Source organism: Erpetoichthys calabaricus, chromosome 1 (assembly GCF_900747795.2).
Source record: "Erpetoichthys calabaricus chromosome 1, fErpCal1.3, whole genome shotgun sequence".
Classification (NCBI taxonomy): Eukaryota; Metazoa; Chordata; class Cladistia; order Polypteriformes; family Polypteridae; genus Erpetoichthys; species Erpetoichthys calabaricus.
In genome coordinates this window covers 184,807,984-184,880,072 of record NC_041394.2, presented here as the reverse complement: position 1 = coordinate 184,880,072, position 72,089 = coordinate 184,807,984, and the positions used below count along the sequence as shown (strand labels likewise).

The 72,089-nt window shown below is 38.1% G+C and overlaps 2 protein-coding genes across 3 annotated transcripts in view; one reads left to right on the top strand and one right to left on the bottom strand.

Moving 5' to 3' along the window:
- Window positions 1-18,915: 18,915 nt before the first annotated feature.
- si:ch211-168f7.5 (uncharacterized) lies at window positions 18,916-43,291 on the top strand. Its single transcript, XM_028809972.2, has 4 exons — window positions 18,916-19,310; window positions 38,687-38,924; window positions 40,194-40,391; window positions 40,782-43,291. The coding sequence occupies exons 1-4, from the start codon at window positions 19,098-19,100 to the stop codon at window positions 42,656-42,658; spliced, it is 2,526 nt and encodes an 841-aa protein (XP_028665805.1). The 5' UTR covers window positions 18,916-19,097; the 3' UTR covers window positions 42,659-43,291.
- Window positions 43,292-58,159: 14,868 nt separating this feature from the next.
- The window catches only part of ttc9c (tetratricopeptide repeat domain 9C), a 23,097-nt gene continuing 9,167 nt past the window's right edge, over window positions 58,160-72,089 (bottom strand). For both annotated transcript variants that reach the window (XM_028809959.2, XM_028809951.2), the window contains exon 4: window positions 58,160-58,788. In XM_028809959.2, coding sequence (XP_028665792.1) covers window positions 58,694-58,788 — 95 coding nt within the window. In that variant the 3' untranslated portion in view covers window positions 58,160-58,693. The remainder of the gene's footprint in view (window positions 58,789-72,089) is intronic.

The following is a 72,089-nucleotide window of genomic DNA, read 5'->3' as shown; positions in this document are numbered from 1 at the left end:
TAGTCTTTTGATACACATTTAACCAATCTGCTATGTAACTGATCGACATTTTTGGCACTAATTCGTTGACTTCATCGTTTGTTGTGCTAGGATTTCCCATGTACTCATTTTTTCTGTTTATAACCCTTCGAGATGAAATTCTTCAGTAAGATTTGGACATAATATGTCTTCATTAATTGGGATTTAAAGTGAGGAAAACATTCAAATTTATAAGAGCTGAGAGAGCATGAACTGCGTCTATCAAAAGCATTCACACGAATGAGAGGTGAGAGGACCAAGAACCGTGGGCGTGTTTGAATATGGGTGAGAGGAGGGCATGACTTGAAACAATCTCATGGCCAAAGTCTCGACTTGAAAAAAATCTCTTGAAAAAAGTCTTGTCTCATCCCAGGTTTCTCTCTATTATAAAAAAAAATCCTGGAGAGAAACAGTAGGGCATCGAGACATGATCTTCACGTTAAGATCACGGAAGACAGTTAAAAGACCTGCAAGGACCTTAAACATGAGACATTGTGCCAAGAGATTGACCCAGGACTGTCTTGCGATGACGTACATGAGATTCTTGCAAGATACGCCCTACTTTCAATCAATATCAGATAAGACAATGGGGCAGCAAAACATTCAGTCTTGTGAAGGATTTGAGCACACACAGATCCAGGGTCTCAGCGCATATAAAGTGTATAAGGACAATACGTTATAAATGAAACATCGATGAATAAGCGAAGAAGAAAGCAGCGTGGAGAAAAGAGACTCGAAAACGTTGGAGAGAAAAATGAGCAAAAAAGAAAAAATAATCCAGGTGCAAATTCAGAAAATAAAGCAAGTAATTATCAGCCCGTAACAAGTGGAATTGAAACAAAGCATGTCCAATCGGGCTCAGAATTAAAAGACAAAGTTGAGGCTGTAATTTCTGCCAAAGGTGCATCGACAAAGTATTGAGCAAAGGCTGTGAATACTTATGTACATGTGATTTCCCAGTTTTTTTATTTTTAATAAATTTGCTAAAACCTCAAGTAAACTTTTTTCACGTTGTCATTATGGGGTGTTATGTGTAGAATTCTGAGGAAAAAAATGAATTTAATCCATTTTGGAATAAGGCTGTAACATAACAAAATGTGGAAAAAGTGATGCGCTGTGAATACTTTCCGGATGCACGGTATATAAATATTGTAAGGCTTTGAAGTTTAAGTCAGAGAATTTCAAAAACGTGTTTTACCTCACATGCATTTATTGGTTACTTTGCAAAAAAAATTAACTGCTGATGATGTAGATCGCTTTGTCTGTGCAGATATTCCAAACAGAGAAACCTATTATGAATTATGGTACAAAGTCATTAAACACATGTCTCACTGACCTCATTTAAAAGATTCAGCATGTTGGGACTCGAAAGATTCCAAATATTGTTTTTAAAGAAGTTCTGAAATAAGAGTGAAACTAATGAAATACCAAAAATTCAAAGAAAAAAAAATCTTAAAAGTGTGTATCTGGAAAACCAAACACGGGGGTTGGTGAGCGAAGCGAGCAGGGGGCAAAGCCCCCTAGTTTTTTATATAATAGAGAGACTAATGATGTACTTATGAGCTACAGTGATAATTTTAAACTCCCAACTACATGTGCAGGAGCAAGTCAGGCATGTGAACTAATAAAGAACAATGAAGAATAGATGGATATGGAGACAGTTCTGTTTTCTTAATGATCATTAAACATGTAATCAGTTTAAATTAAAGAAAACAGAACAGGGGAATGAAAAATCAAACGCTATTATTATGCTTCAAGAAAATATGACATCAAATAAATGCCCATCCTACTACATTAGAAACAGAAGTAAAGACTAAAGATTTAAGATAATGTGAAAAATGTTTTTTTACCATGATAGATAATTGTATTGTAATAAACACTTCATTTTATGTTTTTGATGTTACCTACACAGTGTTGCTAATTATTCTTTTACATACATTATTATATTCAACATGTAAATAAGTTCAAGATAAAATAAAGGATGATGGCAGGATCTGAACCACAATGCAGCTGACTTGCAGTCAGACATGCTGCAATAGCCATATACTAGCAATAAGATTGCCTTTACAAACTGTTAAATTCAAAGCATCATTTCCTCTGATTTTTTTTTTCCACAATTAAATTAACTTTTTGGTGAAGCTGGAATTTTCTGGCCCTAAATGCCAAGAGGCTCATCCATTAGTGAAAACCATTTTTTCCTTAAGTTTTTTATAAATAGTCAGGAATGTCTTGTCAGTCAGTCAGTGAATCAATCGGGGACTTGCAGCATTATATATAGTAATACTGATGATCAACGCAATATATTCTAAAGAGAGTTAATGTTATGTTTACTCCATGATGCATGAATTAACTGATTTTTGTAAGCAAAGAAAAGTTTAAGATTGGACTGTTTCCAAATACTGTCTTATTAACTGTTCCAATCCTTTTACACATGCAATGCTTTTAAAAGAATGTAACCAATGCAGTTTGTACAAACTAACTGTTTAGAAAACTAATTCAGGTTTTAGTTATATCAGTGTTACAATTAGAACATTTTAAGTTATAAAAACTGCCGCGATTAATTTTTTTTTTAAATAGTGACGTTATCTGTCTCAGTTACCTTTTAAACAATAAACCTTCAGGTGACATCTCCTTATTCTACCTGTGTCTGCCTTGGTGTTACTCCAGGTGGTCCGGTTTTCCCCGCAGATGTGCAGGTAACACTGACTGGCCACTCTGCATTGGCCCTAACGTGAGTGAGAGTGGATTCTGTGATGGACTGGCGCTCCTGTCCTGGGTTGTTTTCTGCCTTGCATCCAGTACTGTGGGACCAGGCAATGTCATACATGTATGCAATGGAGACACTTAAAAATAACTGCTTTAAAGTCATATTACATAGGCTGTATTGTTCCTCATAGAACCATTGCTTGACAAAAAAACATTTAATTCTAGAACAGTTCTTTGCATATGAAATTGGTGTTTCAAAAATCTGTTATCATCTGTTCATCACCATTTATGGGGTCTGTTACAAATCTAAATAAAAGGTTCTTTCTGAAACCTTCATGTGTATGGTTCTTTAGAATCTTAACTTGGAAACGAAAATCCGAGCACATCACCCCAGTTTTGATGTCACTACACTGGTTACCTGTGTCATTTAGAATTGACTTTAAAATACTGCTTATGGTTTATAAAGCCTTAAATAATCTCGCTCCATCCTATATTTCAGAATGCCTTTCACCTTACACTCCAAATCATACCCTTAGATCTTCAAATGAGTGTCTGCTTAGAATTACAAGAGCTAAACTTAAAAGAAGTGGTGAGGCGGCCTTCTGCTGTTATGCACCTAAAATCTGGAATAGCTTGCCAGTAGGAATTCACCAGGCTAATACAGTGGAGCACTTTAAAACACTGCTGAAAACACATTACTTTAACATGGCTTTCTCATAGCTTCATATTAGTTTAATCCTGATGCTCTGTATATTCAATTAATTATTATTCATGGTGGTTCCAAAATTCGTACTAACCCCTACTTTCTCTTATGTTCTTTTCCGGTTCTCTGTGGTGGCGACCTGTGCCACCACCACCTGATCAAAGCACTGTGATGTCCCTACATTGATGGATTAAAGGCCAGAAGTCCACATGACCGTCATCATCAAGTTCTTCCATGAGAACCCTGAATACCATGAGGACTGATTGAGGTCATTTATGTTGGATAGAATGCCTAGAGGGGGCTGGAACCCCTGCAGATTTTACTTTTTTCTCCAGCTGTCTGGAGTTTTTTTTGTTTTTTCTGTCCTCCCTGGCCATTGGACCTTACTTTTATTCTATGTTAATTAGTGTTCCCTAATTTTAATTATTTATTTTGTCTTTTTTCTCTTTCTTCATCATGTAAAGTACTTTGAGCTACATTGTTTGTATGAAAATGTGCTATATAAATAAATGTTGTTCTTTATGGGACCAAAATGGTTACCCTATAGCACTGCTCTGAAGAACCACTTTTGCACCTCTATTTTTAAGAGCGAGTGTATGAGCTAAACTAAACAGACTCCTAACAAACGTGCCATATGCCACTCATTTCTACAGACAGAGTTGAAACTCTATTACACATTAAAGGTGTTAATATCCTTAAGTATAAATGTACTAAAAATTATTAGGGCTTTTATATAGTCAAATGAAAGTAGTTCCAGATGGTAAAATATCAGCTATTCTTTGGCATAAGGCTTGGATATTACCCTTTCAACTTTATATTTCAAATTAAAGTCTGAAAAGTGTATCTGAGAATTTTGAACTTTATTTTTTGAAATAATAATTTAGCTGAACTTCTAAATATTTAAGACAAGGAGTTATTTTTTATACGATCAACAAAATGTAATGCATTTATTGTATACTTGTACCTACTCTATTCAATCTTGGAATGATTTATCTGATTATTTTTATAATAAAACATCCTACCATGTTTTTATACAATGTAAAGATAGTTTACTTACTTTAATTTCAATTTGAAATTGACCATTTATTTAATAAATGTAATGACTCTTACTGGTAAATTAAACATTCACAAATGCAAATGTACTCACTCGTATCTGTAACATTCCATCTTTCAATTCCTTTTACCTAAGTTTCATTGCATCTTATAAACAAGACAAGCTTTTATACTGTTAATGTTTATAATAACCTATCGAACCTCTTTTATTTGTTACTTATTTATATACTTTAAGTATTGTAATCTTACTGTTATTACTAAATTATTGTCTCTTACCATTTTTTTAATACTGAATGTTTATAACCTGTTTTATTATAAATAAAAAATGTTAAAAAAAAAAGTCTTGTAACGATGATGCATCATGGGAAGGGCGGCTTAAAGAAACAAATCTATGAAACCAGCAGATGGCGCATTTGCTTTGATATTGGATGCAATCTAGATAGATAGATAGATAGATAGATAGATAGATAGATAGATAGATAGATAGATAGATAGATAGATAGATAGATAGATAGATAGATAGATAGATAATTTATTAATCCCAAGGGGAAATTCACAAATCAGAAGTTATATACAATTGATTTTTCAAAATTCGCTATTTTAAGACTTTGTAAATGGATACATTATGTTATGTGCTTAGCAGTACTAGGTATTAGTGGCATGCCCATAAAAATGCTCGGTTACCGTGCTGTGATTCGACATGTTACCATACCGCTCTGTGAAACAGGAATCGAATCGCAGCCTGGTTTTCGTCTATGTTCAATTGTCACGTTCTCCGCTTGGATTTGCTCACACATGCTGAAGACAAACAGGTCAATTGACGGCCTCAGAATTCTCCCCGTGTGAATGGATGTGCTTTACGGTAAAACTGACGTCCTGTCTAAGGCTAATTGCTATATTGCGACCGGTTCTGAACTTGGATTTCTTATTTTCAGAAAGTGGTATATACATTCAAGAAAGCTGCGTTTGTTCGGTGGGTGGTGAAAGGGGTAATTGCTGTGTTGGGCTTTCGGCGCGATCGCTGTCAATGTGCACCCTTCAAAACCCCCTTATACTCTTCCATCGGCTGGCATACTCTCTGGGAATGGTTTCTGCTATGCGTCTGAAGTTGCCAGGGTTATGCTCGGTTCCACATGACACTGTAACAGAATAAACGACTTCAATATAAATCCATTTTCACATTCGAGCCTGACGTGTATTCGGATGTTAAGATCAAATAAAACGATTTGTTACAAATTAGCGGTCCATTTTACATCCTGAAGGAGGATGGGATGACACTTCATTTGCGGGCAGTTTGCTGAGCTGTATGTAGGAGGTGAGATCGTTGTCAGCTCGCTGCGTAGGCTGCGAATATCACAAACAGGCTCTGTAATTACTGTTAATACCACGGTACTGCACATCTAAGGGGCAGCTTCGCTTGAGCTCCTTGATGTCTGCACTGCAAAAAGGAATGCAGAACATCTAATTAAATCGGATCAACATCACAACAACCATTATAAAAAAATTATGCTCCAAAACAAAACGTCTTTTTGGACTTTTAGTCGTGTTATTCCTTATAACATATCATGTACAATGCTACCAGCCGTCATTTTTACTCATGCATGTTCAGTGTATTTTTCCTGTCTTGTGCTTCATCTTATTATTATTATGTCCACAGATTAATTTCATCAGTTAGTGCTGCTACCTCACAGCTCCATAACCCTGCATTCCACCCGGGGCATTGCCTGTGGGGTGCTTGCACGTTCTCCCTGTGTTCATGTGGCCTTTTCTCACACGTAGAAATGACAACATGTACAGGTTAACTATTGATTTTAAATTGGTCACAATTTTAGTGTGAGCATGAGCATGTGTTTGAATCTCTCTTGCCAAGGTCTGGTTTTTCGCATTGGGTTGGCTCCACCTTGCGCTCGGTGCTACCTGGATAGGATCCAGCTGTCAGTAACTTTGAGCTGGCTAAGTGGGCTTGAAAAAGATGGATGGATGATTACCTGTTAAAAACTGATTTAACAAACTAGTCCAAGTAATTTTTTAGTATTTTCCAAGCCTTTTATGAAGAAGCATTAATGTGTTTTAGAGACATATATATATATATATATATACTAAGGAAAAACAATCTGTTTGTGATCACATTCTAATGCATCATAGTTTCCTGTCTGAATGTACAAAGCCTTGACTCATACGTAAAGGACATTTGCATCATATGCTCGTGAGCCAATGGTACAATTTGAAAAAAAATTGCCTTGCACCCTGTACTGGCTGAGATTGGCTCCAGCAGACCCCCGTGACCCTGTGTTAGGATATAGCGTGTTGGACGATGACTGACTGATTAAAGAAAGAGGTCCAAGGCATCATGCGCGTTCTGTTTCTAAAACAACTTTTAACGATGTGTATGTTGGCCAGACATGCAAGTAAGAATTTCACAGCATTCTGTACATGTGACAATAGTATGGCTACTGCTTCCATAAACACACTTCCGCAAAATGAAATTCTGATTAAAAGTCCTCTAGGATTTAAAATGCTCAGATTGATACATACAAAGATAGAAAGGGATGATTTACTAAAAATAAAGGTTAGTTATATAGTACATTTTATATATGAAATGCAAATCATATTGATTTACTATAATTACAATATTTTTATATATACAGTACATGCACATACATACATACATACATATATACTGTATATACAAACATTTATATTCTATATCAAATATAATACAAGTGATAAAAACAGACAATAGTAAAAAATCGCTTTTGAAATTATATATATTAATAACAATATACATTACAGAAAGCAAATATTTAAAATGATATTAAAGATAGATAGAGAATCAATATAAGATAAAATAAAAATTAAAAACACTCTTTAATAAACTGATTGAAAAAAACGAAAGGTGCTATATAATAGCTTGTTTTAAAATCCTGTGCCTGGTCATTGTCAGCGTGAAGTCTGCACTTTCTCTCCGTCTGCCTGAGATTTCCTCTCCCGTCCCCAAAGACAAGTAGGTTGATTCACTGAAAATTCCAAATTGACCCTTGGGTTAGCATACTGTACGAGTGAGCCCTTTAATGAAAGTGGCCTGTGCAGGGTTTTTCCTGTCTTAAACCCAGTGCTGTCAGGTTACGCTCTGCCCAAAATGACCTTGAATTGGATTAAACTGGTTTGAAAATGTGATTTAATGAGTGTCCAGTACAGGTATGTACTGTACCAGTATTAGGAATTCAGCAGCAGCATTTACTGGAAATCAATACAAATTATAAGTATTTTATAGTGTAGTGGCCATGTTCAGTTTCATAAAACGAAAAAGGAAGACTCCATTAGGTACTGGTAGGGAACACATAAACTAATGAGATTATTTTAGTATTTACATAACCACTAGCTTAAACTAGCTGTTGTTTTATTTAACAAAATAAGTGATGGAAGTAAAAAAAAAAAAAAGTTGTGGACTTTGTGCAGGACATTCTGAAATTTGTATTTTATTATCAGAATTATCATTATCAGAAACAACCTAATGTTTTGTTTGCTATTTTAATTTATAGTAAGTTGTTTTAGTATAATTGATAAAAAAAATAGATTTTGTAAAGATTATAAAGATGTTGTCTTTCAGACTGTCCATAAAATGTTTTTCTCACTTCGGACATAACTTTGCTATATGGTACACTACCAAATCCCTGAAGGTTATCTTAAAATGTCCCTTCAGACTTTCAGTCCTTTTCTTTTAACATATTTCTTGGTCAGGCCAGGGAGAATTCACTTGTAGCTACTTTTACAATGAACCAAGAATTTGTGCACATCAGTTTATGGTTAATCCTGAATTTAAGCAAATGTCTATTGATATGTTTCCACAGAGTCGTGAAGTTCTTCTAACGCTTTGTTACCCATGGCTTTTACTTCTTCTATGAATTTGACATGGCACTGCAAAGTGTTATTCCTATGCACAGCACAATGTCCTATTATAAAGCTACTGAACAGAATGAAGACATCGGGAACAATAAGGAATCAGTTATATCCTAGTTTAAGTTGATTGTTTACTTTTAACTGTCCCCAAAGGAGTGTGGGTGTGTGACTGAGTGGACCATGTGATGAACTGGCACTCATCCAAAAGGCCTTGTACCCAGAGATTCAAGGATAAAGCTTGCAGTTGATTATGGACTTCAGAGAGAAAACAGCTGAGGCACTATTACCTCCCCCCCCCCCCCCCCCCCCTTAGAATTAACAGCTCATAGGTGGAGAGAGGGTGGTCAGTTTTGATACCTCGATATCCACATTACAGAGGACCTGACCTGGTCCAAGCACATCAACACCTTGGTAAAGGCGGAACAACAACATCTTTACCACCTCAGATGCCTCGGGGATATGAGGCTGCCTCTCAGTTGTTAAAGAATTTCTGCACATTCACCATCATAAGTATCCTGACAGCAACCCTGGTTTAAAAACAGCATGCAACAGGACCACAAGACTCTGGAGAAAGTTGCACAGCCAGCCTGAATGCATGACTTGGTGAGCACACTCTAATTTCCAGGACATCTATACCAAGCAATGTCAGACTGGGACAAATTAAATTTTCTGAGATACTAGCTGTCCCAACAATGGCCTCTTCTCTGTGCCGCAATCAGGGAACCACTACCACTGCCTGAACACCCATTCAGAGAGACTAAAGAGGAGTTTCTTTTCACAGTCCATACTCATTGTAAATGAGAAAAGTGCCTAGGGCTACATGATGATCTATTGTTAATTCTCTTGTATTGTTATTTATTGATTATTTACTTCTTACATTATTTTATAATTTTAACATAATGCATATTATTGATGTCATTTAACATATTCTTTATTGATATTCATGTAGTCATGTACTATTATTTATTATTTACTGTCCTTTTATATTCTATTTAATGCACAGATTTGGAGTTTAGCAACTAAGCACTTCAATACATATTGTACTGTGTGTATAACTGCATGTAACGAAAAAAATGATCTGATTTGGTACACTGTGAGTCTAAATTGGATTAGAAAATATTTTGTGTTGTGTTGTTGGTTACCAGTATTCAGCCAATCTGTTCATCAGTATTCTGAGCCAACTAAATCAGACTTTATCCCAATAATCCCTGGTGGAAGGCAGACCCAACCCATGTGAGAATGCTATGGTTGTATCAGATTTAAGATTAAATGTATTTATTTTATATTCTAGGAACATATTGAATGCAAATCAGAATAAATATTTGCTATAGTTCTACTGTATTTGCAATATAGATAATAAAGAATAGGCCTGCTAAATATTACTAAAATATGTGGCTTATTTTACTGTAATGATGAAGTTATATAGTACAAGTGTTGCTTCATTTATATCTTGATAAATTGAATAACCTGATACACTCATAAAATATAAGTGGGTGACAGAAAATGTGACACCTACTTAAGGCATAACCAGTGTTTTCACCATTGCTTTTCACTTTTGCAATTTATGAACATTCTAAGCTAGGTCAGGGACTAAAAATCATTTTGTCTTTAGTGACACAAGTTTAGCATTTTTTGAAATGCTATTTCTCTGCTTTTTTTCTAATTATCAGTTCTTTTTCATGTGTATTCCAAAATCCGCCGCCTGAAATCAGCATGCACCATGCGTTAGGCTTCATCTGTCATCTTAGAATAGGCACTGGAAAAGAATCCAGTAGGAAGGTCAGGTGCATGGCTATGTGTGGGCAGGTGGTGGTTAGTACTCATCCAAAATGATCATCTACCTACAAGGTTTATTTTCCAGTCATTTCTACAACATTTGAGAATATTGGTATAAGGTCCTCCTTCATTTATGATATTAGCTTACAATCAAGACATTATTACAACTTTGATAAACATATGTATTTGGTCCTTTTTGGTTATATCAAAATGTTGTGCTGTGAACATTTTAGAAAAGTATTTAGAAAAGTTCTTGTTTAAGTCTCTTTCTGTTATGACAAAAATTTATATTCAAAGCATCAAGAAAACATTTAAAAATGCTTGTTAGTCCTTCAGTTTTGATGGGGGTTATGTTCAAAACATTCAGAGGACTTTTAAGAACATCCGAGTCTGGGCCTTCTTTCCCTAAACCTTAAATTTAAGTATATCTTGTTTAAAAGGAATTAAGTGAAGTGTTTTAATGCTGGAATTAAAGAGCAAGAAGGAGCCCACCCACTTTAATTCCAATTCATTCAATCACTGCATTCAATGACACGCAGCAGAAACTGAAGCCATTAAACAGGAACAGATGCACCTCTTTTGTTTTTATGACATCAGATCTTGAAAAAGAGTTGCATGCATTTTCTTCCTTCAGCTGAAAAATTGGCAGCCAAATAGAGAGGCCTAACACTGAGTTAACTAATACTTACCTCATGAGATAATGATAATGTAGGTTTGAAAACTTCTCCAAATAAACCAGTCTACGTTTCTCAAAACATAAATTACAAAGCCACATTTTAGTAACCAAATCCCCACTAGAAGAATGATGCCATCAGAATATCCCCAGATGTTCCCAAATTGTCCTGGGATTATGGCAGGCTCAAGGTGTTCAGGCACCCAAGTAAGACATTTATTTAAAAATCATACTGCATGTCATTCATTTTAATAAAAATAGTACTACTGCAGAGCTCATGTGGAACAAGCTTGAAGTAAAAATACCCCTACTATCAGCGCACACTCCCAACCCTACCAACAGTTAGATGCCTCATTCATTTTTAAACTGGCTGAGTTCATTTTGGCCTAACTCATAATTTTCTACTACCAGTGCAGAGTGATAATCTGAATTTGCACCTATGTTAAGATATTGTGTGAAGTACTGAAACAGTGACTGCATTGTTTACTGACAGCATTTATCAAACATCCTATAAACATTACAAGCAGACCTGTAAAGGACCTTCACTTAAATATCTGCAGGATGTTTTTGAAAATGTTGCACAAAAACATCCTAAATTACATTAAGGGAAACTTAAATGTCTTGTATTTTTTCCTGGGTACAAAAGGGGTTTGAGTTATATCCTAAGGACCGGCTTAACTAGGTTAGGCGGCAACCATAACTTGGCCAAGTGAGAATGGTATACTTGTGTCAGTGTGTACATTCTGTAGTGGACTAACAACTTTTACAGAGCTGGCTCCTACCTTACATTCGATGCTACCAAGATAGGCCATCACCAATACCTCTATGAGTTATGATTTGGTGGGTTCACAAAATGAGTCACTAAAGAATATAGTCCTAAATAAAGGGGGAAAAAACACGACATAATCCCAGACTGCTGTCAGGTACATTACACAAATGACTGTAAAAGCTGACAGGCAACAGCAGCCACTCCAAATTTTGAGAAAAATGAAAATGAATCACTAGTACTAATAAATACTTAACTTTCTGTCAATTATCTTACGTGAACAGAGACTTTCAATTAGCCAAAGTTATGTTTCTGAAAACATTACTCTTTCATCCATTCATTGGATCACTTTGTTCCAGTTCATGGAAGCACTGGGTGTGATTTAAAAATGAGCTTTGGACAGGGTGCCAGCCCATTGTGGTCGAAATTTAACATCTTATTAAAGAAAGTACATCCTCTAACAGGACAATTCAGTAATCAGGCTGGAGAAAAACTGTTCATTGTATCTTTTAATTACTCCTCGGCAAAATGCCTTGGAGGGAACATTCTTCAAAAGCAGCCTGTTACAGCATGGTCAGAATGATCAGAGAAACAAAGACTAGATGTTCATTTTATAAACTGTTGAATTTACATACAGTGTCAATCAATGCATGCATTTTACTCTGGTTGGTTCATTGGTTTACACCCAAATGATTTATATAAAATAATAGTCTATTATATTATATTCTGGTTCTTCTTATACCTTTTGAGATGAGACACCACCCTTGAAATTTCTGTGCATATAACGACTGTCCATTCTCGCTTATAGGACATCTGCTGATTTCTTAGTCATCTCTTAGTCATCCTTCAGTACATATTGTATATTACATCAACCTTTCTTCTGGTACATTCTTTATTTACTTGAACATCTCAGTATTTTTCCTAAACCAATTCTTATATTGCAGTGTACAGTTTGTTGTTCACTTGACCTTTATTTGGTTTCCAACATTTATTACTGTGAGGCATCTGTTGGTGAAGAAAGATTCACTGACCTTGACTTTGCTGACGATGCTGTGATCTTCACAGAGTCAATGGAAGCTGTGATCGGGGCGCTCAAGACACTGAGCAAGGAGTCTGAGTGTCAGGGCTTGCGAGTGTCCTGGATATAAAACAAGATCCAGGCCTTTAATGACCTCCTGGGCACAGTCATCAGCAGTGTGTCTGTCTGCGGAGAGAGTGTCGACCTTGTCAAGAGGTTTACTTACCTTGCCAGTGACATTCATGCCTCTGGTGACTCTTCCCATGAAGTCAGTAGACGGATTGGGAGAGCATGGGGAATCATGAGGTCGCTGGAAAGGGGTGTGTGGCACTCCCGATATATATGCAAAAGGACGAAGGTCCAAGTCTTTAGAGTCCTGGTGCTTCCTGTCTTGCTAAATGGTTGCGAGACATGGACGCTATCCAGTGACCTGAGATGAAGTCTGGACTCCTTTGGTACTGTGTTTCTCCAGAAGATCCTTGGGTACCGTTGGTTTGACTTTGTGTCGAATGAGCAGTTGCTCATGGAGTCCCGAATGAGGCACATTACCTGCATTATGAGGGAGCATCAGTTACGGCACTACAGCCATGTGACGTGATTCTCCAAGGGTGATCCAGCTCGTAAGATCCTCATTGTTGGGGACCCAAGTGGCTGGACCAGCAGACACCTGGCTGCGGCAGATAGAGTGTCATTTCTGGAGGGTGGGACTTGACCGCTTGTCTGCCTGGGGGATTGCCAACCGGGATCCCGAGTTGTTTCGTCGTGTAGTGGGTGCAGCAACGCACTGTACCAATGCATGCTCCCCGACTTGACTTGACATTTATTAACCCTTTATGCTATTTCTTTAAGATGAATGCTATGTTACCCTAAACTTATTCCTCCACACCATCACAGGAGGTCTATCATTTGCATTTCCGACCTACCAGTGATCACAAAAAATTTTAAAAATGTGTTTTGGACTTTACTTTTTACATACTGAATAATTTTGTTGAATCTGTTGATTAAATGATTAAATTATCCAAGAGTCCAATCCAGAACTCGTGTCTGCAAAAGAATGAAAATGTGTCAGAAAAAAAATTGAACAATTTACCATATCCTTTCTTTTATGGACATCCACAGCAACCATCCAGCATACCCAAAAAATGTTGTAAGTGAAGGCTCTTAAAAATTTTTACATTTTTTAGACAGTTTGTGCTTAAATAATTAATTCTACATATAAGCTAGTGCTAAAGAAGACTATGTGGAAAAACTGAACAAAATAACACACAAAAACTTGAACCTAAAGCATAATGGGAGTCAACAGATCAAAGGGTAAATACAAATGCAATAAGTATGATAAAAATATATACTATATATATATATATATATATATATATATATATATATATATATATATATATATATATATATATGGATTATGTAAGCAGACTGAACAATGTTATAAATTACAGTCCCCCCACAATTATTGGCACTCTTGCTAAAAATAAGTAAAAAGCATTGCAAAAAAAATAATCTTTTGGTGAATTTACTTAATCTCACACAGAAAAAAAGGAGAAAACAAACCTTTAATTGGTGTAGATTTATCCTGAGAAACAATAATCCCTCATTTAAATAATTTAATAATTATTTCTTGATTAGGAATTATTTTATCTCAGAATAAATTTTCTACAGTTAAAGGTGTATTTCTCCCTTTTGTCAGTTTGAGATTAAGGAAATTTACCAAATCTACTAAATCCAATAGCTCTTCTATTGAATTTATATCTGGTGACTGGGAAAGCCACTAAAGAACACTGAACTCTCTGAACACATCCCTCTCCCACTTGGACAGAGGCAGTGGTGCTGTAAGAATTATGTTTCTCGACTTCTCTAGCGCGCCTTCAACACCATCCAACCTCTGCTCCTTAGGGACAAGCTGACAGAGATGGGAGTAGATTCACTAACTGCAGGTTTGACATTGTGGTCAGCAACACAGGAGCGCTGCAGGGGACTGTACTTTCTCTGGTCCTGTTCAGCCTATATACATCGGACTTCCAATACAACTCAGAGTCCTGCCATGTGCAAAAGTTTGCTGATGACACTGCTATTGTGGGCTGCATCAGGAGTGGGCAGGTGGAGGAGTATAGGAACCTAATCAAGAACTTGGTTAAATGGTGCAACTCAAACCACCTGCAACTGAACACCAGCAAAACCAAGGAGCTGGTGGTGAATTTTAGGAGGCCTAGACCCCTCATGGACCCCATGATCATCAGAGGTGACTGTGTGCAGAGGGTGCAGACCTATAAATACCTGGGAGTGCAGCTGGATGATAAATTGGACTGCCAATACTGATGCTCTGTGCAAGAGAGGACAGAGCCGACTATACTTCCTTAGAAGGCTGGCGTCTTTCAACATCTGCAATAAGATGCTGCAGATATTCAATCAGACGGTTGGGGCGAGTGCCCTCTTCTACACGGTGGTGTGCTGGGGAGGCAGCATAAAGAAGAGGCACGCCTCACGTCTGGACAAACTGGTGAGGAAGGCAGGCTCTATTGTAGGCACAGAGCTGGACAGTTTCACATCTGTGGCAGAGCGACGGGCGCTGAGCAGGCTCCTGTCAATCATGGAGAATCCACTGCATCCACTGAACAGTATCATCTCCAGACAGAGGAGCAGCTTTAGCGACAGACTGCTGTCACTAAGTTTCCATCCAGTTTTTTGCGACGTTTTGTTATCGACAAACAGAATATACGTAAAAAAAATGTGCGAAATTTGCTGTCTCCAGCCTGTTTCCATCAAACTGGCTTTTTATCGATAAAATGGTGTGCGTGATGACGTCATCCCCCCCCCCAAAACGAACTGTCGCATAACTTTTGTTGTATCGCGAAAAAAATCTGCCCTTGAGCCGTTTCCATACATAATTTTGTGTATGTCGCAAATTATCTACCTTTTGTTTTCCACGTTACACCCCCTCCACTTAACAAAGAAACAAAGAAATGGAGAGATTATTCAGACAGTTTTTTGAAATTTGCCAGCTTACTGTTATTTCAGTTTCACAAATAATTGGAATTGTACATAATATCCGAAGACGACAGCAGAATGAAGCAGTTGCTTGTCTGATAGCCCTAGAGCTCGAAGAAAGTACCCCAGTGCGACGAAACCCACGGGTATGGGAGAGACGACGGAATAAGACCTTCTGGGAGGAGGTGGTGGAGAGACACTTAACAGAAAATCTCTGGCTGCAACATTTTATAATGACACGGCCGACGTTTGAGATGTTGTGTGGATTCATCAGTCCTGATGTTGCGCCCATCACAGGTTGCCACCGACCACCGGTTCCAACCCAAAAGCGGATTGCCATCGCCTTTTACAAGCTGGCAACCTGCGCCGAGTATAGAGTAGTTAGAGAAACTTTCGGGGTTAGTAAAAGTACCGTCCATCGATGTGTATATGCTGTGTGCACCGCTATTAAAGAAAAATTAATGCGGCGTTATATCAGACTTCCGACTGTAGCGGAGGCCAATGAAATTGCATACCGCAATTCCTTGGTGCATCTTGTGCCACAGATTTACGGTGCGCTGGATGGCACGCGTGTGCCTATTCTTCCCCCGACGGAAGGCTACCGCGATTACATTAATCGCAAAGGGTGGCCATCTATTGTTCTCCAGGCCCTTGTTGATGACAGGTGCATGATACGAGACATTTGCGTTGGCACTCCTGGAAGTGCCCATGATGCAGCTGTGTTTGCAGCATCGGATCTGTACAGGTGAGCCTACCTTTCAACATCCCTTCTCAGTGCGATAACAACTGAATTAACCTGTTTCCCTTAAAGTTTTTAATTAAAACTGAAATTTGAATTAATACAAAATAACGACGTTTAATCAAAAAAAAACTCTCTTCATCAGACCGAATACTGCTCCTCCATTCTCGTTTTGATTGCACGTGATGAAAATGTGACACATTTATTTGCGCTAAAGCCCTTTTTTCCGACAAAAAGTGTTTCCAATGTAGTTTTTGCGACATCTGAAGTATCGGTATGGAATTTATGCGCTAAAGTTAAACGGAAAAATATTATGTCGACATGTACAACATTTTATCGATAATTAGCATTTCCATCAGCTATATCGGTAAAAAAATTTGAAGCGCTAAATATTTTTTCGCAAAAACTCCTTGGATGGAAACCTGACAGACTGAGAAGATCGTTCCTCCCCAACACTATGCGACTCTTCAATTCCACCCAGGGGAGTAAACATTAACATTATACAAAGTTATTGTATGTTATACCTGCCTTGCATACTCCACCTTGCACTTTTTAACCTGCACTGTGTTTTTATCAGTCTTTAATTTAATATTGTTTTTTATCAGTATGCTCCTGCTGGAGTATGTGAATTTCCCCTTGGGATTAATAAAGTATCCATCTATCTATCTATCTGAACTCATTGTCACGTTCATGAAACCAGTTTGAGATGACGTCTGATTTGTGACAGTGTGAATTATCATTAGAAGATGGGTGAATTGTGGCCATGAAGAGATGCACATGGTCAGCAACAATATAAGCTGTGGCATTTAAGTGGTGATTGATTGATGGTAATGGGCACAAAGTGTGCCATGAAATCATTCCCCAAACCATTACACCACCACATTAAGGTAAGTTGGGTGCATGGATTCATGACATTGGCACCAAATTCTGAACCCGACACTTGTGTGCCTTGGTAGAAAGCAAGATGCATCAGACCAGGCTATGTTTTTCCAGTTGTCAGCTGTCCAGTTTTGGTGAGCCAGTGCCAACTATTGCCTCAGCTTTCTCTTCTTGGCTTACAGGAGTGGAACTCAACATGGTCTTCTGCTGTTGCAGCCCACCTGCCCCAAGGTTCAACATGCTATGCATTCTGAGATGCTTTTCATCTCACCACAGTTGTACAGTGGTCATGTGAGTTACCATAGCTTTTCTGTCAACTCAAACCAGTCTAATCATTCTTCTCTGACCTCTCTCGTCAACAAGACATTTCTGTCCACAGAACTGCCAGTCACCAAACGTTTTTTTCCACAACATTCTGAGTAAACCCTAAAAGAACATGTTCTGTATGAAAATCCCAGGTTATACAGAAATACTAAAACCAGACTGTCCGGTACCAACAATCATATCACATTTGAAATCACAGAGTTCACATTTTCCCCAATTTTTTGACATTTTTGATTGAACATTACCTGAAGGTCCTTACCTGTGTCTGCATGATTTTTATGCATTGCACTGCTGCTACATGATTGGCTGATTAGATTATTACAAGGGTAAGCAGGTGTACAGGTGTTCCTAATAAATTTCCCTGTGATTATACATTAATTTGAATATGGTTATATTTATAAATATTAGTAACAATGAATGGCTGTTACAAGCATGGATGATCTAGTTTTAGTCTGTGTCCCACAACAGGCCCCACTTAAAGAGTTTTCTGGGGCTACAAGACAGTGATATTTGGACCTCTGAAAGGAATTAGATCAAACGTTTTTGGATAGGATTAATTAGTCTACTTAAAAACGCTAAGAAATATGGGTATTGGTCATTCTAATGTGCACTGTGTACAACAGTCACAAATATGAACAACTTGTGTAGAGTCAACAAAAGGTTTCTTAATCTTAATGCCATGATGAAATAAAATGCAGTGAAGCACTACAGAGGAAGACACTTTACATTTCATAAAGCTATTCCAGCGACAGTTGTTGGAAGCATGCACTAATAATGTGCATTTCTAACAACCAAGCTCGTTTTAAAATCAGTGTTCTCTGCCTTTGAAACAAAAGAAGTGGGTGGCACGCTCCAAAATACAACCTTTACTTTTCCGTTTTAAGACATCACATAACATACATCACCACAAAATTACACAGTAACTCTGCTAGCTCCATGTTATATCATACTCACGACTACAGATACTAGACTATTATTAAGCATTTTCAGACGTTTTGCTCAATTACCGGAAAACCTTGCTAAACATATCGCAATATAACAAACACAAACGACCAACATGGATTGTTTTATTGCTATCTCCAGTGCTTTTCTCTTGTATAGTTTAGGCCAGGCGTACACGAGGCGGGAGTCAAGCATGACGTGGCTATTCAAAAATAAACACCTGATGCACTTTGTCCAAAACTCCTTATGTTCCGCTTTTCGCATCGCCTTAACATCCGTTTCTGGGAGCAGAAAAATCTACACAGTACGCAGCCAAACTGAGATTTGTGATGGGCGGGAGTAAAATGGACGACGTCAGTGTTAGCTAGCCAATGAGAGCGAACAAAGCAGCGTGCCCTCCCCCCGCGGGAGGCTCGGTGAGTTTAGATACAAAAAGCAGTGACTTGAACTGAGCCAGAAGAATAGCCAAGGGACACCTGTTGGCTTTTCTTTATCCAAGCTGCGCATCCAGTTTCGATTGCCGAAGACTTGGATTGTTTGGGGTTGCTTTGTCGAGATCTTCAACTCAGTCGCGCAAGTCAGCGCGTTATCAATAACTTTAGGATGGCTTGTGGAGTTAGCAGCCGAAGGACTGGCATCAGTTCGCCTTGGTCGGGAAACGAGCGAGTCCGGATCGGAGAACGCTTCCATGCGAGCTTGGCTGGGATTGTGGAGCTGGACCTGCTGAAAAGTGTGCACCGAGAACTTGTGGAGACAGCGTTGAGACAGACTGATGACCAGCACGAGGGACACAAGCGACAGCCGCTACGCGATCAGGTAAGTTGAGAGAAAGACCAGCCGGATTGGTGGACAGGGTTTAAGGTGAACGTGTGATTCAGTTTTATTTGTCTTGACATGAAAGGGCGAAGTAGAAGGTGACACACCTGCGCGACTTTGCTTCTTTTTTTTTTTTTGAAATCGGATATGCATGAAAAACGCTGCGGGCGCCATCAAATTTGATTGGGCGTTCACTGTTTTTGGTTTGGGGGCTTCAAGCCTTTTGGGCTGGAAAATGAGTATTTACAAACACTATAAACAGAGCTTCTCAACAACATCTCCTCGTATGATTTCCATTTACATCTGTTGCGAACGTAATTATGTGAAAAGCTGGCGGACTGCGTTTATTGCATACGTGTATGGGTACTCATGATTAAGCATCATTACTTAACCCAAAATTGGATAGTAACTTCATCTGCTGTTTCAATGAGCCTTTTAAATTTTAAATAAATAAATGTGTGTGAGTGTATAAATGGGTGTATGTGTGTGTATGTATGTATGTATGTATATGTGTGTGTGTATTTATGTATATATATGTATATATGTACATACGTGTATAATTTTAGTTGTCAAGTCGATGTACAAAAACAGAAATTTCTCATGGGCAATAAGTCTTTCTCCTTTAAAAATAATTTCTGCATGTATTTGAAAGGTGCTGGTGCCCCTGTATATATGTATATATATTTTTAGATGCATTGTGTGATATGCAGAAATAAGGCAGATGTTGAAAGTTAATGACATGGCTAAAAAAGGAAAATTGCAATTCATCTGTATTGTCTTCATCATTTACTGGCACCTGCTTAAACAATGAATTGTTTTACAACATTCTTTTTTCACTTATTTTCCTTAGGATCATGTACACACACCCATGGCTTTTTGAGAAAGACACAGTTTTTCCTTTAAAAGAAAAACTTGACCCTTTTTGTTGCCTGTGCTTTGCAATGCCTGGTTATTTGAGCCTCTCAACTAGGAGGGGATACATTTCCTTTTTTCCTTGCTGCCAAGAAAGGCCTGATGGCTAATTAGGTTTTGATGCTGTGAACCAGTTTTGTTTAGTTTAGCCCAGTTGTGCCCACATTTGTGCATTTTCAAGGTTAATGTTTGAAAGGCTAGCTGTCTTATTTATGTATTTGTGTGTTTGTTTTTTTCCAGATTGTATCTAAATTAATAAAGATAAACTTTTTTTTTTTGCTCAAGGCTTTTCTTTTACTGGAATTTATTTTTCTAAAGCACTGTGAGCTGGTTGCTAAACTACTTAACTTTTAACTTGTTGAGTTCTACTACAGTCCTCACCCAGGCAGGCTGTGTGAGCCTGGGCAACCCCTTTAATTTGATTTTGCTCCCTTTTGTTAAAAATAAGTTTATGTAAATATTTGCAGTATAGATTAGTAATTGTATAGTTCCATGGAAGTCTATTTATTAAGTAGTGTTTGGCATTTTTAATATGCTACATAGTGCAGATTCTAAGAAGCTCCTTCCTCATCAGGTCATCTATTTTAATTTTAGTAATGGTAATGACATGTATTTTTTCAGTACTTTTTGACTACCACTACATTGTTTGTTACAGTAACTCTCTTTCCTAAAAAGTACGTAAGTTTTCTTTCAAGCATCTGTGGGAGGCAGAATGCATTTCAACAGCAGACGTCAAACCTGAGTCATACATTACCTTATTTGAATGTGGTGTATTCATCTAACATTTAGCATTTATGTAACGGAATGAAGTGTAGGTGTAAGGCAAATGAAGTGAGCTAAGCAACACGTCTACCAGTAGAAAGACAGAAAAAAAATTGGGGGAGGTTTTTGTTATTAAGAAATGCTTTGTGTTCTTCCTAGACTAGTCCTTCTATTCAAAACAAGGCTTAGTTTGTGTGAGTTAGTCGAAGCACTGTTATTTGCAGTTGAATGACAGGGATATCTGGATATCTTCCATTGTGTGTGTGTGTGTGTGTTTTTTTTTTTTGTTTTTTGTTTTTTTGTAAGCGCAGACTGTTCCATCTCAGTTAGACCTTTAATTAAGTAGGATGTCCTGTCATGACACTTGATATGTTGGCCAGAGCTGATTATATCATAGCATTTTGAGAGGGGAAGTACTTCTGTATCCTTATCTGATCAGATGAGACAAGGCCACAGATCTAGAGAGAAAACATTCTTGCTCACACTAACATTATTATTAATTTTGTATATGCTTTTAATATATAACATTTAAACATAGAACATTTGACTACTAAGCTACACAGTGTAAAGTTAACAGGCAAATGAGAAACGTCTTTGGGTAGAGTTACAGGAATGAAGTATTGCAGTAAAGTGCCATCCATAGGTGACAAACCAGCAACCTATAGACAAAAGCATTGTTAGTAAATTGTTGACCAAAATGCAGATATTCCTAGTAGATTTTTAAACTAAAAGACCGGCCTGGTCCAAACTTGTGAAAATTTCAAATTATTTCAAATTTCCAATATATCTTAAAATCACTCTTATAAAGACTGATTAGGCCTGTTAATTTAGTAGGATCTTGAGACAACACCTGTAACTCTGCCTGAAAGCACATTACAGAAAGCAGACCTAAGGCTCTTTAATCTGGAAATCAGCAAGAGAAGTTTGACCTAGCTTTATCCCATTAACTAAGACTGAGATCAGGCTCTAGAAGCTCTGTCTAAAAGAAGTATTTCAGAAAGTCAGAGAAAATGGAGTTTTGTTAACTTAACAAAAAACCTAAATAAAAAAAAAACAAGCTTAATTGTTCTGCCAAGAGCATATGTAGTCTAACCAGAAGTTATGGTTCTAGTTGATAAACTATTTCTGCTAACTGATTTCAATTAAAACCAGAAATATCAACATTAAAATACAGTATTGTATAAATATTATTAAAATATTATTACAATTATTACTGTTGTCGTAGTTTACATTAATAATGAGATGAGACATGGATGCTGCCGATCCCAAGACAATATGTGTGTAACCACACTGTGCATGCTCACTTACTCTAGTTCCTGGAGTTTTCCTAACAGGCAGTATGGACTAAAAAAAAAATGTACTACATCTCTGTGATTCTACCGTGCCCTGGGATGGCATTCACTATTTCAAATATAGATTATTTTGGCTTGACCTTGCTTTGTAATGTTGTGATACACGGAAACAATACACATTCGAAATGATCATAAGAACCCATTATGAGAAGCCTGGGCAGATCTATTTCTGATTACACAACATCATCTCTGATCTTAGCCCTTGGAAGCATGAATATCATTGACCTCACATCCTAGTTTCACAGTCAAGCCAGAAAGATTGGTTAGGCATGACTGATCTATACTGTGATCAGCTCCCAGTCCTAAAAGATGGTAAATGAGTTTGTTTAAAATACAAACACTTCAATAGCACTCTAAGTGGAAGATTATATACTCTTTCTGTCAACAGTGGAAGTGAAGCTAAGCTGAGTGTTCAATCTGAACTGTGATCTACAACTGTGTAATGGCACCTTTTGGAGTCATCTTTTTAATCCTTTCCCAGCTAACATATTCTCCTTAGGTGTGGCTAGAGTCATGTAGTGTAAATTTTGTTTTTAAAAACCACTCCACCGAAATAGTGGAGTTGCATCCTACAGTTTACATCTCTGTTAGGTGACGGTATGTCAGACAAGGTCATTTCTATCAGGGGTCTGTAAATTGTCAGATCTACACACATGTGTTAATTGTTACAGATCAGTGTTAATGTTTTTCTTCCCTAATTAGTGAGGTCTGCCCACTGTGTTATAATTAGGACACGTCTGCCTTGTAAGGAATAGCTTGTACATATAACGTGGTAGTTTGATTTTTAGCAACAGGAGATCTAAAGTGGTACCTATGTAAACTTTTTAGAGACAAGACACATTACATGTATAAAATCTGGAGAAATCTAATGTGCAGAGACCTGAACCAGCCAGTGTTGTCTGTAGCCTTTTTATTGCTTTATTTAGGAGTAGAGTTTGCACTGATCAACCAATGTCATCAAACATTATCCTGCAGCTGTTCTCCCCTTGTGTATTTACCAGGAAGATGGCCCAGTGTCTGCTAAGTCCTCTTCCTGTTACCTTATAAGCTAATTAGCTGTTAAAAGGAGTCCTTGTGAATTTTTCAAGCTTCATGTAAACTTTTCTGAGCATATGCTATTTTTCCTTTTTGTTCCTCATCTTGTCACTGGCTAAAATCTTTCTGTTCTTGCTTAATTTTTGGAGTCAGGCATGAAGTTCAAGTTGGTTTACCAAGATCTGCTTGTTATGGTTTCAACAATTAATATTGTCCATGTCCTTTGTAAAGTTTGCTGAGGGTGGTGAAAATTTTTAGAGGATTTGTCCTAGCTGGAAAGATTGAGGGGGATAAAAACTCTGTGGTTTGATGTTGTTGGGGATCTCCATTATTTGCGTCAGTCACTTGTTAGAGTTGGCAGACCGCCTGGCTACAGGGGCTCTTTGACGCATGACAGACTCATGGTAGTTACCATCTCTCTAGTGGCATTTGAAAATATGTCCCCTGTTAAATTCAATAGAGGAGGAAGGGCTCAATGAAACAACTTGTGTATCTATTCTTTAAGTATGGAAAGAACTCAAGCTGCAACTTACACATTCTTGGACACACCCCAGTCTCATTGCAGCTCCTCAGCCCTACTTTGTAAAGCCATGATCTCTGTTTTTGTCTACATAGTGGATTTTGGATAAATCACAGAAACAAAAGGAGAATTGCACATTCTGTGTACCTTGCTGGTGTTAAGGTTGGTTAGATATTATTGCTAAACTTTTATGAAGATTTCACGTTTGATTAAAAAAGTGAAACATCCCCGAAGGGGGTAAATCTAATACATCCGTTTGGCAGTGTTTTAATTTGTAGTTGCAGCATGTGATGTGAGAGCTTCAAAGCTGGTATCAATTTCATGCTTCTAGGTGGTAATTCAATGCACATCACTGTATGCTTCACTACATGCACTTGCTTTACAATATACAAAGCTGATAAGATCATAATATAATAACATTGACAGTGCTTTTGGATGAATGAATCAGCAGAAATTTCAGGGGTAGGAAAGTAAATGAAAGACCTTATAGTCTAAAGGCTTGGATCCTGCGTTACAACCACCATCCGGCAAAACATCTGCATCACTTGAATAGTTGTCAGTCAGTAAGTCGCACAATCCTCTATACCCCCACTTCTTAAAACTTTGTAAGATATTTAGGGCAGCTGTCTCTGTGTCATAAGAAGACAACAAGTCACTCTTACCTATATCCTGATATTTAGAGGTGGTAATTTGCATCCAAGTTGCTTGACACTGCTGTGGACTGCTTCTATGTGTATTTAGCAGTATCACCAGGCAGCAAGTAAACTGAAATTTATGTTACTTAAAAAGGGGAAAAAAAAGGTGGGGTGATTTCAATGCTCACATTAAACAGTTTTTACATAAAGCAGGGGTTATAGTTACAACCTTTTCCTCACATCAACATCCATGATACCGAATATTGCTGCAGTACCTCCTACAAGATAGCCAGGTGTTCCTGGTCATACATATTCTACAAAGAACATAACAGAAAAGTATATTTTCAAACCTGCTTATTCCAAAGAACATCCATCCATCCATTTTCCAACCCGCTGAATCCAAACACACGGTCACGGGGGTCTGTTGGAGCCAATTTCAGCCAACACAGGGCACAAGGCAGGAACCAATCCAGGGCAGGGTGCCAACCCACTGCAGGACACACACAAACACCAAGCACACACTAGGGCCAATTTAGAATAGCCAATCCACTTAACCTGCATGTCTTTAGACTGTGGGAGGAAACCGGAGCGCCCAGAGGAAACCCACCCAGACACGGGGAGAACATGCAAACTCCACGCAAGGAGGACCCGGGAAGCGAACCCAGGTCCCCAGGTCTCCCAACTGCGAGGCAGCAGCGCTACCCACTGCACCACCGTGCCACCCTCCAAAGAACATGTGTAGACTAAATAACAAACTCTCACAACCTGTCTGATATCTGGGCAAGAACAAAGAGTTGGCATCCAATTCCACAAGAAGGACAGAATCCTCATTGCTCCTCCTCAGTTCAAGAAGTCTCCTTTCTAGTACAATGGCATAAGGCCGAGGAGTGTCATCCAGTTTTTTGAAAGGGAAGATTACCTATGTACCTGTATAGCCTTACAACTATAGAACAACCCCATATCACAGTGCGATCAGCTAAAAAAGACAGGTGCCAGTCACCTATCAGCCATGGCTCTTTGAAGCCATATACATTACACATTTTGATGAGGCTCTACATAGACTTCACAACACCATGCTTCCTTAAAAGATCCAAGACAAGCTGATCCAGCTAGTTCTAATGACTGATATTTCATTGCAAACTAACCGATTAGAACCTCTGTTGACCCAAATGCCAAGAATATATATTTTCAGAATTGGAAATGCAAATAAAACGTAGATTTTTGCTCTTTGTTCTGCTACCAGGCTTATTAATTATTAACCTTGTGTTCAAATGTGGTAGTTGTTACTGGAAATCTATGTCCAACACAAACATCCAAAAACAATTCACCCCATTTAGATTTAGATCACACAGACTGTTCTTTCCAATTCACCTCCTCATACGTCTTCAACATTTCAAGTATGACTGTAGACGTCTCCCTGTAGAACTCTTGAGATGATGGTACAGTTGCAGCAGATTTCTGTTCTACGAAGTTTGACCCAATTAATCACCTTTCTGTTTTCATGTATACTGAACTGAAATCACAGTGAGAGTTATGCTAGCATGTCTTTTAGTTCTGTCTTGATTAACTGTCCACTTAAATGTATAAAGTGGCTACCACAGCATCGGATAATCAGAAGAAGGATCCACACAATTGACATGTAATCTTTGACCTCTGCTTTCCTTCCAACCAAACAGCAAAGCTGCATTCTCTGCACCCATGACTGGTTAATCCTAGCACTTCTAAATAACCATCCAGCAAGACATAGATTTTTTCATTTAATACAAGACATAAACATACAAAACAAACTACAAGTAAGCAAGACATGACATGTTACCACTTAAAACTGGCGCCATGGTGTAATGTAATGATTTGGGCAAAATTATGGCTTACTCTTTCTTTAACAGTGTGTGCAGTTTTCTAAGTTAGAAGAGGAAAGTTAACAAAGCTAGGGAAAATACAGAGAAGAGCTGCTAGAGTTATTCAATAACTGGGGGATGTGAACAATAAGGTTAAGACCGAAGGAGACGAAACTTTGCAAAAGTGAAGAAACACAAACTTAAAAGTATGACAACAATAAGTGAGAATGATGTCAAAGGTTACTTTCAAATACAGTCTTTTAGAGAGGACAAAAGAGCACAAAAGAAAGAAGATTTCAAAACCAAGAATTATAGACAGATATAACTAGTTTTTCAGCAATGTCTTTTCAACTGCAATGACAACTTAGTGACAATCAATTCTCAACCCTAATTTATTTAAAAATGCTTCCCCAATAGAAATTGATGGTTATTGCTGGGTTTCTAACACTTTCCTTATGTTTCTTATTTATAAAATCCTTTGGTGGGTGAACCATCCAGAAGTATTAATGGCCATCAGCATCCATTGTTAGTATGATTAAGGCCAGGCAGTACAATCTAAAGTTGTTTTTAAACTTGTAGTTAAATAAATAAACATTGGAGTGAGATTATACTGTCCATGGAAGGATATTATGTAGTATGGAATGGTTCAGATAATTTTCACAGTTTTTCTCTTCTTTGCAATTATTGGGCCTAATGAAATAATGAATATTATGAATTATAGTTTATGCAAACAGAGACAATTTGGATTTTGCAGAGGTTTGTTATATTTCTATATTTCTTGTGCTTCTTGAGACAAATAACATTCTATCTATCTGTCTGTCTAGTCCACCATAGCTCACTATTGACCACTCCTCAGTTTTTCATCTGTTGTCTCATCTAAAAGCTTTTCTCCTAAGCCCTGTGTTAACAACGTTTTTAGTGCTCTGCTAATTCTCATCTTGTTTACGTAGATTATTTATATCACTTTTTTTTCTCCTTACATTATTCTGTTTCCTTGGAGGTCAGAAACTAGAAGAACATTGTATGTTTTTATGGTTTCAGTACAAGCATTTAATATTTGTGGCCTGATGTGATTGGACTTTTAAGAGCAATGTATTCATTTTACTTTTAGATCTGCCTAAATCTAGCTTGTATGGATGTGGGGAGCTAAAGTTTATCCCATTAACTATAGGCACAATACAGGAAGCAGTGTTTGACAAGGTACCAGGCTTGCTCATGGATGTGTCCCCTTGAATTATTACTTGATTTAACCAGCATGCATCTGGGAGTAAGTACTTTTGAAAAACCCCACAGAAACACAAGAAGAACCTGTAAACTTCAGTCAGTCAGTGACTAGTCTAGAATTAGAAGCCAGGACTCTGAAGCTATGCTAGGTTAAATTGCAATATTTACTGTTCTATTATGTCACTCATTTTAAGAAAATATATAAAAAATCCTTTGAACGTATGTATGTTTTTATGGAGATATTTTGTATTTTATTTGAAATATCACAATAAATAGAACTGAATACATAAAAAGAACATATACAGAAATACTGCCAATCTGTTTTTGAAGAAGATTGGTTTAAATTATCTTATAAAAATGAAAAATGCTCATTATTATGGTTGCCTACACCGCCTTTATTGATAGCACAGACAGAGCTTACTCTAGTCTGCTTTCAATAAAAACCTCCACTTCAAGTTCCCTGATTTTCTTTTGTTTTTCCTTTCCTTCACACATACAACATCCTTTCTGACTCCATAGCTGTTTCTAGCCATTTTTTTTTTGTGCTATGAAATGTAGAGAAGTAGGGCCTTTTGATTTAATTGGACATAGCATGTACTCTGCATAGCGAGACAGACGCCTGTGGGCCACAAAGCCACCTGTCCAACTCCCTACTGGAGCGCAAAGCTCTCAAGAACAAAAGCAACAGAGTGAGGGATTGAAGGAATTAGATAACATGAAAACAAGTAGAGAGTAAAAACCATGTCCGCACCAAATGAATAAGTGCAGATAAAGGAAAGTCTGCTGTCCGAGAGGAGGGGGGAGGGGTAATGGTCATCTGTCTCCAGGACAATGAAGTTTGCAAGCTCAGGATTATGAGGCTATAGTGGAGGGGGAAGGGAAGGGCTAGTAGGAGTGGTTAAATGGAATAAATGGGATGGAAAGTCAGCCGAAAGCTGGCTTCAATTCAAATCTGACCAGCCTGTCTCCTTCTGACAAAATGCAGTTCTTTTCAGGTCAAGATTTACAGGGTCTGCCGCTTAAGAAACTTGTCTCATTTCGTAAAGATGTTTTGTCAAAAGCAGTTGGTAAGGCTGTCCCCCGCATGCCTTTGTCCTTGGAAGTGTGCAGCTGTACCTTTTTAAAAAAAGAAAAACATTAAAAACAACAAAGGCAATAAAAGTCGACTTTGTTGTGTACAGCTGGAGGTAAGCAAGTACTATAGAGGCAACGTTAACATATTAATAGCATGCAGGAGATCTACAACAGACTTAGACAGCAGTATCCCTCTCTGGGTGGTAAATGGCTCTGTTCGGCACCCCAGCAAGATATAAAGTGCCCTCCATGTGTTCACTTGCTCCTTTATGTTTCAGTTTTTAATCTTCCAAGAGATGTTCACAATATTTCTGGACCAGGCCTATTTAGGATCTGAATATCCTTCTGCTACACATTTATAATATTTGACTCTTGAGATCTGACACCGCTCTTTGGCATTGGTAACACTTTCTTAAATTGCATTCTACAAAAACTGAATTACAAATGACCAACTGTTACATCTGATGTGATTTCTGACTTCTTTGCTTTGGGAGTACTGTAAGGTTTGTGTTCACTATGAAAGGAGCTATGTAAATTTTTTAATTACATAAATCCTGCCGGGTTACCCAGCTGCACTTTATATCTGAGCAGGCCTGGCGTCTGCTGCCTGCCTGTCTGAAATGTCCACACTGAGAAACCTTGCTCCAAATGCAGATGCTTGCCATTGTTCTTCAACCTGCAGGCATAGGGCCAACTCAAACTTTCAGGGTTATTGTTTGCTGAGTGGGCTGTGCCCTGTAGCTGTGAAAGCACCATGATCTTCTTTGACATGTGCCTTTATTGTATGGGCAGTATAGGGGGAGGGGAACATTTGGGTTTTCCTAATTAAAACTTCCACAACGGAATGCTGGCTTGCAGATTTGATTCTATGGTTCCCACAGCTGTTGCTGAACTCATGGCAAACAAGTCCATCACACCCGTGTCTACTGGTATCTTTTCTGAAGGCCTTTCAATAGAGTATCACATATGGGATTTGGTGCACTTGATGTGTGTTGTGGCAGCCGCCATTAGGTGCTTTGTCATTTCCCTGTTGTCTTTAGTGACGGAGTGCTAGGCTGTACGGCCATCTGTGCATCAGTATATGCTCTCATTTACACAGTGCCACTTTGTGCGGGGGAAAAACAAAGCCACGTGTCTCTTTAGTATGTGCATGAAATACAATCCTACACACCCACAGCACTGCTAAAACTAAATATAGACACAATAGGATCCAAGCTGGCTGTGTGATAAACACTCACCACGTAACGAAACTCTCTGCACACTCTGCACCTCCATAAGTACTGCCCACTCCTTGCTTTTAAGCCTTGTGATGGAGGAAAAAATGATGTGATAACTGGTAATTCAGTTTTTACCTTTTTTTTTTTTTCCTCACTGATGGAGTGACCGGGCAAAACAAAAGCAACATATAAAAAATTAGCTGACATGATGACACAAATTTAGTGCTTCGACCATGCAATTCCAGAGACCCAGGTTCAACTTTTGGTCACAGCCTTTGTGGATATAGCATGTTCACCTAAGATTTTGTACTTTGGTCTCCTTTCACATCCCAAATATGTGTAGGTTAGGTTAATAAAAGTTAATGGTTATTTCCACTCTGAAAAGAAAACAAGGTAAAAGACAATGTTTCAGATATATAGCCTTCATCAGGTGTGCAAATGAAAAGAAAAAAAACAGGTACGTTGTCTGTTTCATCTTCTTTTTTTTCAACATGAAATAGCCTTTAACTTTTTAATGCAGCCTTACACTTACTCTGGTTAGGCTAATAGAAAAATCTAAATTAGCTCAATGGAAGTGAGTGTGGCCTCTGATAGAGTGGCATCCCATTGAGTTAATGCCTAGTGTTGGTGTAGCTTGTGCAATTTCTCCTGCCCTACAAGAGACAAACCAATTAATTTAAAAAAATGGATAGATGCATAATATACATAGATAATTGACAGTAATCTCTATTTCCTGCTGTGTGTACAAAATTAGTGGGGTATAGATATTGTGTGTGTTTATTATATGGTATATGCCTACTTAGTCCATTGCTGGGGCAGAGCCTCAGTGATATCAGGAGCAAGGCACTAAGCCCACTAACACACACACAGACAGAGTAAATACATTAGAAGAATGGTAGGCTACTTGTAAGTGAACATGTAGTATTAAAATACAAAACACACAAGTAAATACTATGTAGCTCACATACAAAATATGTATAATATATAAAATAACAATACATTAAAAAAACATATTAAGCTCATAAGGCAATTTGATAATTGAAGAAAATAACAGGAAAACCTTCTGTAATATTTGTTTACAGTATAAGAGCTGGTTTCTGGGTGTGTCAGAATAAATACTGTACTAGTTTCAGTAGGACTGCATTGGAGCAGTATCAGTACACTGCCAGTTCTCAGATTTGTTTATTCCCTACCATCAACAATTCTTCCCTCACATCACTTTAGTAATATAGAAAACTAAATTAATATAATATTAAGAATATTGGTCATAGTAAATAACCAAATTAATTTGTGAAAACCTATAATTAGTATTAAACAGTTAAACTAACTGGAGATAGTGAAGCACGTATAAGTTGTAATAGACCAATTATGTACAATACATGATAAAGCCAGATTCATTTCCATTTTATCTTACTACAATTACTAAAGCTTAGGAGGCCAAACCGGAGTTCATGATCACACTGGAAAATAGTGTTGTGTCCATAAATAAAATTATGCCTTTTTATTGTGAAAAGGACACAGTATATTCATCCATACATTGCCTTATCTATTTCAGTGTCATGGGTTCTTTTATCCAAATAATGCCTATCTGCTGAAACAGGGTGAGACAAGGACAAAGTGCATTTTGTTAATTTAAACTGTTGGCCAATAAAGATAAAACACACACAATTAACATGCCTTTCACATGCAGACCCTATTTATGTTACTTGAGTATGCAATACATCTGTGATGGCCAAGATGAAAAGTTCCTCTTCTTTAATGGCTCCATATGGTTATCTTTGTACATTCTCTGTACTCATGCACAAGTCCTGGAGCATCTGCTGAGGTCACCTATTTGTCTGCACGTAGCCTAGATCAGGGGTCTTTAAAGTCAGTCCTGGAATGTTTGCAGTGACTGCAGGTTTTTGTTCCAAGCCAGTTTCTTAATGAGAAGTCAGTTATTGCAGATGAAGCACTTATTGCTCAAGCAACAGTTGTATGCTTCATTTTAGTTGCCTCACTTGCTAAGATTCCCCATCTTTAATTACTTATTTTAGTCTTAAACGGATGTTTTTATTTGTCCCTCATTAACAATGAATACAAATGACAAAGACACCAGCAAGTCTCCATTTAATGTGCTTCCATTTATATGTGTGTGTATTTATTATGAACTGCCTGGTTTAATAAAATAATTGAAATGGAACTGAAGAGAATACAGGGCTGAAAATTCCTCATCCACTTCAAGATACAAATCATTGGGTGATATTTTTGAAAAGGGAAAAAATAAAAACTGCAATGTAAGAATGACCTGACATAGCAGAATGAAAACAGTAACACACCATAAAATTAAATTATATCTCTTAATGGTAAGGATTGGTTTTAAGTCAATCAACTGGGTTGGAACAAAAACCTGTAGCCACTACAATCCTCTAGGACCAACTTTATACACCCCAGCCTAGATGTTTCATTTAAAGGTGTAGAGACACAGATCTCATCATACAAGTTCCTCCAACTAATTTTCAAAATGTCTTTCATGTACACTAGTTGAATGATTTGTTTGTAGGGTAATATATGTGTGTGTGTGTGTGTGTGCATAAATTATATATTAAATATGTTGTGTAAATATTATATGTAGCATCAGTTGTGCAGCTGTCTCGGGATGAAAATGCTGCATTACCTGCCTGCTGGATAGCAGTTTCTAGACCCTTGGCTGGCACTGGTAGCCTCAGACAACTGACTCCTAGCTTCACGGGATAGCTGTCAGCTTGTCGTTCAAGGTGGGCAGAAGGAATATCATCCAAGCCAATGCATTTGATGGTATGTTAATGACTTTTTGAAGAGCTTGCCTCCCTTTTCCAACCTCCCCCACTCCATCCTTCCTCTTTATATTCTCCCTGCTTGACCAAAGTGGACTCGCTCTGTTGACCCGCTTGGCATCATTCTTTGAAGTGCCCTCCCAGGATCTTAGAGATCAGTTTACAAGGAGGAGGAGGAGCGTGTGATTGATTACTGCACCATGAAGGTAGTTCTACAGAGCCTGGGAAAGAGACTCTTGTAACCTGATTCCATGTTTGCAAAGCAAAGTGGACTCTGAACTGCTGACCCAACAAGTCTGAGGCTGCTGCTCTAAGCTAAAGATTTGAGGAGTCTCCCCCAGTCCCAACTTAGATGAAGTGACTTTGCATTGGTTTGTTTTGACGGCTAATTCTAGACAGTCCAGCCGCCAGGTTGACACTGTGTGCAATGTTCATAAATGCTTAGTTCTTTTGTAAAATAATAAGGAATTTTGTGTGCTGTAAGATTTTCTTCATGCAGCACTAATGTGAGTGTGAGGATTGTGTGAATGTCGTTTTTGGACTCTGGAACTGTGAGGCTGAAGTGATAACCACCATACCACTGTGTGTAATATATCCAGCATTTTTGTCAGTAGGTGAACACATTTTTTAGGGAAATTAAATACATTATAGGTAGATGAATGGTAAGCTAATAGTACGAGAGCATGCTATATTCAAATAGTAAGCATACTAAGAAATCCTTTGTAGCCAATACACAGTATAAGCTGTGCCAGTACTGGCTCTTGGTGTGCGTGCCTATATCTCTTTGTTTGCTCTCCTGGGTATTTAGGTTTGCGTGCAGGTAACACTCCTGTGTTCCCTCAGGCTGTTGCATGTGCATGCACCTGGCTTTCAAGGTGCCAGCTTTTGAATAAGAAAATATAGTGGAAGTTTAGGGCTGCTGACTGTGTTTTGTTTTTGCAACATACAAAGGCTTACTTGGCTTTTCCGGGCAGGTGTCATATAAAGAAATTTTGGTCACAGTAGTACATGAGGCCTCAACAGTGTGTTTACAATTGAATGGTAAAAGCCAGGGGGGATGCATCTGTCTGCATGTGTGTTCCTGGCACTGCTTTCACCTTGGGTCCTTCCATTAAAATCTTAAGTATATCTCTTGCTTCCCTTATTCAAACAAGTACTCAGGATACTAACCTGTTTGGGAAATACAAGCTGTCTTTTCACAAACTGCTGAACAGTTTGTCCATGTAGGAAGGGCAAGGCATTTCCTGCTAGGGTGGGAGGCAGTCTTATCTTTTTCCTGAGTTATGCCCTATTTCCAGGCCTAACTGTGTCTCAGTAGTTGCAACTATGAGGCTTGCTCTAGCCTCATGTAGTTTCCTGTCTCTGAAGAGAAGTGTGGGAACCATGTCAAAACTACAGAGAGTCTCTTTAACCCTGTAACCATTTTTTGACTTTCACAGAGGTGAACCAGGTTACATTACATTATTTTTTCAGTGATTTTCAGCCGTAGACTTGATTTACATTATCTTAGCGAGTTCAGGGTAGTGGCAGCATGGTCCTGCGATAAGCAGTTGTGTAGTCTGACATACCCAGTAATTCTGTCCAATCAGACTGTGACTTACCCGAACAAAATCAAACAGGTTTTGAAGCTCTGTGTGCATGAGAGTTGACAACCAATGAACACCCACCCAGAAGTACAAGGTGTATAATGCTGCATGAGAAATAAGGAACATAGGTGTTTTGGACCTTGCAAACAGAAGAGGGGTTTGTCTGCCTGATGTCCATGTGACAGTCTACGTTGGCTCCATGCCTCCTTGTTGCTTCTGGGAGCCTCTTCAACCCGAAACTGTCGAAAGTCATAACTGAGATGAGCTGGGCAAATGAGGACACACACATGCAGCAGAGGGTAGTGCAAAATGTTCAAGTGCTTTTATAAAAATAACTTTAAAAAAAACAGTTTTCCAAATAAATAGTTCGGTGCTCCAAGCCCTCAATAAATAAATAATCCATAAAATTGTGCAATCTGTGGAGGTTAGAACCAAGTTCGAATAAATAGCCATTAAAATTGAGGTGAAAAATCATAAAGGAGGAGGCAGTTTTTTAAAACTTCGTCAAAGGTGCGTCTTCTCTAAAACCAACGCCTCCTGCTTATACGGCATGGAATCTTGCAGCAGAGGAGACACCAGACTTACGTGGTAGCCCACTATGAGCACCGGGTTACTCCAACTACTCCATAAAAATGCTGAGCTGGAGTGGCCTACTTCAGCCCCAGAGCATTGGCCCTACGTTCCTCTAGTGGCTCTCCTTCCAGTTGCCTGCCTCCTCTTCTCTGCACCCTGGAATCCCCTGATCCTGCCTTCATTGATCTTTTTCCTTTAACCTCCTTTCTGCTCTCCTTCTTGGACATTTCCTTTCCTTTCTTTTCCATCCCTCTTCTTCCCTTCTGCCATGTAGACTCCTCTTATAATTACATGCCTAATTGGGATAAGATGTGACACACTGTTATCACCAAGGTGCGAATGAGGCACCTGACTTACACTCGCATTCACACGTGTGTCACCCAGGCATCCCAACCATCCCCACAGTGGAGCACATACATGCACACCCACACTCCATTGGAGCCGGCACACTGCTGGGACCTGATTAATTATATAAAATCCACTCTACACCATGGACTACTTATCACAGCCTCATGCTTTACATATCACAACAGTATGGAAAAAAGAAAAAAAAAAGCAGAGATTGAGGCACTACTTGTCATACCTGTAAAGTCTTCACATGAGCACTGGCTCCCTGAGTCGGCACGTTATTGACTGTCAGAGAAAGGTGTGAACTTGCAATTCTTTGAAAATGTGAAACTGTTCTGACAAGTCATCACACCGTTGTGTAATATGACATCCCTAGCAATTTCTAGTCGTTTATATTGACCTACTCGGGTGATGACATCAGCATCTGCATTGTTCAAGTTTGACATCTTTTCTAACTAGAAGTCAAGAATAGGGAATCCATTCCCGGGCTCCCGATTCCCAGACATTTTTCATTCCTGCATTCCCGGGAATGAAACTGCTGTAATTCCCGGGAAAACAGGAACTGCCAAGCTCGCATATATAGCGTGTAAAAGTGTAAAAATCAATCAAGAAATAACAGAGTTATAGTTGAAAATAATTAAGGTGGCGCCATTGCTGCAGCTTGCACTTCATCAGACAACAGCTTTGAACAGCAACTTGAAATTGCAATGCGTCAGTCTGTTGCGTCCGCATTATCTGTGCCAAGAAACTTGCCATCACAGAATGATGACAAGAAACTGGATGCATCAGTAAAAGCTGAAATGGCGGTGCTTCAGAACAACGGCAAGCGCGGGTGTTGTTTAGAACAAGTGTATCAGTATCTGATGACTGTGCCGCCTACTTCAGTGGAGACAGAGCGTGCTTTCTTACCAGCTGGAGTACTCTGCATGAAGGTGCGCTCTTGCCTGGACGACCGCATGCTGGACACGTTGTGCTATCTCGCTCTTACTACTGCAACTAACTAGATACATGAACTTATATGACAGCATGAACTGCTTGTAGATAAGGTTAGTCTTTTATTTGTGTCAACATGTTGCAGTAGTTTTATTAAAAATAAGTGTCGGTCGTTCCAAAACCGTTCACATGTGAGATGCCCGTGTACTGTGTCATCCCCGGGCACCCGGGATTCCTGGGAATTAAATGTGGGATTCCCTAATTCCCGAGAATGGATAAACCTGTCCGGGAATGGATTCCCTAGTCATGTAATGTGACATCAGCTTAACACAGTTTTCTGTGTATCTGTTTCTTAAAGTCTGAGTGGAGTAATTTCTTTTATGTTGAATTTCTAACAATTACAGTACACTGGAACAATGAATAATTCACACATATCTTTCATCCAAATTACAAAATACTTAACAAACTCAATTATAAACTACAGTGAACCCTCGTTTATCACGGTTAATCTGTTCCAGACTCTACCGCGATAAATGAATTTTCGCGAAGTAGGATTCTTTATTTATAAATCGAATATTTTTGCAGTTAGAGTATAGAAAACCTGTTTACGACCTTCTAAATACGTTTTTTAACATTATTAGAGCCCTCTAGACATGAAATAACACCCTTTAGTCACCATTACACTCGTATTACCCAATATATTAGACAAAATAAGAGAAAATAAGACATATTAGACGTTACAAATATCATATTATTATTATTGTACTGTACATTTAAATACACACACACACAGTTCTTACACACAACCACTAACCTATGAAGGCACAAGCTCAGTAGGAGAGTCTTCAGGTTGTAAGCTGGAGCGCTGATCGCACCCTCAGAGGACACAGACGCCCCTGGGAAAACCCCAGAAACAGCTGACAGTCTACCTTCACATTGCTCCTTACCCTTCTTACTTGCACTATAACGTGCGATAAACCTCTCACGCGGTACTCCGCTTACTTAAAAGTATTGTGCAGCGCCTCTCAGCTTTGGAATTGGTTGTTTTGTTTCTCTCTCTCTCTCTCTCTCTCAGACATTCTCTGCTCCTGGCGGAACTGTCATCTCTGACTTGTCATGGAGCACGTTTAAACTTTTGAAAAGAGACAAATGTTTGTTTGCAGTGCTTTGAATAAAGTTCTTTTTTTTTCTACAACCTCCTGTGTCTCTGTGCAAATCTGTGACCCAAGCGTGACAAGGTGGTGCAGTATCTTCAGCAGGTGCATCGTTGTCTTCTTCCGCTGAAGGAGTACTAGGAGTAGGCAGTGGGTGTCTGGGTGCGCGGCTGAAGAACATCTTGATAGGCAGTTGCTGGCGCTGTCTTTTCATATGCGTGAGGAGGCTTTTGTAGGGTATTGCCATATTTGATCATATCCAAGAGTTTCACCTTCTCCTGGATGGTAAGCATCTTCCTCCGGCGCTTAGTTTCATTATCAGAAGGCTTAGAAAAAGCAGCATGTTTAGGAGCCATCGTGGGGCTTAGATAAAAGTTCTCAGAAAGCGCACGCGTAGTGACATAAGCGTGTATGAGAAAAAATCGCGATAGAATGAAGCCGCGAAAGTCGAAGCGTGATATAGCGATGGATCACTGTACTCACCAGTTAAACTGGAACATGGGAAGTAGTAATAAATTTGGAAAATTTCCCAGATTTAAAAATATTACAAAAACTGTCTGGGCCAATAATAATAACATACTACTTTGACATTATTTTACTTTTCCAAGATTCATTTCATAATGTTTCATGTATGTAGCCATTTTTAGCTTAATATAATATTATCCATTATCCATTTCAGGGTCATGAGGCCAGAGTGCATCCCAGCGGCATTGGGCACAAGGCATGAACCACCCCTATAAATTGTTCCTGTCCATTAAAAGAGCCTGCTCACAGTCACACACTCTTAGTGGGGCCAATTTAAAGTCACCAGTTGTCATGTCTTTAGAGATGTGGCAGGAGAACTGACAAAGCATTAGTGGAAAAATCTAGCAAAGACACTGGGAAAAATGTACAAACTCCAGACAGACAGTATCAGGGTATGGCACTTGAACCCAGGACACTGGATCCATGAGGCAGCAGCACTGACTCTTACAGCATTTGTGTTGGCCTAAATGCATTTTATCAATATACTGTATTAATAATATTTTATACAAGATAAATGTTATTTTTTTGTTTAAGCGAGGAGGAAGGTATTCTCCCCATACATCAACCTACTTCTATAAGTACTTAAGATATAAGGTTTCATGGCTTGCTGCACTAGCCTGTCAATTGATCTTGTGCATCCACTTGCTGTGACTAATCAGCAGTCTTACTGACTGGGGTGGAAGGCCTCTACTTTATTCATTCTTGGCACATTGAGAAAGTATTCTGTTCTTTTCTATTAGATTGTATGCATTTTTCATTTTTAGCAACTATTCTCTGCCCTTTCTTGTCATATTTTTAGAGCCCACATTTCACGTTTGTGCCTTGCATCAAGTAGTTATACAGATTATTATTTACAAGCACATCACATTTTTGTTTAATTTTACTTTTCACAGATGTCATCACAGGATTGCAGTGGCTGCTACTTAGATGGACTGAAAGACAGAAAACTGGACCGGAGTCAATCACAAGATCTTCTCGATGAACCAGAAAAGGGCAGATTGAGGCAAACACTTTCTAGCTTTTCATCTGAACATTTGGAACTGGACCAGAGGTGTCACCTTCATAATGACTCAGTCACAACTGCCTTTCCAGGGGACAGCCAACTCGACTCCGACTCCAGGCCCAGCTCTGGTAAGACTTATGTGAATTTTGTAGGTTATTGTCCTTAGAAATATAATTCAAGGGGAACACTTGAGACTATAGAAGGGAAATGGGCCAAAGCTGGAGGCTGAGAAGCAACTTTACAAGGGTGGTTGTTATACACAGTAATGTTACAAAGAGAAATAATCAACACAGAGCATTGCGAGTGGTGGTCAGTTTAAGAGGCAGGGAGCAAAACAAACAGACAAGGGTTGAAATCAAGAAAATGAAGTAGGCTAACAAAACAAAAGGGTAAGTGAACTTGTATCAAAGTAAGAGGTCAATTGAACCTGGAAATTTTAACCAAACTAAATTTAATAAGTGTTCAAGAAATTGCCAATCTTTCACATGATGTCGTATAACAAAATAGAAGAAACAATATCCAAATAAACTGATTAAGAAACAAGTTGATTAATTTAATTAGCAAAAGTAAATCATAACATACGAGAAAAAGCAGGGAAAATGTAAACCCCAAGGAAAAAAACTGAACAAAATCAAAAATATATTCTGAATAATAATTTACAAACTAAAGGGTAAAATCCAAACCTCAAAACTAAATCCTTAAACCGTTCACATAAGCAAAACCATTAACTAAGCCATAACAATAAAGAAGACAAGTAAAGTGAAACAGTACTTAACCATAAAGGCGTTCTTGATTGTGAACAAGAAAGAAAAAATACGAAACCTGGAGAAGGGGTAGGAGAACAGAAGAGGAAGCCAGAACAAAAAGGGAGCTCATTGCCGTAACACCTACATAAGACCACACCTTTTTACTTAATTGGAAGCCCTTCAGGTGACTGCACAATACTGATTAATAATAATAATTGTTGTTCTTTAGGTGCAGTCAATAATTAGATATTACTTATCAATTAAAGGCCATGTCATGTAAGATATAACTAACATAATTGAAGAGAAAACAGTAGAAATCAATAAAGATCAATTAAAAACCTGACAGTTGCTGCCATGATATCACGCACATGTAGAAATGTCTCCGCAATGCACAAAATTATGCAACCAGTGATGCCTGGCATGATAGAAATGTTTAAAATGTCCACCAGATCCTTCATATGTACCTGTTAAAAACTATTCTACACTTGCATAATAACTGGCATGTTTAGGATTCATTCATTGAGACACTGGCATCTTGTTTTTCTTCTTTAAAATGTCTTTGAATGTACAGTAGTTGTTGAGAAGGTAATCTAATGAAGTTATACTCTTGATTTATGACCCAAGCTTTTAATTTTTTGTTTCCCATTTTAGGTTTCTATTCTGTTAGTGGTAGTTCTCTATCCAACTCTTGCACTTCAGTGTTCAGTGAAGGTCCTGCGGGGTCTGGTTGGAATGTGCAGTCCAGACCTCGTTCCACAGACGACAGTGCTACCCAAGGGTCAGAATTCCGACTGCAGGAGCAGGGTGGACTCACAGCAAGTCGAGAAGCCAAGAGGCCAGTCTCTGCAGGTAAGAAAAAGTCATTAGTCCTTCAGCAGAAGCAAGACTATTAGATCTGAAAACTTGTAGTGTTCTGCACTGGATTGTAGTTGACGAAACACATAATGGTAAAGCTTAGAAAATATAAACCTTGCCTAATCAAGAAGATACGTGACTGATGAAGATATGTATGCTAATAGCAGACATCAGGGTCAAAATTCTGTTGTCAGATATTTTGTTTCTGTCTTTCATTTCAAACTTTATGTATTTACTTTATCAATATACAGATTTTTGTAGGAGTGTTAAGGAGCCATGGGGCCTCATTCTGGACATCTGTTCTTAAATATTTTTTTGAATGTGTAATTGAAGGCAAAGTTTAATGTTGTTTAAATGACCTTGAATTCTTTCCATTCTTTGTAGGTGACCTAGATCTGCTCTATGGCTTCATTTCTATTGCCGAACTCTGTCCTCCAACTAGAGCAGTTGCAACTGCTGCTGCGGCATGTGTCTCAGTTTCCTCTACTGTGCAACCTCAGCTAAGCTTGGATCCCAAATACCGATCAGATTTAATCTCCCGGAACACCAATGAAATCTATCACTATCCTAGTCCACTCCATGCTGTTGCACTCCAGAGCCCACTGTATACCACCGTATCTGAGAATTCAGGTGAATCAAAAGAGGAATTGAATGAGGACAAGTCTGTTAATACGTCTGTTGCCACCATCACTCCTCTATTGCCAATGAAAGAACATGAAACTGACTCAGCCCTCAGCTCTACAAATCTTAGTGGCAATTCCAACATACTAACCTCTCCTGGGCTAAGCTGCCCTTCTGAGGTCTCCAAAATGGAAAAATACATTTCCAAACTGGTGGTACGTTACAGATGCCGCTCTGCCACCACACCTTTCAATTTAAAAAATGGAATCCCAAAACAGGTAGTTGACCCTTCTATGGTGTCACACCAGAAGAGTCTATCAATGTCCTCCATCTGCAGTGGCAGCACCTCATCCACTGTGGTGGGTGGCACTATCAACTCAGTCAGTTCTCTTAATTCTGTCAACTCAGTGCAAAATGTGAATGTCAGTGCCAACATTGCCTGGAAAGGTCGTCGTAGGATATCCACATGTTGCATGGTCAAATCTCCAGAAGGCCCTGGGACTGAGGGGCCCCGGACCTCTCCAGGATTCCAGGAATGCTGGCGCAACTCCAACAGTCCTTCAAATCGAAATTCCGTCATCTCCTTGTCTTTTGATGAAACTGCTGTAAACTGGGGGTCAAAAAAGTCCAGTATGAATAATGCCTCCAAACCAGAAGACTTCTACTGCCATACACCTGGGCTTATGCCGGGAGTAGATCTTTTGAAAGAAAGGGATGAGGAGTATGAGTGTGACAAGGAAAATGTGGCTTGGGAATGGAACAAACTACCCAAGCACTTGCAGGAAAACTGTACATCAGATGGTAACTTCCAATACTCTAGACCATTTTATAAAAGAGCTACATCTTTAAGGTGGACCAGTTCTGATACTGAGCAACTTTATCAAGGCAAGCATGCCTCCAAGGAGCTTGTGAAGGCTTCTACAATTAGTGGCCTGAATGGTATGTATGGACTGGACTGTTATCTTACAGACAGACAAACTCCAGTTCTCTTGACCAATAAGACTACTGCCTCTGGCAGTATGTCTTCAAAGAATGGCCCAATAACCAGCAACTCCAAAAGGAAGATTAGCTTCCGAAAGAGACTGGAAGCCCTGGTTACGGGTAAAAGAAGTAGCTCTGGCGGTCGCTCCAGCTCTGAAATGCACCTCAATTCTTTTAGTGGAAAAGAGAACAAGAAGAAATCTCATCTCTTCCGCAGCGAATCTCACAATGCTTTAGTGAATTCCCGGAAGCAGAGGTGGATGTCAGTGATGGAGATTTCGAGCCATGCAACAGGAGAGGGAGACTGTATGAGGCGGCACAGGGATCAGTTATTTCAAGATACCAGGAAATACCCATCTCGAATTGGCCTGATCAGCAACCAGAGAGGAGCATTCTGCCAGGATGCAAGGTTTGTGGTTGACTCTAGTCAGATGGACCTTGCCTCTGGCTGTCTGTTTCGAGGTAGTCAAGCGAGCTTGTGCAGTATAAATGGCGAGTATTGGGGCGTCCTTCACTTGCGTCCTGATTATGAAAGCCGGGTTAGTGATGAAGAGTCGGAGACAAGACTGTACAGAACAAAGTCTTTCAGGGAGCTGAGGAAGAAGGTGTTCAGCTCTATGAGGCCCTTTTCTTTTAAAAGTCAGAGTCTCAGGAAGTAAGAAAGTCTGAGTCTTTTTGGATGTATTTACTCACAAACTTCGGTGTCTGAGCCATGGTAGGAGGAAAAAGATACACCGCTTGGGCTTCTCTTTCATGTAAATGTGAGACACTCCGAAGTAAATAACATAGCCGGCTATTTATGAACTGCACTGAAGATCTCTTCATGAATAACTTTGGAGGACAAGCCCAACAGATCCCAAGAACTCTGCTGATCTCGTTGAGCGCATTTTTCTGTTCACAAACTTGTTGCCAAGATTTAACAAGAGCCCCACTTTTAGGGAAGGAAGTAAAAAATAGTTTTCATATCTACTGTAAAATATATATATAAATATATAAATATTTGTGTTTTGCAGTTGTTTTTCTGTTTATAAGTGAGACGTTGGCCCATCAGTTGTAGTGGGCACATTTATTTTCTGCAGTTGACGTTTTCTAGTTTGAAATATGCAACCTGACATTCCCATTGAATTAATCTGTTCAATTGTAAAAAAAGGCGTGGGAAACAAAATGCCTACAAGATGAAAAATTGTTAAATGGAATCATCTTTGCTCTGTACCGATGACCAAAAACTTGAATGCAAGTTTAATTATTAAAAATGTGATGCCTTAATTTTATTTATGATTTAAGTAAAAGAAAAAAAATCCTTACGTCTATGAGTTTTTATTTTCAACACTCTCCTCGTACATGTTGAGGTCTTTGTGTAAAAACTGAAAAATAATGGCTGTCTTCAAAATCCATGAAAAAATAATCAAAGCAATGAAGTGACCAATCTTACATTTTCATAGTGATGAATGCCATCCAAAAGTGTTGTACAGACACTGTTAATACAAGTCCCGTTTTTACAATTTGGAAGCACATGCAGGTTGTGCTTTTCTCACAGCCAGTGAGTGGCTAAAGTGGCAATCTTGTGTGCATTTTAGCCACTTTTCCTCCTTGTAGCAATTAACATTAAACTGCAGCTTTGATGACAGAAGGTGGTCAATTTTCTGTTACAGACTTTCAAAATTGTTTAGTTAGGAGACAGCAGCAGTCAACAGGAAGAAGTGATTGCTTCACTCTACAATTAAAAGTACAATGATTCACAAAGGATTATTTGAAAATTATTTAAAGGAAAGATTTTCCCCAGGTATACTTGTTCCTTGTTATAGGATCTATCCATCCATCCATTTTCCAACCCGCTGAATCTGAACACAGGGTCACGGGGGTCCGCTGGAGCCAATCCCAGCCAACACAGGGCACAAGGCAGGAACCAAACCCGGGCAGGGTGCCAACCCACCGCTATAGGATCTATGAAAGTAATAAAAAAGTTAAATATACACTGTAAAAGTATTTCTTGACTGGCAATTAAAAACACATATGGGCACGTTGTCCTAGGGCACAAAGCAAGGCTGGTCTTGTTTGGAGAATGTTAAATAAATCATAACACCTAGATATAAAAATAATGATAGCTTATGAGAAAGGAGTCCCACTTCCAAGGACTTGCACCACATTTTTACTTTGGGTAAACGGTGCCTTGTATGTGAAACTTGCATAATCTGATGTTTCTATGGGTTTCTGCAGCAATGCTGGCCTGCATTGTATATTATGCAGTTAATTGGTGTCCCCAGATTGATCCATTTTGAGTGAGCTCTGTGGAAACAGGTGACTTTTCATCCAGAGTTGTTCCTTTTCTCATGCCCATGGTTCAGGCTTCCCACCATCCTCTACTGAAAATGGCACATTCAGTAAACTGCTTTTTTTTCAATTAATGCACTTTATTAACCATAGTTTTCCCATTGGTAATATTCTGTAATGTTAGGTTTATTTTTATATATAACACAAGCATGTTAAGAGATCACTTGATTAAAACCTGTGTGGGGATTTTGAACATGCAGTTATCGGTCCACACTGCCTTGATACAGCACCTTTAAGAGCATAGGCAGTTTCATAGTATGATACTGGAATAAAGTGAATGGAATGTACGTTATTAATGTTGGTCATGTCATTTATCTGCATGGCCCATCAAAAACATTTTTTTCTTGTCAGGCATTGTCCAACCCGCTATATCCTAACACAGGGTCACAGGGGGTCTGCTGGAGCTTTTAATATAATTTTGAATAACAGTCACAAGAAAATAAATACTTCCTGCTATCTTTTTACATCATTTTTTGTTTAGTTTATATATGTATATATGTTTATATATTTTACAGTGACCACTCCTCTCATTTTGTCTTCCCAAGCCTCCAATCCTGTTTCAACTTTCTCTTAATTTTTTTCTTTTTTCTCTTTTAGTACCATCCTGTCTTTTTTTTTTTTTTTTATTTAATCTTCTCTGTGCAATTCTTTCTTTTTCCTCTTCTTTCCTCTCCTTTGCTCCTTTAAAGGGAGGCCAGGAGGTAGAATTTAAAATATTTGCTTCAAATACTTGCAGAAATATAATGTATAACATAACATTTTCCATTCCCATATCCAACTAATCCAACTCAGGGTATATTATATTGATGACAGTGAACACAAAAATGCATGTTGATTGCACATAATATTTTTTCGATGGAGGATACCAGGAGAAGGTTCTGTAATTTACAGTCAGGCTTCTAAATTATTAGAACATCTCCTTCGTTTCAGTTTTGTCTCATTTTTAAATATAATAATTTCTTACTCTCTGCATTTAAGTTAATTTAACCTCTTCCCTGTCCACTTTCACCACTCACTGCTACTCCATGAGAACTGGTCCCACTTTCTTCCTGGGTCACCAAACCTGTCGTCTCTACGTCTTGTTAGGTCTTATTACAAGACAGCTAGAAAAAAAAGACTTCCCTCTGACTAATCTGCCATATGCAGTAAAGTGTCCCAGACCTACTGTAGATCACAGGAACAGTCCCTTCTTTTGCATGGAATGAGACAGCTTCATGAGACAGCCTCACTGTCGTGTGGTCATGTGCTACAAAAAGAATTTCAAATTTGCTATGACAGCATGTTAAGAAGGTGAAGGTTTTTATAAAGAAGATGGATTGGCGATTCTAAATTGGCCCTAGTGTGTGCTTGGTGTGTGGGTGTGTTTGTGTGTGTCCTGCGGTGGGTTGGCACCCTGCCCAGGATTGTTTCCTGCCTTGTGCCCTGTGTTGGCTGGGATTGGCTCCAGCAGACCCCCGTGACCCTGTGTTCGGATTCAGCGGGTTGGAAAATGGATGGATGGATGGATGATTCTAAGCTTCTCTATTCCATTTAACTGCAGGAGGCTTCCACTCACTGGCTGCATGTTTCTGTTCTCTGTTCCTCACTTTTTGGCTTGGATGATCTGATCGTCTGACATCTTGCATTAAGAGACTGGTTAAAGGGATAAAAACTAGGTTTAATATTTTATTTAATCAAAGTACACATAAGAAACCTTTCTATTTTCAGGTTAAAATTATCTGTAAATTATTACAGATAGCCGTTTAGGTTCATTCAATACGTGTCAAACTAGAAAAGCACTACATAATATACTGTAAATGTTATGTTTTGTCAAACTGTTAGGCTCAGTTCCTACAATTACGTTTGTAACATAACCCTTGTGGGTTGGTTCCTGGCTTTGACCCACTGTTGAAAGGACAAGCTCTGGCTCACCATGACACATTACTGAATGATGAGAGGTTGCAAATCGATAGATCGCGTACCTCAGGAAATGGTGTTGCTGTAACGGTTTGTCAGCATCGAGTTCTTGGTCCTAAATGATGCCGCCGCCGCAGCAACAGCACGCCAGATGTCTGATTGCCTATTGAACACAGCACGCTCTGCTACACTAAGCACATGCCATAATAATGAATGTGACCCTTGTCTCCATTCAGTCTCATCTTCTGCTTAAATTCCAGTATAATAACTGAGCTCATTACAGCAGTCCGTCCGAACGCCAAATTAGCATGTTCAGCTTGCACGCATGCGCACACACAGACTCCCAAACATAAGGATGATGGGAATATACAGTACAGTATATACAAAGCGGGAAAAGCACGTCATTTATACCTGCGTACTTCCAGCGTGCTCATCTCCATCCTGCAAGAAATTAAAATGCAATAAATGTTTTATACAATGAAATGTGTAAGATTTATTTTTTTAGCTGGAAAAACCTTAAAACTATATAATGAAAGACAGAATAGTGAGTATGTATAGTGTATATTTCCTAACATTACAATTTGTATTAATGGAAGCCTTGAAAATATTAATAGTACTGAAAGTGTGCACTCTTTTTCTTAGATATCACACACTTAGAAAACTGTTTAATTATCTATCTATCTATCTATCTATCTATCTATCTATCTATCTATCTATCTATCTATCTACAGTATTATTTGGCCACCAGAGACATTTCACAGCTTTGGTTAAAATCCTACCTGGGAACTGTGACTTCAGGATATGGGAAGGTATATAAATATTAGTGCAAGGAACAAAAATATTTAATTATAGTTGATAGGTGCAAGTATATGCCTTACAATTCCAGAGCAACAAGAGTTTGAAACAAGGAAGTTTTTTTCAGGAATTTGTCATACGTTATACTTTATTTATGCTTTGAATGAATTTTCTCTGATTTATAACTTATTGTTGGCTTGGAACATTACAGAATCCTTTGCAATGGTTATTTGCTGCATACTTTTGCTATTGGAAGAATTCACTTTATTTCACATTGTGGTTTCTTTGTCACTATTCAGTTTTTACTGCTTTTTTGGAGGTTGGATACTATGGACTGTTATTAGGGGCACAAACCATGGAAGTCGTGTTTGTGACGTAACAAATAATATGCAGCATCCGAGACAGCAGATAAAACTCTCTGAATTAAAGACTTTCGTGGTGTTTCTAGGTGTGGTTTGAGTTAAAAGGTTTAAAGAAATTAGCATTTACTGTAAATTCAGTTTATGTACAGTATTAGGCATTAGTTACTAGGTTTGATGCTAATTATGAATTTGACACAAGCATGTTTATAGACTACGATTCCTGTGATGTCCATTCTGTGATCCTTGAATTATTATTTCCTTCATCTGCCTGTTCTTGTAACACCTGCTTGATGTTCCTTGTGTAGTCACAATATTCTAAAGGGAAAATGAAAGGACTGCACAACATACAATGTATTCAGAAAGTATTCAGACCCCCTTCACTTTCTGCAAATGAAGATGCAAGGATAATTAAAGCAAACAGGATACACCTGACCACAATCTGGAGCGCTAAAGAAAAAGTTCAGAATGAAAGACCTCAGTTTGTTATTATGGGTTATTGAGTATAGCTTGATGGGCAAGTATAGCAAATGTATCTATTTCAAATGAAATCTATAATGCAGTAAAGTGTGCAGAAAGTGAAGGGTCTGAATACTTTCTTTTCACTGTTACTGTTCAAGTATTAAGAGAGGAATATAAGAAACATTCAAAACAGTAATGCACATCAGTATTCTTTTTCAATATTTTGTATCACACATTTATATTTGTATTTTAATGTTTTCCGAATGTTTTAAAAACAAGCAAAATTTTATTTTTCATGATCATTAGTGAGTTTAATGCTGAAGAATATAATAAATAAAAACAACTGTAATTAAATATGTGAACTGGTCTGTAACAGATTCTCACTCAAATAGAACCAGGTTAGGTTAGGTAAAGGCAAGATGCTAAATGAACCATGCAGACCACACATTCAAGGAAGAAAGTGCTTTAAATAAGCAAAATAATGAAGCTGAAGGTAGGACAGTGATCATGTTTTCTAAATACATATTTCCCAAAATGCTGTTGTTGTTATTGCTATGTTAGTAACTCCACACCAACAGTATTGCTCTGAATCATTAAGACACATAACCCATTTTTTTCACACATTCCTACTGTCAGATGATGCCTCCTATCATAAATTCCCAATCCAAGTCACTGCCACATGGTGATGTGATTCATAACTAACTTGACTTTACAGCCTGGGTGAAGTTACTCTCAAATCAGAGCATCAATTTCAGTAGTAAGGGGGAGGCCTTTTAAGAGATCTCTAAATTAGCAGCACACTATTTTGAATGTTAATTCTACCCTGAAGGGTGCTTTTGGTTGTGGATACTTATGATTTGCACCTTATTTTCTGCAGCCATTAGCACTCCCATCTTCTGCCTGTTCAGACTCTATTGTCTTTCTTTATGACAGTCTATTCATGTCACTCAGTTCCTGCAGTGCATCACAGCAAAAAGAAGTGGCCCTTCTCCAGAAAAGAAAGAGAAGCTGAGCCCCCCACTGCTAGCAGCATGCATGATGAACAACAAGTGGGAGCCATTTTTATCTTTCCTTTTGTGCGTCATGGTGAAGCGGACAGCAAGATGCTGTGTCTCCTGCTGCTGAAGAGGCTCTATGTGACTGAGGTGCAGTGGAAGGGAAAAATATGCCTCCTATTTAGTGATTTTTTTCACTTTAACAGAAAGGATGCAGAAATTAAAGTAAAAAACAAAAGCAGGCAATAAATATTTTCTAGCTGTATATGAACATTTAGAGCCAATACATGCTTTTTAAATGTTATGCCTCTGACCTACTAGAGAGGGCCTCCAAACAGATATGCCAACCTTGCTCTTCAAGATTAAGAAGTAAAATGAAAATGCTAAAGGAATTAAAATTGAACAGCTAATTGGGAAGCAAATTCTGATTTACATTTCTTCCCATGAGGCTACGGTCCTTGTTTTTTGTTTTCTATCATCAGCTCCTGCAGCCTAATTGCTGGTTCATTTAAATTCATTATATGCGGCAGTTAACTTGATGATTGCTTTTTGTTTGTAATGTAGAGCTTCCAAATACAACCTGAAGGAATGGGGAGTTGACCACAAGTTTCTTCTGATCAGAACAATTGAGAATTAGAATGAAAGTTTTTTTTAAGTACCTTATTTTCTCCATTGTAATATCAATTTCTATATTTACATAATATGCATTATCCTTTTCTGAGTCCATCTTGCACATTTGATATTTCCTAGTCTTCCTTCTGTGATTTTTCAGGATTATTTTGCCTTCAAAAGAGATCAATGAAAGCAATTCAGAAATAGAAAAATTTCAAGAGATCTCAAAATGGGATTCAGGCTGCTTTGTTTTTCCATATCTGTTCAACTTGTATTCTGAGCATAAGAGGAAGACTAGATTTCAAAAAACAGAGGCTGGAATGAAAACACTGTTATAACTACATGATGAAGAATTGAAGAGACACATAATTAAAATCTAAAAAGATAGGGGCCTAACTTCTTGGATTCAATAGTGGCCTGCTATTCAATATAAAAATATGTTGTCAATAACTCATTAAAGATTTCATTTTTCTCTACCTAAAGATCCAATAGATGGTGTCAGCACAGGCTAAGAAAGTTTCTAAGAGAACACAAGACAGGAAAAATGTGCTTTGAAATCAGCTATGAAGGCTAAATAGTAAAAGTAACTTTTCGCTATCAAGATAGCTGAGTGAAAAAAACTGATGATTTTGAACTGTGCTGCTGAAAGTGATTGTTTTGCACACCATGAACCACAAGACAAACAATGAATCAGTTTTAGAGAAGATCAAAACCAACAACATGCTGGTATCATACAGTCTATATGTGAAAAACATGATATATGCAAACCATTATGGAAAAATCATTCTCCATGAACTGATTGGGAAAGTTTAAAAATAAAAGCTTCAAAGTAACAATGGTGAAGTGCTTTTTATTTGCTTTACCAGTGTACTGGTACCCTTGCTAACTAAGGAAACAAACTTTATGACATTTTGAGTATGAAAATTCGAGGCAAAGCTGTCCTGAGAAGCTATGCAGAGGGTGTGTGTGTGAGTAAGTGAGTGACAGAGAAAGTGAAAGAGACTATCAAATCATAAAAGTGCAGAACTTATGAGCCCGCTCCTTTGCTTAAATCCTTTGGCAAGTCTTGTGTAGGGTCCTGGAGTGGATTGGCTGTTGGATTTTTGGAAATTGAGTGCAAATGGAGTTCCCTCAGACCTAAGGTAAATGGTGTGAGGCAGAGCAGGTGGTATGACTCTGCAGACGGGGGATTCAGAAGAAAAACATCATTGAAGCTGCAAAAAAAGAATCCTTGGAAGATCAAAGCAGGGGAAGCAGTGTTGGGGAGTGGCTGAAAAAAGACATGGCTATCAGTAAACCTCAAATGAGGGAGACACTACGGTTTACAATGTGTTAGGCTGCTAGCACCAATGATGATAAAATGTAAGCTGAATAATGGCATAACAAAAATCACACAAAATGAAGACTTGTCAATATATTGTCATACAGTAAACCACCAAAGGACAGTATCAGAAGATATTTCAACATCAATATCAAATACTTCACAACGTAAATAGAAACATAAATGGATATTCATAAATTGCTAAATCTCTGATATGTTTCTTGCTTTTCCCCATGGGGAATATTCCACCTTTCAACTGACTACAATAAACAGAAAGGAAACAAATAGTTTAAGAACACCTCTTTACATACAATATGTCAGACCTTAAAGTGGACGAACAACAACAGGGAAAGGCCATGTCATATTTCACTTCTGTCAGTTAAGAACAGTGAGCATGTGATTGCTAAAACTGGATAAACAAAGTTGGGAAAAAATGTTGCCTTGTCTCATGAAACTTGATTTCTGCAGTGATGTGAAGAGAATTTGGTTCAGAGTCAGCATGAATCCATGGATCCAGCCTTGTGTCAACGGTTCAACCTGATGATGGTTGTATAATGGTGTAGGAAATGTTTTTCTGGCACACATTGGGCTTACTACCAATTTGAATGCTACAGCATACCCAAGCATTTTTGCTGTCCATGTGGATTTCTTTGCTGAAATACAGTATACTATTTTTCAAATGGTAACTTAGAGCAGGAATGTACAGTGGTGTGAAAAACTATTTGCCCCCTTCCTGATTTCTTATTCTTTTGCATGTTTGTCACACAAAATGTTTCTGATCATCAAACACATTTAACCATTAGTCAAATATAACACAAGTAAACACAAAATGCAGTTTGTAAATGGTGGTTTTTATTATTTAGGGAGAAAAAAAAATCCAAACCTACATGGCCCTGTGTGAAAAAGTAATTGCCCCCTTGTTAAAAAATAACCTAACTGTGGTGTATCACACCTGAGTTCAATTTCCATAGCCACCCCCAGGCCTGATTACTGCCACACCTGTTTCAATCAAGAAATCACTTAAATAGGAGCTGCCTGACACATAGAAGTAGACCAAAAGCACCTCAAAAGCTAGACATCATGCCAAGATCCAAAGAAATTCAGGAACAAATGAGAACAGAAGTAATTGAGATCTATCAGTCTGGTAAAGGTTATAAAGCCATTTCTAAAGCTTTGGGACTCCAGCGAACCACAGTGAGAGCCATTATCCACAAATGGCAAAAACATGGAACAGTGGTGAACCTTCCCAGGAGTGGCCGGCCAACCAAAATTACCCCAAGAGCGCAGAGACGACTCATCCGAGAGGTCACAAAAGACCCCAGGACAACGTCTAAAGAACTGCAGGCCTCACTTGCCTCAATTAAGGTCAGTGTTCACGACTCCACCATAAGAAAGAGACTGGGCAAAAACGGCCTGCATGGCAGATGTCCAAGACGCAAACCACTGTTAAGCAAAAAGAACATTAGGGCTCGTCTCAATTTTGCTAAGAAACATCTCAATGATTGCCAAGACTTTTGGGAAAATACCTTGTGGACTGATGAGTCAAAAGTTGAACTTTTTGGAAGGCAAATGTCCCGTTACATCTGGCGTAAAAGGAACACAGCATTTCAGAAAAAGAACATCATACCAACAGTAAAATATGGTGGTGGTAGTGTGATGGTCTGGGGTTGTTTTGCTGCTTCAGGACCTGGAAGGCTTGCTGTGATCGATGGAACCATGAATTCTACTGTCTACCAAAAAATCCTGAAGGAGAATGTCCGGCCATCTGTTCGTCAACTCAAGCTGAAGCGATCTTGGGTGCTGCAACAGGACAATGACCCAAAACACACCAGCAAATCCACCTCTGAATGGCTGAAGAAAAACAAAATGAAGACTTTGGAGTGGCCTAGTCAAAGTCCTGACCTGAATCCAATTGAGATGCTATGGCATGACCTTAAAAAGGCGGTGCATGCTAGAAAACCCTCAAATAAAGCTGAATTACAACAATTTTGCAAAGATGAGTGGGCCAAAATTCCTCCAGAGCGCTGTAAAAGACTCATTGCAAGTTATCGCAAACGCTTGATTGCAGTTATTGCTGCTAAGGGTGGCCCAACCAGTTATTAGGTTCAGGGGGCAATTACTTTTTCACACAGGGCCATGTAGGTTTGGATTTTTTTTTCTCCCTAAATAATAAAAACCACCATTTACAAACTGCATTTTGTGTTTACTTGTGTTATATTTGACTAATAGTTAAATGTGTTTGATGATCAGAAACATTTTGTGTGACAAACATGCAAAAGAATAAGAAATCAGGAAGGGGGCAAATAGTTTTTCACACCACTGTATATGTGCTGTATATAGCTTTATGAATATCACACCTCACTTCGATTTTAAAAGTACAAGACAAAACAGTGAAATCAAATAGGCCGTCTTCTGCTTGATTTTCATGTTTCAGAGCATTAGAATCCTTTCATTCATTGGGTGTAAAAAGCACTTTTTAAAATAAATGGCTGATAAACAATCCTGCCCTCTAGTGGGTACTGTTGTGAACTGTACTTAGAGTCACCTGCAGTAGTCAAGTCTTCAGGAAAATTATCTGCTACAAAATTGACCTAATGTGGTAAATGAAGCCTGTGAAGTGACTTGACAACAACAAAAAAAAATCTTATTTCTCATGCACACAAGGTATTTTTGAGTGGTAGTACATACCACTCATGAAGTAGTAAACGGCTGCTTGTTCTCTCCTGTGGAAACCTATCACACTCTTGGTGCTTTAAAGTTTGTTTTTCATTTGTATTCAGGCAGTGGTAGATTTGTTTGCTTTCCCTACATATACTCTAGATTTAGGTTTATAAGATCATTATTGTCATGAGTACAGTATCACTTGCATGATACAAACACAGCAGTGCAGTCAAAATTCAAGTTTTGAGGCATTTGTGAACATGATTTGATACTTATTTTTTGTTTCTGCATTCAGGACGTAAGTCTGTCCATACAGTGACTTAAAAATCAATTGAAATGAAATTTGGCAGATATTAGCATAGGAAATGCAGTTTACAAGTTTTGTTTTTCAATACAAGTACTGATTATTCTATTGCACTTCAACAAGACATAATCTTCCATATAATAAAATAGTGACCTGTTACTTATAAATTATTAGCTCAATGTTGACTGATCTGATCCCATAGAAGAGCTAATGTACCACAAACTGCTGAAAAACTTGCTTGCCGAATATGGGACTGTATAGCCACAGACCAATCAGAGAGCCCATGCTGGCCCTTGTCCACCACAGGAAGCACCTACAATGGGCACATGACCATCATAACTGGACTATGGAGCAACAGAAGAAGGTGGCCTGATCTGATGTATCATGCTTTCTTTTAGATCATGTAGACAGATAGATGTGTGTGCATCATTTACCTGGGGAAGAGATGGCACCCAGGTGCACTATGGGAAGAAGACAAGTCGTTAGAGGCTGTGTGATGCTCTGGGCAATGTTCTGCTGGGAATCCTTGCATCCTGGAATTCATGTGGATGTTACTTTGACACATACCACCTAGGTATTGTACACCCCTTCATGGCAATGGTATTCCCTGATGAAATATGACTGAGTGGTTCATACTTCTTATTTTGAGTTATGATCCTTACTTCACCATTTTGATTTAACTTTAGGGTAGGAATGTAACAACTTGAACAGTCTGGTATTAAAGCATTGTAGCCAACAATTGTTTTAAACATGACTGAATGAACTAGCTATGCTTTTTTATGTAGAGAGAAATACCACTTTTATATTGCTGAAAACTTACTTTTTACACATTAGGCCACAGCTTAAGATAATGCTTAAATTCAAAGTGGATTAAGAATGAATAAAGCCTAAGACTTCTAAGTTTATACTTGAGCAATTTCTTGGTAAATGCATAATTAGGTGGGTGACACAGTGGTAAGAGTCATACAGTTTCAGGGAATGGGTTCAAATCGCAGCCTAATCACAATCCTTGTCTCCTCATGGGTTTTTCTCCAGGTACTGTTGTATGTTTCCCACACCCCAAACACATGCAGTTTACATTAAATTGAGATTCAAAATTAGAACATGTAAACTATTTTGATGAGAACAAACCCATTAGTTCAACAAGCTCATCCATTATATTCACCTAGATTGTCCAAAATAACACCAAGTCAAGTTTTCAAGATCCCTAAAGTCCTGCTTTCTACCACACTACTTGGTAACTTATTCCATGTGTCTGTGGTTTTGTGATAAAGAAAACCTTCCTAACATTTGTGTGAAATTCACCCTTAAATTTCAAATGTTTTTGTTGAAAAGGTTACTTTAAAATAACAGTAGGAATCCACTGTTCTAATTCCCTTCATAATTTTAAATAATGCAATCATGTCACCTTTTAATCTCTGTTAGAGACATTAAGATGTGTGCACTACTCCCATCTCTTCTCATAGTTTGTATCTTCCAGTCCCTAGGACTTTCTCCAGGATTTTTTAATTGGTCCAGAATGAGCAACAAAACAGAATAAAGTTGCATGAAATGAAATTATGATAAAACAATTTAAGATAATGATATGGGGCGATCCAGCTGTGGATATAAAATCTGGACATGACATAAAAAGACTTAAGAAAGTTAGAGGAGTTCAAAATGTTTTAACTATATGAAATACAGCTTATACGAGGGGGGACCCAAAAATAACCGGAATTTTGTTGTTGTTAGGTTATTTATTTATTTCCGGTTATTTTTGGGTCCCCCCTTGTATATCATGGGCAGAAAGGATAACAAATGAAACCATTTTGTGGAAAGTGACAACAAACCAAATTATCTTAATTTAATTAAAAAAATACTTCCGTCATGAGTAGATAAACAGGAGATATGCTTGTAAAAAAGGCTGAGACAGGTTTGAGTAATAAAATCTACAAAAATAAACAATCCAGCGAGACAATAGACCTAAGATATAAAACATCACAGACTTCCATGGCTTACATATTAGAACTGCAGCAAAAATCACTCAAAAATAGAAGTGTCTGGAGATCTTCAGCAATTCATAACAAACTTGCTCTATATGTTAAGGAGGAGACATGATGATTAGGGTCATGGGGTGTGGGTGCTTCCTACTTTGTGTCTGGTGATAAACTGTGGCCCTTCCCGGTACCCTGGATGTGAATAAGCAGGTTCAAAAGTGGATTAATGGACTAACAGGACTTTTGTTAGTTTTCTGAGATTAAAGGTAAATTGTTAGCATTTAATTACAAATCATTCAATTGATGCTGTTAATAAATAACACACAGGAAAATATTGTGAAGTTTTAATGATAAGAGCAGATGAATACACCCAGTACATGATATAAAAGTAGGGAACACTGTTAGCATGTCACCACAATGACAATTATATTATAGATTCAATAACAGTTATACAATACAGCACAAAGTGAAGGGGGTAGACAAAAGACAACTCAAAGTATCAAAACCAATTAAACATAAACTAAAACTCTAGCTGGCCCGTTTTACATTTTTAAAGGCTCTTCTTCAGTCTCTTTCTCCAAGGACCATGGTCTCTTTAATCCCTTCTAGTGAGTCTTTGCCCCAAACATTAATCCTGTCTCCAGAAACACTGAACCACAAGCTTGGATGGCTTTTAAACCTTCTTCTTTGGATCAAATCTGAGGTGTACAAATACAGTAACATTTGCATACTTAAGACAGCAGTGTGATCACTCTGTCAAGTGACACCCAACATGCCCCGTTAGATGGCCCTGCCGGCAATTAAAATTGCAGCACTGGGAAAAATGCACCATATTGGTCTGAAACTTACAGAATAAATTAGCCATGGTAAAGCATCAAAATGATAGTGATGTGTCCACTCATGAACTTTCTTACAATGAGTATAAAAGGCATCTGCAAAGGAAAACTTCATTGAGTGAGAGATGGCAGTTAATGTACTTGTGTAGTGACATACGTCCAGCTCTTGGATTTTGAACGAGAGAGAATTGTGGATATGCCAGAAGGCAGATTATCGTTCTGGAACATCAACACTCATATTTGACAAAATGCAAGCACTTTGACAAGAGTGTGGCGTCAGTGAGTAGAGGAAGATCAGACACATCAAAGTGAGGGATCTGGAGCGCTCTACCACACAATAAAAGGTGTCATTTTGCTTGGCTTTTCTCTACACAAATGAACAGGAAGACAAACATTTCATGAACATGGCAGTGATGGATTGAACAGCCACATCACAGACCTTAGCCCAACAGCTGGGGTCTGTTGCATGTCAATGGGTGTCTGTACACACAGTTTGACATCAGGGCCTACTAGCTTGCCACCTATTTCTTCAGGTACCTTTGGCCCTCAATCACAAGCATCTCTGACTTGGAATGTTGCCAGGAAAGCTACCAATGCCAGGATGACTGAGATCGCAATATGTTTTGAGATGAGTCACTGTTCAGTTTACTATGATTTATGGATCCATGTATGGAGGCTTCACGGTAAAAGGCTCCTGGATGCAGACATCTGGCCGCACCATACATGCCCAGCTCCATGTGTTATTGTGTGTGGTATGCTATCTCTAGAGGTTTCCTGGTTCTATATTCCAACAGGGCAATACTTGGCTACATGTGGCACTAAACGTCCTACGGTTCCTGGATTACCATTATGTGGCACTTATTCTCTGTCCCACATGTTCATCGAATTTGTCTTCTATTGAGAACACCAGGAAAAAGGTTGGAAAACTAATGTGCCAGAAATCACAAGCAGATACCATAATAAACTTTGGGAATGTATAGAGGCTGCATGGCATGCTACCAGGAACACATCCAGTTGTCTCTTCCTGGCCATACCAGACTGTGTATAAGCAATTATTTCTGCCTATGTTGGATACACAAAAAATTGATTATTGTGCATTCTGCATGTGAGACCAAGTTGTACTTCTACTTGTGTACAGCATGCATCATAAGTAATCTCCCATCAAATTGTCACTTTGATATTCCATGTCTTTCTTGGCGTTGCAATGTTAATGGCCAGCAGAGAGATTATGCTGTATAAGACACTGCTTGGCTACATATTACCATTTCTACCTCTTATTCCTCACTAACAGCATTTAATAATTATGGTTTGTCATGAAAAAATAAACTTATCATTGGGTTTTGTAAAACGTGGAAAAAATACAGCAACAGACATAAAAGAAAGTTCAGTGGGCTGGTTTTACCCATTTCCCCATACGCATGTGGTATTTTTCATAAAACACATGCAAATGTCATCTGCTCCATAAAAAAAGATGTAGAAGACACAGTAGGACACATTTAATTGAATGCATTAGACAAGAATGCAATGCTGCTTCTGTGGGTCATCTTTAAAGCTGCTAGAATACTAGATATTGTTTAACCTTAAACCAGACGAAGAACTACAATATAGCACCTTTCTTTTTTTTAATTCCCTCAAATTTTAAAATTACTTTGCCATAGTAAGGTTTTCAAGTTTTCAGGCACTGGATGATGAACAAATAGATACAGGTAAGAAACTGTACTTCTTTAATTGCATAAAAAACACAGGAGATAAAGTAATGTACAAAAAATAATTTTACTTCAAGATTAACACTGAAAACATAGCAAAGAATAAATATGATGTGTTGGCATTTTATGCTTGCATTCTTTGTCCAGACATCTCACAAACCAAACCCCCTTCATCCAAGAATTAGTTCTTTTGACAGTCATGTTTGCCAAGACTGACCCATTAAGGTTACATTTACTATTGATATTTAAAATCACCAAAATAACAATAAAATAAAACAGCAATGATAGGGGAAAAGGGCTATATACACAACAGTCAGTTCACCATTTTTGTCATTTTTCTTGGTCCTTCTTTCGGTAAGACATGCTTTAATTCTGCAGTGGTCTCACTTTTTTATTAAGGCATCTTCTACTGCTCATACCTCTTTGGTGCGCCATATTTGTTATCCAAACATCCCTCTGTACAACGCCTTCTCTTTTTCATAGTATTTATGCAGCTGTTCTTCTGCCACTTGAATATATTTTTTCACATTTGTATCTGAAATAGAGATATACTCATTTTTACCAACTGTTTTTCTAGCACATTCATTTAGGATGCCAAGACAATTTAGGTAAGCAAAGCAACTGATTTTCAATAGGTAAGGTACTGAACTTCTGTTATTTCATTTAATATCAAATACAATTTTTAAACAGAGTTTACTCAAGTTCTGCAAAGCTCACAACACTTCACATAATCTCCACTAAAATAATATGCATTTGGTTAACAGTTATAATTCCTCTCTGTGAAATTAGCTAAATTTTAAGATATCTGAAATTGATTGTGAGCTACCTTTAAATGCAAGCAGATACTACTTATAAGGCTTCAGATGAAAAAACTAACATAAGAAGTCAATGCCTCCTAAACCAAATGTTGTACAAAAAAAAATCTCTAGTTACATTTTCCTTGCAAAACAAATATCACTGCGTTAACTTTGGCACATACTTTATGCCATGCCGTTTCTTCCCAAGGGCCTGTCTTCTCGGCAATTTAACACACTTGTTCCTTGTGCATTGGTTATAACTTAATACTGCTTCTAAAACATTTTAAACCTTGATAATGGTTGTAGTACACAAAACCTCAGTATTTATTCATTATAGTTTGTGCCAGTGTTACCAGCCATAATGACTTCTGTAGCTTTTGTCCAGGCAGCATAATCTGGTCTGTTTCAATTTTCTTGAGAAAAGATAGTACTTCACACATGGTTCTGAATCAAACACTTCAAATGAAGGTAAATCAGTAATCATCATCCAAGCTTGTACCACTCAGTGAACTACTGTACATAGTTTAGATTTAATGATATCTGACACACAGGACAGAAATATATCTTTTCTTATGAGCAGTAAACACTTTTATCTTCTCAATCACTAGGAATAAATTTTTTGTTTGTAAAATAGAGACAAGACCTGCATACAATATTCCAGATGAGGCCTCACTACTGTGTTGCTTCGCTTTAGAACAGCTTCTCTTGAATTGTACTAACCTAATATCCCATTTGCCCTTTTAATAGCTTCTGTATGCTGTCTGGAGACAGGGAAAAGTCTACTATGACTGCTATGTAGTTTTGGACTGATACTAAAATTTTGACTTTGGTACTGATACCAAAACAGTACAAGCTTCCTAATTTCTATGCCTCTTCTCCGCCATATTTTAATGATGAGTGAGGTCCCCATTAGAGTTTGCAGCACACCCATAAAAGACAAAGTGCAATGTTTCTGCATGTAACAATTTACTTTTGGTACAAAAATTAACATAAAGATGGTATAGTAACAAAATTAAAATGTGTTATTTTGGTACTTTTTCAGTACCAGTACACCAAACAACACTACACTCATTTTAATATCTAATTCAGATAATGGTCTTCTGAATTAACCAATTTTGCACACTTCTACCCACTATGACTTGAACTCCTACTTCTTTTGTTTTAAATACTAATCTTTCCTGTGATACCTAACCAAAAGCTTTTTGAAAAGTCAACATATCATATGCACCTCTCTGACCACATTTTTTCTTGCTTCAGATAGAATTTTTTTGTGAAGTTTTTATTATTGATTTTTAACCCTGAGATGAAAACCCCAGCAATATCATATGGAAAGGAAGGAAGAGAGGGACAAAGGATAGAGGCGATGGGGTTAAGGAACTCAACACTACAAGCTTGAACACTGGATCACAGCTCCCTCTACAATCCAGTGAAAATTTCAGACAGAGAACTGACAATTTAAAATGTCAATTTAAAAGCCGGATTCATCACTGAGCCATGACACAAATAATTCTAATATAAAATTAAAAAGAGGGTTTCCTGATATTAATGGATAGCAAACTGGAGGTATTTCCAGAAGGAGGCTAAGGCCAATGTAGCATCAATTATGACTATAAAAAATAGAATAACAGACATCAGAAATGTCTGAGAGAAGGAAAATTCAAGAGGAAAAAAGAATATTGTAGGAAATAATATAGGAGAGAAATTTTAATACATTCCACCAGAAACTTATATCCAGGGGGCATTGCCAGAACAAGTGTAGAAAAGTCCCTGGAGAGCTACAGGAACAAAGGGAACACAAATTGCCACCCGAAAAGCCCAAAGCAAAATATTTGTGGGGAGTTAAATGCAAGCAATATACAAATTTAAAACTGTGCATGTTGATAATTGGGGTTCTTAGTAATATTCCTAAAAAAATTCCTATCAAAAGTAGTGAAGGTGGGAAAACATTGCTCCCAAATCAACTGAACAGATAGTGACTTAAGAGTAGTTTTTCACAGCTCTGCACAGAGACAAGCCTTGTTTTAGGAGATGGAGAGTAAATAAACAATAGCAGAGGATGAGATGACAAAGAAACACTGTGAGACTTACAAACAGACCTAATTTTGAGAAAAAAAGAAACAAAAAGAACACAGTAATACACCTGTTACTTGACATGTGTTGCTCAATATTTGATAATTGCTGCTATTAAATTACCTGTGCTACATATTAAATTCTTCTTGGTCTACATTTACTCAGTCAGTCTGATCACCTCTTATAGATAATGAGTGAACATTTGCTAGCTTCCAATTGTTACAAAATTCCCAGTGGTCCAGTGACTTTATGAAAAATACATGTTAATGGTTTATATATGTACAACCCCACTTCAAAAAAAGCTGTGACAGTATGGAAAATACTAATATAAACAAAAAGGACTGATTTGTAAATTCACTATTTTCAAACCAAAATAGTATAACAACAATGTATTTTTTATTTTATTTAATCAACTGCATTGTTGATTAAAACCAAAACCGCCACCCCCCCACCTGCCAGCATTCGCTAAGTGTCTCTGCCAGTTGCGTTGTGAAGAGGGGAGCTGAAAGCCCACTAAGGAGACGCGGTCGTTCCTCCAAAAACCCCCTCTTAAACAGTGATACAATGGGCAACTAATAGTTTTTTTTTAACCTCCTGTTTTCTTGATCAGCTGCTGGCTAGCTGCTGCTGCTGCCATGCCACGTGATCTGCATCTCATGCGGTACACTTCTGTCATTTCACCTATGTCCATATATTCGATATCTTTTCACTTTTACCTTTTCATCAATATTGCATTGTTTTGATTTCCTGTTTGGAATTACATCATGACAACGCAACATATATCTGAGTGAATATTATTTCTTTCTCTCTACAAGAAATGTGTCTGACAATAGCATTCACACAAATGAGAAATGATTTCTTTCACGTGATTTCACTTTCAACAAACAACAAATCTTTTAATTCTCGCGGATACACCTCTTCATTGGGAAGAAACACTACTTTTTTTTTTACCTGATGGCAACACAAATTAGACGATCTACAAGTCTCTGACTTAAAGTTTAAATCCGAACAATATATTCAATATCTTTTCACTGTTCTATGATTTCACTGAGTAATAATTTCTGTTTGTTTGCGCTAATGCGATCTTTACTATCCTTTTTTTGAAACTTTCAAATTTTCGTACTTCCATTATCTCTAACTTACTCTGCATGTGTACCGCACCAACGTTTTTGAATTCTTTACGACGTTCAACTTTGCCTGTTTTATTTCTGGCCCTGGGCATGGTTAAATCTCTTGGCACAAAGACTCATCTTGCAGGACGTGAAAGTGTCTCTCTGGGAAAATTACGTCTCGTCTCCTTCCAAACAAGATTTTTTTTTTTTTTTTTATAATAGAGAGATATGTTTATTCTTATTTTGATGCCTGCAACGCATTCTGTAAAAGTTGGGATAAGGATAGTTTAGGACTAATAGTAAAGTGACAAGAAGAAATAACAAGTTGATGTGTAACAGGTGAGGCAACCTTGTAATAATATATAAGGAGCTTCCACAAAAGGCCTATATCTTTAAGAGCAAGGATGGGGCAAATCAATTTGCCAACTGGTGCGTTAGGAAATAATCCAGCGCTTTGAGAACAGCTTTCCCCAAAGATAAAGTGGTAGGATTTTGGGCATTTCAGTATCTACAGTGCCCAGTATAATTGAGATTTGATCAGATTCCTTGAATCTTTTAGTGTGTAAAAGGGCAAGGCTGAAACCACTTCTGAATATGCATTATCTCCAGTCCCTTAAACATCACTGTCTTCAAAACCATCATGCATCTGTAACGGATATCATGAGATGGGCTCAGGAATACTTTGGTAAACTTTTGTCAGTCAACACCATTTACTGCCACAGATGCAAGTTAAGACTTTACTTTGCAAAATGGAGTCCATACTTCTATTTCTCATCTGCAATGGAAAATAGCAGAGAGAAATCAAGCTTTGTGGTTTGACAAGTCAACACTTGAAATAGTTTTTGGAGAAAAAAAAAAGTGTTTTCAATGGCTAAGAAGAAAAAAAGCATCCGAACTGTTATCAGCTTCGGGTCCTAAAGCCAGTGTCTGTTATGGTATTGGGGCGTGTCAGTGCCCATGGAGTGGGTAACATGCATAACTGTGAGGACACTATTAATACAAAAGGCATGTACAAATTTTGGAGCAACATACAGTGGTGCTTGAAAGTTAGTGAGCCCTTTAGAATGTTCTATATTCCTGCATAAATATGAATTAAAACATTAGATTTTCATACAAGTCCTAAAAGTAGACATGGAGAACTCAGCTAAACAAATGAGAAAAAATATACCGCTCATTTATTTATTGAGCAAAATCACCCAGTATTACATATCTGTGAGTGGCAAAAGCATGTGAACCTAGCAGGTAATATGAAGGTGAGATTAGAGTCAAGTGTTGTCAATCAGTGTCATGGTTGTCAATCAATGTGATGACAGTCAGGAGTGAATGGGTACCCTATTTAGATTTAAAGATTAAGGTTATAATAAAGGCTTCATCTTCAAACATGTTTGTGCAGTATCTGTGTATCATGCCACAGACAAAGGACATTTCAGAGGACCTCAAAAAAAGAGTTGTTAGTGCTCATCGTGCTAAAGAGTTTGAACTGCACCAATCCACAGTCAGACAGATTGTGTATAAATGGAGGTTTAAGACTATTGTTACTCTTCTCAGGAGTGGTTGACCAACAAAGATCAAGTGAAAGGTGTGTGATTGTCCGCAAGATCACAAAAGAACCAAGGGTGTAAGTAACTAACAGCCTCTCTCACATTGGTTAATATTAATATTCATGAGTCCACCATCAGGAGAAAACTGAACAACAGTGTTGTGCATTGCAGGGCTGCAAGGAGAAAGCCACTTCTTTCCAAAAAAAAAAAAAAACATTGCTCCCCATCTACAGTTTGCTGAACAGCATGTGGACAAGCCTGAAAGCTACTGGAGTAATGATTTATGGACTGATGGGACCAAAATAAAACTGTTTGATTCAAATGAGAAGCTTTACGTTTGGAAAAAAAAACACTGAGTTCCAGCATGAGAACCTAATCCTTTCTGTGAAACATGGTGGTGGTAGTATCACGCTTTGGGCCTGTTTCGCTGCGTGTGAACCAGGACAGCTAGCCATTGTAGATGGGAAAATGAATTCTGAATTATACCAGCAAATTCTAAAGGACATTGTCAGGACATCTGTCTGTGAACTACATCTGGGTCATGCGGCAAGACAACAACCCCAAGCGCACAAAGAGTGGCTGAAGAAGAATAAAATAAAGGTGTTGGAATGGCCAAGTCAAAGTCCTGACCTTATCCCAATAGAAATGTTGTGAAAGGACCTGAAGTATGCAGTTCATTTGAGAAAATCCAGCAACATCCCTGACTTGAGGCAATTCTGTATGGAGGAATAAACTAAAATTCCTCCAAGCCAATGTGAAGGACTCATCAACACTTATCAAAAATGTTCAGCTGCCCCAATGTGAACACTCATAAAATTATAATTGCTGGGAATTTTAATTGTTTTTTAAATCCAGACCTAGATAGGTCTCCTGCCATAGGGGCGATGACATCTAACACTGCAAAGACAATTACACAGTTTGTAACTGACCACAACATATCAGACCCCTCGACATTTCTAAACCCAAATTCAAGAACATATTCCTTCTACTCACCAGCGCATCATTGCTACTCAAGAATTGATTATTTTTTTGTAGATAACCATTTCTTGCCTACGATTAAATCCTTCAAGTATGATGCTATTGTTATTTCCAACCATGCCCCTCTGATCCTGGAGATAAAATCATTATGCCCCACATACTCACCTCGCAGATGGCGTCTTAACCCACTTTTATTAGGAGGCGAGAACTTTACAGAATTTATATCAAATCAGTTTTTTTCTAGAGACAAATATATCCTCAGAGGTCTCTGCAGGGACACTCTGGGAAACCCTGAAGGCATTCTTAAGAGGACAGATTATCTCATATCTTTCCCACAGAAATAAACTGGAAAGCAAGCAGGTATCAAAGCTAACCAACAAAATTACTGGAATAGATGAAGAACATGCCAGGTGTCCAAGTAAGGCTCTTCAAAGGAAAAGGCAGGCTCTGCATTCAGAGCTCAACCTCTTAACAACTAAAGAAACTGAACAACTCATTTTTAAATCAAGACATTACTATGAACATGGAGAGAAAGCCGATAAGCTTAGTTCAAATATCTAGGAGTAAACAACACAAGTAAACATAAAGATCTTTATCAACAAAATTTCGCTGTTTGTATGGAAAAAATCAAGCAAGACTTGCATAGATGGCCAACCCTTCATCTCACTTTAGCTGGAAGAATTAACACTGTTAAGATGAATATCCTCCATAAGCTTCTCTTTTTATTTCAAAATATTCCAATATACATCAATAAATTGTTCTTTAAGAAATTAGATTCAACCATCACCACATTTATTTGGAATTCAAAACATCCACGTATACAAAGAGCGACCCTACAAAGCCCAAAGGCAGAAGGTGGCATGACTCTACCTAATTTTCAATTTTACTACTGGGCAGCAAACATACAACATATTAAAACCTGGACATTTGACACAAATAGATGAACATATGCAGGCTTGGTCTGCAATAGAAATAGAATCCTGCAGTTCATCTTTATATTCCTTGCTTTGCACCCCGATAAATGCAAATTAATGCCAATATACTAATAACCCAATAGTGCTTCACTCACTCAGAATATTGAACCAATGTAGGAAACATTTTAAGGTAGAGAATCTTTTATCGGTGGCACTATTGCACGAGAACCACCTTTTTCAACCATCGCAAACATATGCAGTTTTTAATGTCTGGAAAACATTTGGGATTAAATCACATAGAGATCTGTACATAGACAACGTCTTTGCATCCTATGAACAATTACATTCTAAATTTAACTTTCCAGCAACACATTTCTTTCATTATCTTCAAATTAGAAACTTTGTTAAACAGAACCTGCCCAATTTCCCTCATCTCCCACCTCTCTCTATGCTGGAAAAAATATTCATCAGTTTCAAGGACTTAGACAGCATCTCTGCAATATATAAAATCATTTTACAGTCCCTCCTTTTCAAAGATCCAAAAGACAATGGGAAAAGGATCTCTCCCTCAACATATCAGAAAAGGAGTGGAAGGTAACAATGCAGAGAATTCACTCGAGCTCCATATGTGCAAAGCATACAATTATTCAGCTAAAAATTATATATCGAGCACATCTGTCTCACTTACAATTGTCCAAAATGTTTCCAGGGCAAGACCAACCTGTGAACGCTGCAATCAAGTTCCAGCCTCACTGGGTCACATGTTTTGGGTCTGCACCAAACTAACATCATTTTGGGCCAAGATTTTTTTAATGCCTTTCAGACAGCCTTGGTGTCACAATCCCTCCTAACCCACTAACAGCTGTGTTTGGTGTACTTCCAGATGGGCTTAAAGTGGAGAAGGACAAACAAACTGTGATTGCCTTTACTACACTATTGGCACGTAGACTTATCTTGCTCAACTGGAAGAATCCTAACTCTCCCCTTTTAAGTCAATGGGTAACTGATGTTATATATTATTTGGAATTGGAAAAAATAAAATTCTCACTTAGAGGATCTGTGCAGAAATTTTTCCAAACCTGGCAGGTTCTAATCAATAACATTTTAGAATAAGCTCTGTAGAGAAAAGCCAAGCAAAATGACACCTTTTATTGGCTAACTAAAAAGATTACAATATGCAACCTTTCGAGGCAACTCAGGCCCCTTCTTCAGGCAAGATGTAATCACATCTTGATGTAATGATTACATCTTGCCTGAAGAAGGGGCCTGAGTTGCCTCGAAAGCTTGCATACTGTAATCTTTTTAGTTAGCCAATAAAAGGTGTCATTTTGCTTGGCTTTTCTCTACATTCATAATGGCTAACACGGTACAACACCCTAGTACAGGGGTAGGCAATGTCGGTCCTGGAGAGCCGCAGTATGTGCAGGTTTTTGTTCCAACCCAGTCCCTTAACGAGAACTCAATTATTGCTGATGAAGCACATATTGCTTACGTGACATTTTGATGCTTCATTTTAGTGGTCTCGCTTGTTAAGGTTCTCCAACCTTAATTGCTTATTTCAATCTTAAACTGCTGCATTCAGTGTTTTAATTGCTCCTTATTAGCAATAAGATGTAAAAGACAAAGCAGCCAGCAGTTCTCCAGCTAGCTTTTTTCCAATTACATCTGTGTGTGTTCATCATGCACTGTTTGATTTAATAAAACACTTAATAGAAAAATGTGACAGACTGAAAATGATCAGTTTTAGGCTTCAAATCATTTGGATGATATCATTGGAAAGGAAAAAAATCTACGATATAAGAGCCTTACATTGCACAGACTAACAAGCCATAAAATTAAATAAGGCCTGAGACTGGCAATGATTTTTTTGTTCTTTATATTTCGCCTTATACAATTTCTTGTATTAGGTAGTTTTCGCATACCCCCTGGGGTCAGACATTGTACAGCGCCCCTGGAGCAATTACAGGTTAAGGGCCTTGCTCAAGGGCCCAGCAGAGTAGGATCTCTTTTGGCAGTGACAGGGATTCGAACCGGCAACCTTCGGGATACCAGCACAGATCCTTAGCCTCAGAGCCACCACTCCGCCCTAAGATAGATTGGTTTCTAATTAAGCAATTGGGTTGGAATGAAAACCTGTAGCCACTGCGGCTCACCAGGACCGACATTGCCTACCCCTGCCCTAGTACTACAGAATAAGCTCTTAAAGCACTGAGAAAGCAGATTCTCTCCCTATTCTTTATTTTTTCTTTTTCTTCTCCATTTATCTATATTCACTTATTAATTTATCTATTTGCTTATTTTTACTAGGTTTAAGTTTTATTCTGCTGCCCATGCTCTCTTTCTCAGGAGTGGGGGTTGATTTGTTTTCAATCCTATTCTTGTAAAATTGATGTATTTGTATGGAATGTTGTGTGATTTCAATAAAATTAAAAAAATTTAAAAAAAGAAATGTTCAGTTGCAGTTATCGCTGCAAAAAGGGATCACACCAAATACTTAAAGCAAAGGTTCATCTACTTTTGCTACTCTCAGATTTGTGACATTGGATCATTTTCCACAATAAATAAATAGACCAAGTACAACATTTTTGTGTACTTTGTTTAGATGGGTTTTTCCATATCTACTTTTAGGACATGTGTGAAAATCTGAGGATATTTTAAGTCATAATTATGCAGGAATATGTAAAATTCTGAAGGGTTCACTAACATTCAAGCACCACTGTATCTTGCTATATGTCTTTTCCAGGGACATCCCAGCATTTTCCAGCAGGAAAACATCAAAGCACATTCAGTGCAGATTAAAAAAGCAAGGCTGTATAAGTAGAAAGAGTGGGTACTAGACTGACCTGCCTGCAGCTCTGATTTGTCTCTGATTGAGAACGTGTGTCAAATTATGAAGCATAAAATACAGCAACAAAAGTCCCATATAATTATGCAGTTGAAGACCCACACAATGGATAAATGGGGGGAAATTCTGCTTGCTAAACTTAACTAACTTGTGTCTTCAGTGCCCAAATGCTTAATAAGTGTTACTGAAAGAAACAGGGTTCCCACTCTTTTTAAGGAATCATTTTCCAGGACATTTCCAGGAGCTTTTTCCGGAAATTCATGACAGGATCTGGTCATACAGTCATACACTTTAGTCGCATGCTTAACGCCATTTTAATTTCTCTTTGATTATGCAGGGACTTAGTGTCACCGATATGCTAAATTACATAAAGGCAACACCAATTAATGCACTGATGTATAATGGAGTTGTTTGACCTCTTTTTGTTACACACTGTTTTAAACTGCAAAACTCTTTTAAAGAAATAAATGCCTCTTGGATTGTGGAAAACTATCCAAACACTGACATATACTGAGCAATTCCATAATGTTCAGTATAGAGCTGTTGATCACACCATGAAATAGGCTACCATAGTGACCTAATTTCAGTAAAAGTTACTTGCATATTACATATTATGTCATTGTTTGTATTAAATAAAGTTATGTACAATATTTGTATTAAACAAAACTGCATAAAGCCAATTTATTGCCTATATCATGTGTATGATGCCTATAACACTAATATATGCAACAATTGGCACGCGACAAAACAAAGTCAGAGTTAACTTTCAACTGGTAGCTTTACTGGGAATACAGCAGCTGTAGAATTTGCATAAGTCAATGACAAAGATTATAATAAAGAACTTATCTTTGTGGGAAAAGAAGCAAAATACATCCATTTTAAATCATGATAGCCTTGCCATCAATTCCTGAGTTGAAAACTTGGTTAAACTAGAAAGAATACTAGGAACAAAGGATAAGAGCCTGAACTCCAGTATATTGGAAAAAAAACAATCTATAAGTCACTGTAGTGTAACCTATGAAAAAGGCATCTGGTGTAGGCCTAGGTTTAGAAACAATGCTGGTGTTGCTCCTTGAGGTCTGATAAAACTGCATCCAGACCGATGACCTCTTTCTTTTTTTCAGCAACACTTTTACGATAAGCATTAGATTTTGTGAGCAGTGTAAAGTCCTGTTTTCTCTCAGCCTTCTCTGCCATTGCATCTGCTTCTTCTTGCATTGCCTCAATGCTAGTGATTATTTTCTGTCTCTTTGCTGCCACTTTTGTGATTTCAGAGCGGAGCTCTTCTCTTTGCTTGTCATTTTCAGTTTCCTTTTTCTTTTTTTTTTCATCATCAAGGTATTGGACATACCGCATCCTGGCATTTCTGCAATGCTGCAAGAGGGGCTTTGGCAATACTCCATCAAATGAGCCACCAGTCAAAGAATCTTGGATTAGGCGAAGAGACATCAGAGTCCTTCCTTTCAGATTTGTAACAAGCATGTCCTTATTCACAGAGTACCCTCTTTCGACCGCTGCTTGCCCATGTAACAATGTGAACAGGTCTTTCACTGATTTCCACAGAATTGCGTACTCTGCTTTGTCACCAGCAACTCTTCCCATGAATGTGTCCAGCCGACAGGAGCTACTTCTATACCCTTGAAATTCCTCCTTATGGTGCTGCACCATTTCAGTGAGGAACATCTTGTACTCACTCAGGATTTGGTCACAGTCCTCTGCTGTATGCCATTTGGCGTTAAGAAGCAGCTGTAAGAGCTTCTCAAACATAGACATGGCACGCCTTTCATCGCTGATCATAGTTACTGGATCTAGGCATGCCATGTGCCTTACTGCTGCATAATTCAAAGGGCATTTGTCCAGCAGTTTCTTTGCTGTTGCGGACAGGAAGGCTACACATTCTCTCCGGAATTGTTGACCCGGCAGCGGTTTTTCAAGCAGCTTCTCTGAGGCTTTCTCAAGAGCTTGTTTGGTGGCAAAGCCAAGATCCACCTCTTTCAGTGGCAAATGGAGTGTTTTGTCCAGTACATCAATTTTAAGCATTTGGACAGGTGTTTTGATGTTATCCAGTACCTCCCTCTTCATAAAGCATGAAATCAAACTCTTCAGAAGGGCCTGAAGGTCTTTTGCCAAAAATGGCATCATGGGGGTATCAGTCTGGAAAGTCTCAAGAAAGGGTTTTAGCTGCCTTGCCACATAGGCAAAAAACTGTAATTTTGCCTCAAAAAGGGGGTCACCAACAGCCTCTCTGACCACAGTGTATGATGTTGACGTTGGCATTTTACTCTTTGGCAGTTTCTTGTAATTGTCGACAAATATTTCAACATGTGGCCACATCTTAAGTGCTCTCTCTGCCACTGGCAAGTCCTCCACCCACCTGTGAGCACAGAATTTTAGAGGGAATGTTGATGTTTTGGTAATTTCAATAAAGTCATCCCGTCTGGCTGGTGTGTCATGAAAAAGCTGCCAAAGGGCTCTTAGTTTGTCACCTATCTTCCATCCACTTTCCTTCTCGCCTTGTTGGAAGCTTCCATGAACTGTATGAAGACCACAGGTTCCTAGGTTTATCAAGCTTCTAATATCTGGGGCCTCCTTAGACCTGTCTTCTTCAAATAATATGCTAACACCTAATGGGAATTGCCATTAACAGGCTAACAGAAATTAGCATCGCCAATTTACTTGACATGTTTAATATGCGACCTGGGTCCACATCAGATGGTATGAAGTAACAAAACTGTCAGTTGCACCATATGCACTGTGGTCATACTTACAGTCATGCACTCAGCAGAAATTTCAAGTGATGAACTGATGTTCTGTTGTTCTCCTGTCAGCTACTGACAAGCTAGAGCAACGAGGGTTAAAACTCAAATATAATTGCCTCTACATGTCTCAGTAGGTGGAGACATTGCGCAGCAGAGGCCACGACCTAGCTCAGCTGTCATCATATCTAGACTTACGAACAGCAAGCTGTTTCAAACAGAAAAATTAAAAAGCAAAAACAGAAATAAAATTCCAGGACAAGAAAGATTATTTCCAGGGCATTTGGCCATTTCGATCAGTTTCCAGGTCATTTCAATGACTGGAAAATAACCCTCAAAATTTTCAGGTTTTCCAGGACGCGTGGGAACCCTGAGAAATAGTGATGTTACACTCGACAAACCCAAATTTTGTGGAGTGCATTCAGTCATCACTTTTGAGGAGTACATATTTTCTAAAAAGCAATTAAATCCACAAGGCAAAACACAAAATAATCTGTTGCTGTAGTGTTTTGAATATAGTATTGGGTGAACAAAACTTAAACATCATTCCTTTCTGTTTTTATTAGAATTTTCAATACTTTCACAACTTTTTTGGATTTGGGGCTGTAATCACAATTTTACTTAAGCCTTCTAGGATAAACTTGGTTCTAGTGATTTATTGGATTTCCACCTTTTTAAACCTAGTAGTACTTCAATTTTTGCTGTCTGCAAACAAATATTTTCTTAGTATTAGTAGCATGTGGTAGACTATCAACTTTTTCAATGCTGAAACCTCCTGAAAAATATCAAATTAGGGCATTTGCTATTTCACGTTCTGTATATT

Coding starts and splice junctions, on each gene's coding strand:
- si:ch211-168f7.5 (XM_028809972.2), top strand. CDS start 19,098: ATGGCTTGTGGAGTTAGCAGCCGAAGGACTGGCATCAGTTCGCCTTGG. Junction 19,311..38,686: donor GACAGCCGCTACGCGATCAG/GTAAGTTGAGAG, acceptor TACTTTTCACAG/ATGTCATCACAGGATTGCAG. Junction 40,392..40,781: donor CAAGAGGCCAGTCTCTGCAG/GTAAGAAAAAGT, acceptor CATTCTTTGTAG/GTGACCTAGATCTGCTCTAT.